The sequence below is a fragment of the Lagenorhynchus albirostris genome, chromosome 2, assembly GCF_949774975.1.
Source record: "Lagenorhynchus albirostris chromosome 2, mLagAlb1.1, whole genome shotgun sequence".
NCBI lineage: Eukaryota > Metazoa > Chordata > Mammalia > Artiodactyla > Delphinidae > Lagenorhynchus > Lagenorhynchus albirostris.
Genome location: NC_083096.1, coordinates 38145426 through 38217514, shown reverse-complemented (window position 1 = coordinate 38217514; position 72089 = coordinate 38145426). Strand labels below are relative to the sequence as shown.

The window sequence follows — 72089 nt, the reverse complement described above, 5'->3', positions numbered from 1 at the left end:
AGCTCACACAGACTTCTGACCTACAGAGGTGCAGGCTAATAAACAGATGTTACTTTAAGCAGATAAGTTTGTGGTACTAGGTTATGCAGCAATAGAAAACGAACACAGAGTACATAGCTAAATAGTGATACAGCCTGTTTTAAAATCTTATTTTTTAAGCGGCTGAGAAAGTAAAACTTTTTCTCATTTCAATAATCTTTGACACACATTTGCATAAAGGAAGAATGTTTTGCTATGTGGTCAGTGGTATTTATCTACTAAAATACCACAAATCTGAAACTTATCAGTTCTGCTTTGGGTGAAAAAAAGTCGACGGTTAATGTATTAAGCTATTATGCTAAAAGCAAAATAAATTAATGAGGATCCCTAAGCCATATCTACTGTCATTTGTGTAAAATATTTAGTATCATCTTTATCACATGTTATGAGAATAAGTAATAATATGGTCAAACCCCTAGTGTTAAATACCGCAAGGACTAAAGAACTTATGAAGGAAATGAATAATTTGTTAATGCTTTGGAAATGAAGGCTTTAGGCAAGCAAAGCCGAGTTTCCTGTTCTTAATAAATGTAGATGGAAGTGTTTCATGGTAATTTAATATGCCTGGAATAAACTCCCACTTTGCATCCGGCAATTTCCTCCTTTTTCATTTATTAGATATTTTTCTCTAGACTCACTCATCTCCCAAAACCTCTCAGAACCACCAACACACCCTGAAGGCAATCCAGACCCCAATACTGACTTTTGAATATAAATAGAATATGGGAGCAGGATGCCAGTCATGGTCTGGATCAAAACATCCACTGTTTAGGTGAGGAAGCTACAGCCCAGAAAAGGGCCTTGTCCAAGTCACAGGACTTTGGTGGTAAGGTTGGGGCCCAAACTAGTTTTAAGATGGTAAAGCTGCCTAGACTGATACTTGTCAGAATTAGCTTGGTTAACGTGTAGGAGCTACTTAGGCAGTTTTCAGTTTTGAATTCTGGGCCCCTAAACAAAAATTATCAGAAGAGTCTCCATCCTCCTTATGTTTGTTAACTGTGAAATGAACATACTTCCTGTGGGAGGTCATCTTTGAGGACTGTTAGATAGTATTTATGTACATGGCTTAAAATTACTGCAGAGTCCTGCAGGTTAGCTTATCTATGAAAATAAGGTTACCTTTGATATAGAACAGACAAAGAAGCAGAAAGCAATGCAGAAAGGCCCTGACCTAATAATGGAGCCAGGAGTTCTGGCCCTACAATGACCATCTTTCTCGCTCTGGGTTAGGACGGTTGGATAATACGTGTAAGGACCACTAGCCAAAAGGGGACAAGAATATCAGCTTTATTAATGGCTTGGCAAGTGTCCAATAATCTCCACAATGTGGGGAATCTATGGTGCAACTTAGACTAGAAAATCTGCTTAGAACTGGTGCCAAAGTGGGCGTCCCTCACCTCTGCCCTGGATTCTGAGCCTTGGGACAAGCAGGAGGGTCCCGGGGGTAAGCTGGACTGGAGGCTCAGGGTCTGAAGTGAACCCACTAAAGCAAGGCTGCTAGGCTGAGGCCCAGATCATTCACATCACCACAAGCAGGATAAACAGTTCTCTTTATTGCACAGACAAGGGAGAGGCCATGGGCTCTGCTTTACCTGCAGAAGGACAGATGTAGAAGCTGTGCCAGAGGACCTGCTGGGCCTATTCCTGTTTCGGAGGCCAATAACCCTGCTTGCTATCAACACTCAGGAATCCATCCTTTTTTCCTCTCTGGGGAAGAGCCAGTTGAGAGCGGAGATTTGAACAGGCGGTGGCAGTTACCTCCTCTGGGAAGAGGTGAGAATGCAGGGAGAGTACTAGGAAGTCTCCCTCCAACATAAAATGTTCACTCCTCTCTAGACAGGGTTTGAAATCAACTTTGTTTCAATATTTTAGAGAACTCTGAACCCAGAAGAATTATTGACAGAAACTTCTGAGAAATTGATAGAGCAAATAATCATTCTTCACGTTGGCCTGGCATTAAAGGTGCCTCCCCAGCAGAGCCCAGGGCAGGTAGAGAGTGGTATTTGGAGGACTCCACTCTTTCCAGGCTGTATGACCCTTGGAAAGTCCGATCCTCTTTGGATCTCATAAAATGGAGACCAGCTAATCTGTCTGCAAGAGTTGTTAGAAGGTTAATAGCCCATAGTAGACACTTAATAAATGGCATTACTAACAGCTCCTACTTTTTCCATGGGTATGGATACTAAGAGAATGAAGGGGAAAAATACATTCAAGCTAATTGGAGAAGAAAAAATTCCAACTAAAGAATAAGACTGGGCTTCCCTCTGTCCAGATTTCCAAATAAAGACTCTTAGTTGCTATCTGTAGGTCTCTCTATGTGTACATTTATGTGTGAGAATAACTGCTCTACTGTTGCTCTAATTACTCTAATGCTGAATTTTAAACATATTAAAATATTCAATATGTACCAGGTACATCGGCAAACACTGTATGTATATTATGTTGTTTCTACCAGGAACCTGGCACATAGTGAAGACTCAGTAAATGCCTGTTGATGAAATGAATAAATGGTCCTCGTAATAACATTATAAAATATGTATCTCTATTTTGCAAATGAGGAAATGAAGTTAGATATGCAAGTTAGACTTGTCCGAGGTCACATACCCATCAAGCATTATAGTTAGGACTGGAAACCAGTTCTGTGTGGTTTCAGAACCCTGAGTCACTGTATTAACACTACCACACACACACACACATGCTCACACACATGTGTTCACATGACACAAACTCCTGACTTACACATGTCTTTACTTATACATAGGGACTCTCTTCATGCTGCTACGGTATGCTAGGGTTGGTTTTCTTTTTTAAACCACTGCCAGGTTTAGTTAGATAGGTACATAGGGGTTCCATAAGGAATAAAGAAGTATGACAGTTAGTGTCATTTATATGACCAGGTAAATATTTATTGTATTAGGCCCCGTGGAAGATGCAAAGATAAATCAATCTGTACATATTGGATCTTTAAGGAGCTTCTAGTTTAGTGGGGGAAATGAAATAAGTATATAGATATTTATGATACAAGGTGGAAAGACATAAAACCATAGAATAGATGTAGATTAAGTGCTATAAGAGTTCAGAGAGGAGAGAGATTGAATGCATGTTAACCGGGAAGATGAGATTAGAACTTCATGAAGGAAGTTAGGTGAAATAGCCCTTGAAGCTGCGTGGATTTAGGAAGGGAACTCCAGGATGAATAGCATGAGCAAAGGACAGAGGTAGGAAAGCAGCGGGTCTATATGAGAAGCTGCATTTTTAGCTTAATAAGAGATAAGAAGCAGAATGGAGAATGAAGATTAGGGAGTTGGGGACATATCATGGGGAGGAGGGGGAGGGAATGATATTAAATAGGAGGCCAAGAAGTTTCGGTTTTATAATGAGGAACGGGTGAAGGATTTTTTTTAAATGAGAGCTGCTTGATCCTAGTGCTGTCTCAGAACACCAACCTGACAGCGATGTGTAAAATGAATGGCCTGGGGAGAGCCTGGAGCCAGAAGTCCAGCTAGGAGTCCAGCTCTCACAGCATACTAGGTGGGCAGTCCCGAGGGCTGGCCACGAATGGGGCAGCGGCAACGGGACAGGATGGGGAGGTCAAATGGACAGGAGCCCTGGGTGCAGGTGAGGGACAGGAGGCAGTGTGGTGGATGAGGAACAGTGCTGGGTACCAGCCTGTAACTGACTGATGGGAGACAAGGGGACACAGTGATAGGTCTGCACCAGCTCACAGCAGCCCCATGAGGCATATGATATTAGCCCTGCTTTACAGCCAAGGAAACCAGACTCAGAGTAATCTGTCCAAGGTCATGCCCTAGACCTCAGTGGGCTTCAGTTTCCTCATCTATGAAAGAAATGAGAGTGATGGGCTAGGTCTAAGGTCCTTTCCTCATTCACATCAGGTAAATGCATGACTCTGACCCTGAGGGAGATAACAAGTAGAGTCAGGAAGCCTGATAACTAATTAGGTGTTAGAGAGAGGAGGGTTGCTAGAAGACACATTTTAAGTGTCTTTTAAGAAGACACATTTCCAGACCTGGCTGATTGGAGGAATGGTGAGGTCAGTAACAGAAACTGCAGCAACACAGAAGGCTCATGTCTGGGGGGAAATCTGCTGAGTTCAGATTTGAACACGTTGAGTTTGGGGTGCTGGCAGGACATGCAGATATAGATGCACTAGTGGGAGATCACACAAGAGCACATACCTGTTCAGTCATTCCTTCCTTAGTTGAGGGCCTGCCCTTTCTTCATCTATTTATGCTCTTCGCATTCACTCCCTCCCCCCTTCATCGCTCCCTCTCTCCTCTCTCTCTTCCTTTTCTTCCTCCCTTCCTCCCTCCCTTCCTTCCTTTCTCATATGCTTCCTTTCCTCTCCCTTTTCCCTCTTTTTCTTTTACCCAACTGAGTTAAAACATGTAGGAGGCTTTTTAAACTGAAAAGCTACAAAAATATAAGGGACTATTATTAATATTTTTTCTATCAGTGGTTCTCAACTTGAGACAATTTTTCCTCCCAGGAGACACCTGGGAGTGACTGAAGACATTTTTGTTTGTCACAACTGGAAGGGGGTGATACTGGCACCTAATGGGTCAAGGCAAGGAATGCTGCTATCCTACAACGCACACAACATCCTCCCCCCAGATGTCAATAGCGGCGTGCTTGAGAAACCCCACTCTGTACCCTAGGTCTGGCTGCAACCACTGCAGCGTTGCTGAGTTCTACCCGTGGCTCTAGTTTAAGGCAGGGAAGATTGGTTTATTCCGTCAGAAGTCAGGCCATTAGAGATGGAGGCATTTGGGGAATCTGAAATTTTTACAGTGGATTGTTTTTCAAATACAAAAATAATAACTGACATTTTTTGAGCCCTTACTATGTGCTAGGCATTGTTCAAAATATTTTATATATATTAACACAGTTATTCCTTCCAACCATACTTTCAGGTAGGAACAAACAAATTCACACAGCAAGTAGGTGGCCAAGCCAGGAAGCAAAGCCAGGCAGCCTAGTACCTAAGCCACACTCTTAAACATGTCACCATGTTGCTCAATATAGCAAAAATGAGACTCCTAAAATGTTTGGCATATTCCTTCAACAGTTTTCCTAATAGAGGCCTAGATTATAGAACTCCATTTATACTTTCTCATTAAGGCTTGTTTTTCTTAAGCTACTCAGTTTTACAATGACTAGGTGAGCTACACTTCCATGGTCATAAAATAGAGATTTTCCTCGTTGCAAAGCTAATTGACTGCTAAAGGACCTAATTTGGCCTCATTAGCAAGATAACTGCTTTGCGCCTCGGTTTCCTCATCTGTAAAATGGAAATATTAACTACATTGTAGGATTTCTACGAGGGCTAAATGAGATAATACAACCTCTTTAGCATATGTTCTCTTCAACATATGGTCCTTAGACAGGTGCCAGTTACTGGTGCATGGGGAGATAAGTATAGCATTAAGAATAAGCATTGGGGCTTCCCTGGTGGCGCAGTGGTTGAGAGTCCGCCTGCCGATGCAGGGGACACGGGTTCGTGCCGCGGTCCGGGAGGATCCCACATGCCGCGGAGCGGCTGGGCCCGTGAGCCATGGCCGCTGAGCCTGCGCGTCTTGAGCTTGCGCGTCCGGAGCCTGTGCTCCGCAATGGGAGAGGCCACAACAGTGAGAGGCCCGCGTACCACAAAAAAATAAAGAAAGAAAGAATAAGCATTGAGAAACTTTGATAGCAATTTGCCAGAGTAATTTTATATCTGTTAAATCTAACAGTTAAAAGCAACCTTGAATTTTCATTTTTAATAAAAAAATTTCACTTTTCGAATAATACATTTTTATTGTATTCTACAAAACTATTTGTCCATGACAGATAGGGAATTTTTTTTTAAACATACTGGTTCATCATCACAGACAGTATGCAAAGGACTGAAGTAACATGTGTTGAACACTTAAAACGGCACCGGACATTTAGTAAGCGCTTAATAAATGTTAGCAACTAGTAATAATAGCACTAGATTCTAACAAAAAGAGCTATCTATCCCAAAGATGTATGTTCCTGAGATTTATCTTCCAAGTCATTGTAAGTTCATCCTCAGTTCTATTAAATCTCTTTCCTACAGTGTGAGCCATTAAGGGAAGTGCTACTATACTCCTTACTCGTTTATCATATATTATCAGACACTAAATATTTTAACAGCTGGTGTCTGCCATTGGTCCCAAAGGGAGTATCATCAGCATCTTATGTAGCTATTCTGGCTGTTATTCTGCCACAAAAGGTGACATAATCTTACACTGTGCCCCAACTACCAAGGGGTCAGTCTCCCTGACTCATCCTCAGGTAGATGTCAAGGAAAACCAGAGCTAGACAGTAGTTACAGTGGTCAAAACAGATTCTACTCAGTATTGCTGCAATGTGAGAAAAGAGACTTTAGTATAGAACCGGGCTTGATTCCAAATACAGCATGGGCAAATGGGAATTTATAGCCAAGGAGCACGGTGGGGGTCAGGGGATGGAAAATTTCTAAGAGGAAACAGCGGGGGTCGGGAGATTCTGCTAGACTGACCTAACAGGATTCTTGCTGAAGACAGGCCAGAGTGATCAGATATCATCTGGTGGAGGATGAGGAATGCCATCAGATAAAGAGGGTGATCAGATATCAAGGGCCAGGGGCTCTTGCTAAAACTGGATTTTACAAGGAAGTGCACAGACGGGCCTAGGGAGAAGGTCCAGGATCCTAACTAAAGTTTGGTCAAGCAAAGAATCTTGGTCAGAGCGAGACCACTGACTCACCCTTCCTGCAGTATCTTTCCATGGTCCAGCGTCCCCTTCTTGAGGAACTACACTCTTTACCAGCCCAGGCATTACTAGACCACTGTTCTGCAGTTCCCTTCAATAAGGCATCAGAGGCACACTTTCCAAACAAAACAAATTCCAGGATCACAGAAATAATAGTGCTGAAATGGTTATACCTCTCCTTGATATTATTGACTGACTACAAGTTTTCATTTAGTAGATAAATGCAAGGGGTGGGAGAAATAAAAAGAAAAATCCATCACATGTAAGTGGTCCAGCTCGCCGGACAAGAGTGCACACTGACCTCCTTGAATTAATGTTTGCCTCCCTCCCTCTGACCTACTCCGCGCAGCCTGTTTTCTCTATCCTCTCTTGAACCATTAGACTCATATCACCTCCTCTTCTGAAAGCCCCAGTGGTTTTACAAGGTCACGGGCAGGCAGGTCCTGACTCTAGCCAGCCTCACTGTTCTTCCAAATTAATGCTGCCCTGATACCCTCTGACTTAAGAATCTCTTGAGAATTTGGTGATGCCCTTTAGGATAACCAAATTTGCAATGACTCATTGGAATCACAAAACAAAGGTCTAGAACAATTTTCCTAAAGACTCTCATGGCTCACCAGGCCAGGTACCAAACTGAAACTTCCTGTGGAACAGTATTACGCGAGCCCTTTTTTCCAAGAGTTTTTCATCTGGAATAGGAGTCAGAGCCCTTGGAGAGTCAGGACGCGGGGCTCACATTTTCTTCTTTATTGAAGCTCCCAGGGAGGGCCTCTTACCTGCTTAATCATTCACATCATGATAAAATCTCTTCACCCCAGGGGAACGTGACTAGATTTCTTTTGTTAAAATCTCATTAAAGCCTGCCTCAGCCTGTAATAATTTGTTAATAGATGGCAGTGCTATTTGGCTGCTACTGGGTTTTCCTTCGTTTCTTCTCAGGTCTCATAATTGTTGCCTTATCTCCAAGGCATTTGATTGTCACTGAAGTGTAAAAGATGCTACTGCCACTGCAGACCGCTGGGGGAACAGCCCACATTATCGTGAGGAAAGGGACGCCTCATTAGTTCCTTCATTCCTCTTTTCCCTTTTTAAGAGTCTTTTTATTCAGCTGAAAAATATGGCTCTTCTTATAAAGCCAGGCCAAATCCTAGGTATTTTCCCTGCTCAGTAGTTTGAGTTAAGCCTACCCGCTGAGGGTCTCTCCCTTGGGTTGTGTCTTTACAAAACCACCACAGAAGATAGTTTAGATTTTTTCAAAAGGTGTTTTCTGAGTGTCCATGCAAATGGCAGCAACTAGAGCATTTCTAGAGGTATGTGACAGTGTCTGTCTATGGGTGGGGAGATAAAAACCTCAGAGGTTTGTGGTAGAAATCACAAGGGATCATGGAGGTGGGAGTGCCTTATAAACTCTAGCCCATGGAGACGGAGGATCATGAAGTGATTTGGAGTACCTGGCCTCTGGCTGAATTTTGGGCGGCCCTGGTGCCCATAAGCCTAAATAGAGGCACAAGTACTCAATACTAGACCTACCAGGCCATGAATTCCCTTTACAAAATATAAAGCAGGGCGTGTGGGGAGGAATGCGTTGTGTGTTTTCATCTGTACCGCTCTATCTGTTGATCAATTTCTGCCATCAGTCAGAATACAAACATGATGCCTGAATCACATAGTCATCCCATACTCTCTCTGACAGTTACGGGGGTAAAGATTCTTCTGATGATTTGATAGGGAAAATGGAATTCTATAAATACTACTACTAGTACTAGTCTTACTGCTACTGCTAACATCAATAGCTACCATTTACTAAACACTTACTCTCTGCCAGCCACTGTTCTAAGATCTAAGATCTTTACTTGTATTAATTCCTTTACTCTCACAATGACCTTGTGAGATAGGATTATTATTAGTCCCATTTTAAAGAAAAGGAAACTAAGGGTTTAGTGATGAGCAATAGAACACGAGCATTCTGACTACAGCGGTTCCTTCCTTATCTATTTAAGTTCTTTACATTAGCTAAGCTAAAGTATATTTCAATTTATACTGGAAACAGAGGGTCAGTTCACCTTCCTTATGCCAAACCACCATAATGGACATAAGAGTGGGAAGGCAGTTGAATTATCCTGAGCTATTGGCCAGCTACGTCATCGTTATTGCTGTGCCTTAAATCTAACTTCAGACTTACCTGCTAGAGAGGGAGGCTCTCTTGGAACAAGTGACTTAGCATTGGCATCAGTGAGAGGCAGAGGAGATACAATGAATAAGGTACGGAGATGTAAGGAAGTGAGGATGGCCTGGAACAAGGCCGGTGGGAAGGGGGATGAGGCAGGTGGGGGCCTTCACTAGAGATAAAGTTGCAGAGTTAAGCAGACTACCTCAAAGACCATCCTAAAAAGCTTGGATGGTGTGCTGAGGGTTTTAATCAGGTGGGAAGCATGAAGAGTCTGTCATAGCGTTGCAAAAGATAGATCAGGGAAAACCCTTACTACTGGAGCAGTGCAAGGGAGAGATGATGAGAGCTTAAGTTGGGGTTGGGAGCAGTGGTAGAGAAGAAGTGAGGGGTCAGGAACAGAGAGGGTAGGAAGATGTAAGATTTGCAGGTAGTTATAGGGGTGTGGGGATGGAGCAGAAGTTGTCTGAGAAGGTTCCCAGGTTTGGGGTTTAAGTGATTGGGTGGATGTGGAAGCCAATATAAATAATTCAGGCGGAAGAGCAGATTCTGGGGGAGGCTTAATGAATTTTGTTTTTGACATGCTGCGTCGGTCCTGGATGGAGAACACTGAAGTGAGACTGTTGATCCTACAGTTGGATGTGGAGGTTTCATGCTCAGAGAAAGAGCTGAGACCAGAGACGGAGACTTGGAAGGTTTCGGCCTAAAGATGGCAGAAGTGCAATCGTGTGATTACGCAGATCTAAGAAGAAAAGGGGCCAAGGACTGAGCAGCCGTGGGAGGATAATGGTATGGGACAGTGCCTGGAACAACTCATCAAAGTTATGGAACTTCTGTGTTCATCCCACGTTTGGAACATCTATGTACCCTGTTTTTTTCTTCCTGGTGGCAACTGGATAAAAACGAACAAAAGAGCCCGGGTGTTTGTCTTTGAGGATAGCAAGAAAGAGTGTAGTTAATGAGTGAATAACCTTCTCAGAAGTTAGTCCTGAGGAGAAAAGAGGTCTTAGAAGAGTAGGTATGAGGGACACCTATGAGGGGGAAGGAATGCAAGCTGACCCCTGGAGAGGCATCGGGGATGAAGGAAGGGGAACCAAGGCCCCTGGAGCTGGGCTGAGACAGTGCTTACCTGGCAGGAGACCCCTGTGTTTTCTGACCTGAGCTGAAGGAATGGCCTTATTGTCTTCCAGGGAGCATGGATAATGTCACCAGATCACAAAAAGCTGACTGCTATGAATGCCAGGTTGGTGCCAAAGGGATTTCCTTCTCTGGTAGGCGTGGCTTGATACTCCCATAGAGGAACAGGGAATCATTCAACAAGACTGCTTCGGGTCTTCTGTGTTGGGAAAGAAGAGGTGGGTTGTCTCACCTCAGACCCTTCACCTTCACATCTGATTTTTCCTTCCCAACTGGAAGAAAATATATCATGAAGACACTTTGAAGCCTATTAATTTTTTTAACATCTTTATTGGAGTATAATTGCTTTACAATGGTGTGTTAGTTTTGCTTTATAACAATGTGAATCAGCTATACATATACATATATCCCCATATCTCTTCCCTCTTGTATCTCCCTCCCTCCCACCCTCCCTATCCCACCCCTCTAGGTGGTCACAAAGCACCGAGCTGATCTCCCTGTGCTATGCGGCTGCTTCCCACCAGATATCTGTTTTACATTTGGTAGTGTATATATGTCCATGCCACTCTCTCACTTCGTCCCAGCTTCCCCTTCCACTTCCCCATGTCCTTAAGTCCATTCTCTTCATCTGCATCTTTATTCCTGTCCTGCCCCTAGGTTCATTAGAACCATTTCTTTTTATAGATTCCATATATATGTGTTAGCAAACGGTATTTGTTTTTCTCTTTCTGACTTACTTCACTCTGTATGACAGACTCTAGGTCCATCTACCTCACTACAAATAACTCAATTTTGTTCCTTTTTACATCTGAGTAATATTCCATTGTATATATGTGCCACATCTTCTTTAACCATTCCTATGTCGATGGACACTTAGGTTGCTTCCATGTCCTGGCTGTTGTAAATAGTGCTGCAATGAACACTGTGGTACATGTCTCTTTTTGAATTATGGTTTTCTCAGGGTATATGCCCAGTAGTGGGATTGCTGGGTCATATGGTAGTTCTATTTTTAGTTTTTTGAGGAACCTCCATACTGTTCTCCTTAGTGGCTGTATCAGTTTATATTCCCACCAACAGTGCAAGAGGGTTCCCTTTTCTCCACACCCTCTCCAGCATTTATCGTTTGTAGATTTTTTGATGATGGCCATTCTGACTGGTATGAGATGATACCTCATTGTAGTTTTGATTTGCATTTCTCTAATGACTAGTGATGTTGAGCATCCTTTCATGTGTTTGTTGGCAATCTGTATATCTTCTTTGGAGAAATGTCTTTTTAGGTCTTCTGCCCATTTTTGGATTGGGTTGTTTTGTTTTTTTGATATTGAGCTGCATGAGCTACTTGTATATTTTGGAGATTAGTCCTTTGTCAGTTGCTTCATTTGCAAATATTTTCTCCCATTCTGAGGGTTGTCTTTTGGTCTTGTTTATGGTTTCCTTTGCTGTGCAAAAGCTTTGAAGTTTCATTAGGTCCCATTTGTTTATTTTTGTTTTTATTTCCATTTCTCTAGGAGTTGGGTCAAAAAGGATCTTGCTGTGATGTATGTCATAGAGTGTTCTGCCTATGTTTTCCTCTAAGAGTTTTATAGTGTCTGGACTTACATTTAGGTCTTTAATCCATTTTGAGTTTATTTTTGTGTATGGTGTTAGGAAGTGCTCTAATTTCATTCTTTTACGTGTAGCTGTCCAGTTTTCCCGGCACCACTTATTGAAGAGGCTGTCTTTTCGCCATATATTCTTGCCTCCTTTATCAGAGATAAGGTGACCATATGTGTGTGGGTTTATCTCTGGGCTTTCTATCTTTTTCCAGTGATCTATATTTCTGTTTTGGTGCCAGTACCATACTGTCTTGATTACTGTAGCTTTGTAGTATAGTCTGAAGCCCAGGAGCCTGATTCCTCCAGCTCTGTTTTTCTTTCTCAAGATTGCTTTGGCTATTCGGGGTCTTTTGTGTATCCATACAAATTGTGAAATTTTTTGTTCTAATTCTGTGAAAAAAGCCATTGGTAGTTTGATAGGGATTGCACTGAATCTGTAGATTGCTTTGGGTAGTAGAGTCATTTTCACAATGTTGATTCTTCCAATCCAAGAACATGGTATATATCTCTCCATCTGTTTGTATCATCTTTAATTTCTTTCATCAGTGTGTTGTAGTTTTCTGCATACAGTTCTTTTGTCTCCTTAGGTAGGTTTATTCCTAGGTGTTTTATTCTTTTTGTTGCGATGGTAAATGGGAGTGTTTCCTTAAGTCCTCTTTCAGATTTTTCGTTGTTAGTGTATAGGAGTGCAAGAGATTTCTGTGCATTAATTTTGTATCCTGCTACTTTACCAAATTCATTGATTAGCTCTATTAATTTGTTTTGTGGAGACCAGCTGTCTGGGCTGCATGAGATGTACCCTTCAAAGTGTCCTAGATTTGTAAGCTCCTTAATGACAAAGATTGGAACTTCTACTTACTAAATTTTCCTTTGTCAGACCATGAAACAGGCTCCATTTCAAATCCACTTTTTCTTGCTTTTCTGGAACTATACTCATTATCTCTCTACCATGTCTATATTCTTTTTCCCCTCCACCGGGTCCCAGAGCCTTCCTTCAAAACTCATTCGTGAGAAAGAGTCTCAAATTGTTCATGCTGATAACACTTAACAGGGCTGCCATATACAGCTGTGCAGGCTGGCGCTGTGCAATTCTGAGGCTTAATTCGTGACACTTCAAAGGCAAATATCAAGCCAAGGAAAAAATCTGAAATGGTGGGATTTTAGTCATCACTTGAGCAGATGAGGGGTTTCTGAGGAGGACTAAGGAAACTTCCCCCAGTCCCTGAAATGAAGTAAGCAGCTACTTCTCCCGATGACAGAAATCTGTTCTTGCTCCCAGTGTAAACTCACAGGCAATTAAAGTCAATCCCACGTTGTCATTAAAAAAAAACAATTGACATTATGTTGAAAGACATCATGTGTCAGCCATTTGCCCTCTCTGTAGACCTCCAGCTTTTCTCCTGCACTAAGGCTAACTTTCCTTCAGAGGTTTTATATAAGGCAGAGTTATTTTTGCTCTTTGAGCCTGTGGGATTTTTCTACTTCTCAAGTAAATACTTTTGGTGAAATAGGTCCAGCTCTTTGGAATACAAATCCTTAGCTTGAGGTTGCTTGAGTGGAAATTTTTAACAAGCAGTTCCCTCAGCTACAGAGCCATGCAAAATGTGATTTTCTTAATATGTGTGTTGCCACAGAAGCTAATAAATGGACATTCCTCTGGTATGGACACATCCTGTTACTCAGCTTGACCCTAATATCACTGGCAAAAAACCCATTTGCTGCACTAGCAAACAGCTGAATTCATTATGTCCAGCTGCATGAATAATCCTCAGACAGATTCTTGTTGACACAGACAGAATGCCAGTCACTGAGGGGTGACAGGGTTGCCAGGAGGAGCAGCCGGTGTTGCCATGGTCCCTCCTGCTGCACCTGTGGTATCCCACTAATCAGAAGTCACCACTTGCTGCTGATAGGGTGATGGATGGCAAACTCATGATATCTCGTTATTTCTGAGACAAAGGGGGAAAAAAAAGGACACCAGGAAGGAAGGAATAATCTCCAGGTTTAGGTTGGGGGGTGGGGACTGATGCACATCGGAAGGTGAAAGAGTTGAGTTAACCACACTTGCCATCACTCAGGGAGCTGAAAGATAGGTCTTCAGTATGCCGCCAGTTGCAAGGAGTAATCTTGTATTTTCAGGCTGAATGGGCTCTCTGAAGGACATTTGGGCTCCTCCCTGCCTTGGGGCTGAATCATCCCCATGCCCATACCAGCCTGGGTCGGGAAGACTTCACTGAAAGGAGACTGCATGGTCACCCCATCACTCATTCTGGGTAGCACAACCCTGTAGAAAACAAATTTGGGAAGGACTCCTGGATTCAAGCAATGACAACCCTTGAGAGAGACAGCACTTGTCATCTCTTGTGAGAATTCCAATGGTCAGTGGAGCTTTCAGTGAGAGGCCTTGCCTTGTGGAGCATGAAGTGACCCTGCAGGCCACCAGGCAGTCCTCTTAGCAATCCTTTCTTGGCCTGAAGCTACCTCCATTTTCCTGACAATTCCCAGACTAGTCAGAGGAAGGTAAAATCATCCCACCAACCCACACAGGCACACATCTGATTGTAGTTTCCATTGTATTCAAGCAAAAGTTAATTGTTAGAGTGTTCGTTCTTTCAGAGTGTTACTGTTCCAACTGGTTGTGTCCCCTGTTTGTTCTCAGCAAAATTATTTTCTTCTTGGGTTATCCTTGAACTCCAGGCATCCAGTCCCCTAACTCTTCATTGAAAAACCTTCTCCATGAAGCTCTTTCTAAACCAAGCCTTCAACCTGAAGTAGTTTCCTCCTCCCTTGTACTCCTATAGCAATTTGTATGCTACTGTCATTCCACTCATTCATTCATTCATTCATCCAACAAGTATCTACTGAGCACGTACTATGTGTAGACCAGGCATTGTTCTAGGCCGTGAGGACATAGTTATGAATAAGACAGATGATGTCCTGATCTCATGGAGCTTACAGTCTAGTGGGGGAGATATTCAGTAAACAAGTTCCATCTACTGTTGTTGAGAGTAGGGTCAAAAATTTTTACAGCTGAGGAAATAAAAATTATAAGCCCACCAAATTCTCTGATTCAGCCTTGGTTCAAATTATGACAACAGTTCACAGAGATGTTTGACAAGCCTTGGGGTGAAACAAATTTCTCTCTTAATAAACAGTGTCCATATTCTGTTTGAAGTGCTTTCCTGAAGCTGCCAACCTCCAACTTTTTGTGATCCCAATTCCCCACTTCTCCTTCTCCAACAAGAATCTTTATTCTTACAGGGCAGCCGCTTAACTAGGTATGAGAGAAAGCAATCTTCCTGAATTAATTCATACTAATGTGTGAATGACTAATCCACACATAATTCTCAAAGTGTTTTTTTTTTTTTTTTGTGGTACGCGGGCCTCTCACTGTTGTGGCCTCTCCCGTTGTGGAGCACAGGCTCCGGACACGCAGGCTCAGTGGCCATGGCTCACGGGCCTAGCCGCTCCGCGGCACATGGGATCTTCCCGGACCGGGGCATGAACCCGTGTCCCCTGCATCGGCAGGCAGACTCTCAACCACTGCGCCACCAGGGAAGCCCCTCAAAGTGTTTTTGACATTTTGTGATAATCTTTACTGACCCTAAATAATATCTAGATTTTTTTCAGTCCTCAGTATGAACTGGAAAAAGAAAGGCAATATAGGAAAAGTTTCTATTAGGTTGTAGGTTATGGGTTCCTTGAGGGCAGATACATTCTCATTTTTGGATGCTCAGTTACCTAGCCCAAATGATTGGGTATCTAATCAACATTTATTGAATTGAAAAGAATGGAGTAATTCAGAGAGAGATGATAAGAAGAGGGAGGGAGAGGGTAGAAGAGCAAGGCACGTGAAGGAAGGGGGGAAAAAGAAAAAGGAAGGAAGGAGGGGAAGGCAAGAAAATCAGGAGGGAGAAAGAGAACTAACAGAGCCCAAATTATGGTACGGTTTCTGATTTATTTTGCAGTCAAGGCCCTCAGAGAAACTGTAGCAAGGAGGAATTTATTCCAATAGAAAAGGAAAAAAATGCTTTTGCTCCAGAGTGCCGGCAAGAGAATGGAATCAGGAGATGCCAAGCCCTAAGGATACATATTGATCAAAGCCATAAATTTCTCTTTTCCAACACGATAGAAATGACTCAGGACAGATGCCTGGCCACTGTCAATTAGCCTCCCTGAGGGTCTTTTGGACCCAGAGGAATGCGTCCGCGATCATCTAACAAGCAGAGGAACTCAGGAACTAACCCTGTTAGGGTTATAAAAATTGATCTCTGTAAATTCAATATAATTAAAGAGTCTGCATTCATCCATAGAAGGCCGCAGTGGAATTTTCCACTGAAGCCAAACTAAAACAGAAACTTGAGAGAAAAGTGGAGGTAAAAAGGCAGGGAGCCAGGACCACCAATTTTCTTTTGGGTTTCAGGAAATAAGAGAAGAAATATTTTTTAGATGCTAAAGAAAAAAAGTGAAGCCGCAGACTCTGGATACAGGGTACCCAAGAGACCAAATGTTCCAGCATTTAGAGAGAAATGCGCTCAGGGACTCTGAGCAGTGGAATCCTTGAGCAAGCTGGGCCCAAGAACCAAAGGGAATTGGCATCCTCTTTGCCAAGATACACCCCAGGGAGTATAATCTGTATGGTCTGTGATGGGCCTTCTCTAGACAGATAGATCAGAATACTTCTGCTCAGTTCACAGCCAGTAAAACTGTATGTATGTATTATTTATTTATTTTTAAAATTTATTTATTTTATTTATCTATTTTTGGCTGTGTTGGGTCTTTGTTGCTGCGTGTGGGCTTTCTCTAGTTGCGGCAAGCGGGGGCTACTCTTCATTGCAGGGCGCGGGCTCTAGGCGCGCGGGCTTCAGTAGTTGTGGCATGCGGGCTCAGTAGTTGTGGCTCGCGGGCTCTAGAGCGCAGGCTCAATAGTTGTGGTGCATGGGCTTTGTTGCTTCGCGGCACGTGGGATCTTCCCGGTCCAGAGCTTGAACCCGTGTCCCCTGCATTGGCAGGTGGATTCTTAACCCCTGCGCCACCAGGGAAGCCCTAAAACTGTATGTATTTAAATGTTTGCTTCGATGCGCACCAACAGTGAAACCATGGTGCTTGGATTTAGAGTCAAACAAAACCCTGACCGCTCACTAGTTTTATGACCTTGTTCAAACTACTTAATTTCTCTAATCCTCCATTTCCTCTTCTGTAACGTGGAGAAAACGGTCTCTCTCTCTACCATTTAATAAGTGTTTTCTATTGCACACACTCTTCAAATACAATCTTCTTTATTCTTCACTACCACCCCAAGAGGGAAGTGTTATTCTTGTCTTCTGACAGGTGAGGAAAATGAGGCTTAAAGAGATTGCCACAACTTGCCCAAGGCCACAACTTGCCCAGGGCCACAGAGCTGCTAAGTGTTAGAGCAGGAACTGACACTTGGTCTAACTTCAGAGTCCACAGACTTACACTGGGTGGCATCGCCCCTCCAGCTGTCCTAAGACCATGGAGCTGAACAGAGGTGAAGATTTCCCATGTTTCTGTTCAAATATAGCTGAAGGAGTACCCTCCTTTCCCCATCACTTCAAGATCTACGAACAAAAAAACAAAAAGTCCTCTCCTGCTTCTTTTTCAGTTAACAGAAGGCACAGAGACTTTTTTTCTGGTTTTGTTTTATCTCAGTGACATAGAATCATCCTAAACCTAAGGATTGGGAAACACAAATCTCAGCCCCCAGGTCTCCAGTGAACAGAATTGTTACAAGGAACTGCCATTTGTCAGGTTTCCTCATTACCTTCCACAGGGCAAGGGCACTGCCAAAGCATGGACCCTGTTTCTGTGGACCGTCAGTGGCTACAACCTTGGAATTCAACCTCTCCAGCTTATCAGGACAACAAATTACACAATACGAGAGCTGCGGGGTGCATTCAGGTGGAAAATGGTCTCTTTTTTATGAAATGATTTAATTAGGAGCCATTTTTCCATCAGCTCAGTTGTCAGAGCAGAGCCAGGGCAGCCACTGAGAAAAGCACTGGGCCTCTGCCTTCCTGGCATCCTCCGTTCTGCTGCCACCTCTCAAAGGAGGAAATTGAAACCACTTTAGGAAAGAACAGTTCAAGCTGCGAAAGGAGCAGATCAGGCCTGAGGGCCATTTTGTACAATCTTCCGGGAGTCCACTGTCTCAGGCTGTGATTCCCCTATTTGTAGACTGATTCTCCAGCACAGGGATTTTTCAAGCTCTCTGCTTCCTGTGCTTCTCCCTTCTGCTCCTTACCCCCTAGTCATGACCTCCTGCAGCCCTGGTAGCTGAGAAAACAAAATGAATTTCAAAGCGATCCTTGCTGAAAGTGTATAACTCTGAAGGATGTTTGGGGTGGAGTACCAGTGGCAGGTTGAATCAAGTTTGGTCTGTGCTGTCCAGAGGCTGAAAAGTTTCTACAATGGCATTGGAAATCTAATTATATATACATATAAGAGCCTATGTTCCAGACCAGCACGATTTGGACATTTTTGGTGCACTGCCATTACATTTTCAGCACTCAAATATACAGAATTTGGATCTGTAGAGATGACATGTCACTCTGCATTACAGATTGGCGCCTCCATCCTCCCTCTCACAGACTTGGGAATTAGCAGGGCATGAGTCTCCCAGACACCAATAGGCATTTTTTTTCTTTGCAATTTCCTAGAAGGAATGAGGTAAAGATGAGGTTTAGGATTAGTGACCGCAAAAATGTACATCAGTGTTGAGAGGATCAGAGCTCCATGAGTTTAGTCTGGAAGGAATTCACGGAGAAAGTGAGCTTTGAAAGTGGTTTGAAAACATTTGACAGATCTGTGGCTCCCTTTATGCATATTTAAACTTCTTTTTACCCAAGAAAACCCAATATTCCCAATTCTTTCTGCTCACTTATGGAATGTAGCATACACATGTAATCTTTTAAAGGGATATATTTGTTCATACTGTTGTAAGAAAGTATTCCTTTTCGTTTGGTGTGAGGTTGTGATGGCATATGAGTAATGCCTAGAGCAGTGTTCATCAAAAACCAAACTGAGCTGAGACCTTTTACTGGGTTGTAAAGTCAACTGAGTGGGTCATGACCGGCACTTTTTTTTTTTTTTTTTTTTTGCGGTACGCGGGCCTCTCTCTGTCGTGGCCTCTCCTGTTGCGGAGCACAGGCTCCGGACGCGCAGGCTCAGCGGCCATGGCTCACGGGCCCAGCCGCTCCGCGGCATGTGGGATCTTCCCGGACCGGGGCACGAACCTGTGTCCCCTGCGTCGGCAGGCGGACTCTCAACCCCTGCGCCACCAGGGAAGCCCATGACCAGCACTTTTTAAAAGATGATAATCGAATGGAGGAGAAAAGAACAGAAAACATCAGTTTAGGAATGTAGGTGTGCTCTTGCATGCACACTGGGTCACAGTATAAAATGCAGTTCTTACAGCTCTAAATGCGGCATTGGAAGACCTAGGTTCTAAATTTGGTTCTTCTATCAACTAACTATGTGACTGAAAGCAAGTACTGAATAACCCTTCACTAAACTTGCCTTTTAGCATCTGTAAGATGAAGGGCTCTGGTAAAATTTTAAGCTTCAGTGAGTCCATAAAATATGAAAAATATACATTTATTCCTGCACAAATGTGCTGCATCCCAAAGTCAAGTAGAAATGGGTTGAGGGTGTTTTGAATTATCTGCACTGTTGCTCCTCCAATGACATGCATGTGGCCATTGAAGACTTGGCTAAGATAAGACTTTGGATCCTCTAGCCACACTGTCAAAGGCATGCTGAGTTTATTGCAGGTTTTATGGAAAGGATATATCAAGTCATGATGACATTTTAGAAATAAATATGTCAAAGACAGAAATCTTGGCACAATATCTTGCTTGTGGTCTAAGCATCTCCTCTACCAACACTTCATCTCCCTGAAAAAAGAAGCATAACAAGAAATACAAAGCTTTGTGGAGCTGGGGACGGTGCCCCGTGAGGGTTGACACACACTCTCGCCACTGTTTCCCATTTATATGTAATGTCGCGGACGCATTCCAAAATGAGAGGTTCCCTTCACGTGTTCTGTACCCTAGGCTACTCCTCACCTACAGAAAGTCTGACTTTCACCTCCACTGGCCGCCCCTCAGGCCTCAAGTGCAATCTGTCATGACATTGCTCTGTGGACCAGTCCCAGCCTGAGTCAGGACTTCTCTGAGAAATCATGACCATCAGTTCTCACAGGAACGCACTTCAGGTAGTCCAGCCGATGTTCTGTATATCCTACACGTGTGACGTGGCAAAGTCCTTGAACCCGGTCCCCTCTATCCTCTGAAACTGAGATGTAATGGAACTTGATTTGTCTCGATAACTGATTATAGAACAATTATCGCAATAATTGTCATGTTTTGTAATTATGTAATTACTTGATTATCTCTTTCATTACACTGTGAATAACTTGAGGTGTACAATTTAGTCATTATATCGTTAGATTCCCCTACAGCATGAGCACCTCCTGGCACATTCTAGGCTCTTCATAAATGCAGCTGAAATTCAGTTCATCACGAGGGAAGACAAAAGGAAAGATGTTATCTAAAAAACAAGTAAACTGGTGGTGTTCTTACATTTGGGATCTTACATTTAAATGTATTGGTGTCTGGTATCGAAGTAATTCACTTCTAACCTAAAGGAACTGTTGAAACGTAAAGAGATTTTGGAGACCACCTAGACAGAGGGTTGACAAACTATGGCCTGCGGGTCAAATCCAGTCCACTGCCTGTTTCTATAAATCATATTTTGTTGGAATGCAGCCATATGGTGTCCATATGTAGCTGCTTTTGTGCTACAACTGCAGGTTTGAGTCGTTATGACAGAGACTGTAGGACCCGCAAAGCCTAAAATATTTATCTGGCCCTTTACAGGAAAGGTTTGCCGACCCCTGATCTAGACAGAGCACCACTCTGATTTTACATGTGAGGGCAGTGAGGCCAGGGAGAGGAAATGACTTGCCCAGACTTGTTAACAACACAGTTGACATGATGCTCTGGGTCTCCACTGCCCTGTATCTCTTCTTCATTACCTCACTTTTTCTTCACCTGAGTAACAAGAGCTCACTTTAGAGATATGAGTCAGAAGAGGTAGGAAACTGTCCCGTGTTCCTCTGCTTTGCCAGGGAAACATTCCTGAGCCTCTCAGAGCTGCCGGGTGATGTCCTATTTTCCCATGTGTGTCCATTTGAAGGAGTAATGGGGTCTCAGCCTGAATCTGAACTTTGTCCAGCCTGGATTCAGACAAACTTGGGCGTGTTTGGAGAATCATAGCACTGGGCCTCCTAAGAGGGGTTTCCCATGAGTCTCCCAGGAAAGAGTTCATCTTATGGAGCAAAGGATAAGTCCCTGTGGGAGGAGGAGAGACACGCAGATGCTTCTCCCTCCATGCACTAAGGACACCTGCCTGAGTCCTAGGATGAAAGGCTGCAATAAGGAAAGAATTAAAACTAAGTGAGCAGTTCCACAGCACCTGGCAGGGGCAAGGAGGGCGTAAGACAGGGGATTTGTGGGCCTGCAGTTGGGGGCTTCGGCACAATGAGTGGTGGTCTGTGGTTGCCTCCAGGTGGCTTCAAGGGCATAAGCGAGCTCTCTGATAGACCTCAGCCCAGCAGGCTGGGGCAGGACTGGAAAAAAATGACCAGTGCTAGTGATAACCCAGAGGACTCTTCTATGTGTGCATGTGAGACGCCCCTTGGGGTCTCCTGGAACCATCAGGGAGGGCTATGACGAGGCTGGAGGGTTCACAGCAAAGGGGGCTGAACAGGTGAAATGCTATTGTTTTTATCCCTGGCTGGTAGAGCAGGTGGCACTGACAGTTAGCAGTGCGAATCCCCTCACCCGTCTCGGCTGGTGTTAGAGCACCGCAGAGGGCGAGTTCGGGCTCTTCCCAAGCCATACCCTCGGAGGCGGACAGTTCCGCCTCCGAAGCTCTGTTGCTGAGTTTATTAACCCTGGTTCAATAGGGCGGGGATAAACTCCAAGTCATCCAACAAGCAATTCCCTCATTGTCAGATACCACTGCCTAAAAATAGTCCATGTAGTTGATGGTATTGGCACAGCCAACCTAAACTTGAGTGGGATCCAAAGGAATGGCTTTTGGCCTGTGAGGGAAAAAGCAAAAGAAAACAAACACTTGCTTAACAACTGTGATTCCCATCCATAGTAGGAAATATTGGCTTATAAATATTGGCTTGTAAATAGGGCTTAAAATAAGTCAGACAGAGAGAGGTAAGTCTCTTCATTCCACATGGGTGGTTACTGCCATGAACTAAAGACCATGGACGGAGGTGTGAAAATGGCAAAAGAGTGAGGGCAGGGAAAGTAGGCAGGGTCTGCAGTTTGGGTTAGATAACTTCTGAAAACCATTTTCTAGGCTAACCTGTGATCATGTGTGGTGACTTTATTTGTAGGCAAATGGTATCTTATAAGGAGTGAAGCTGTGTATTAAGAAAAATTACCTAGGGACTTCCCTGGTGGTGGTCCAGTGGTTAAGAATCTGCCTTCCAATGCAAGGGACGCGGGTTTGATCCCCAGTCGGGGAACTAAGATCCCACATGCCATGGGGCAACTAAGCCCGTGCCCCACAACTAGAGAGCCCACGTGCCACAACTAGAGAGAAGCCTGTGTGCCACAACGAAGAGCTCGTGTGCCGCAACTAAGACCCGATGCAGCCAAATAAATAAATATTTAAAAAAAGAAAAATTATCTAAAACTTAGAAATAAGACAAAAAAATATTACACATGCCATTTAATGTCATGCCATCACATTGTCTAACAAGCCCACCTAAGGATCATCTGATGCTCAAAGAGACGTAACTTATAGTTAGACTTACTAATTACTAATGATTTGGGCCCAGACTCTGTAAAGTTAGATGTTAACTTGAGAATATTGCTAGGCTACAAATGATGTCTATTCAGTAGAAATGCAAATGAATTCTTTCAGAAAGAAAACATAACCTCAAAGGGTCTGATCTTGTTTCCATATATGACATTAACTAGTTATATCTTCTTTGCAAACCTACTTCCACATCCTTTCTTTTAAGGATCATATGAAACAGTCCCTTGTATCCTCCTTTGATTGACTGGGCTTTGTCATCCTGCTGACTCCCTCACTAATGAATTAGATAAATCTTTGACTATATGTCTGTATGACAGTCATGTTTTTTAACATTTTATAGAACCCCACCCCCACCAAAATTCACTGCGGGCTTCCCTGTTTATAATTATCCATCTTATTCTCTGTGCATCATAACGAATTAGACTCAGCTGGCAGATTAGACAGTCTTTTTGTTTTTCAAAAAATGAAAGTTCCTTTTGTTTCTACTTTGAAGCTAATTCACTTCAGCAAGTTGCTTAGTGACCTTTTGGGCCCAGCGTTGTACTGGTTACTCCATGAATTACAGAAGATAGGTCAGAGCCCTGTCCTTACATATCTTACAGATGAACTGGGAAGATGAATCTTACGCATTTTTTAATAGTCATCTACATTGAGACATTGCTATGATATGCTCAGACCAGTTAGCTACCTTGAGCTCTGAGGCTAATCTAATTTTATTCTAGGATCTAGAAAAAAAAGGTAGCAAGAAAGATGAGTGTAGCTGTAACAAGTTTCTGCCTCTCTTGGCTCTCACCCAAACTAATCGGCCTCAGAGATTGATTTCCCCTCCAGCCAGCATCTTGTTCAGCATTTCTGCTCATCATGCTTCTGGCACTGCTTCCTCAGAGGACTGTCCATCATTCCTAAACCATCGCTGGTTCTCTTGATAAATCAGCAGACAGATGCTGGGGATACAGGATGGAAATTCAGAAAATATACTTGATTCACAGACTCATTCCTCCCTCTTGTTACCTTGCTTAGCCTCTCAATCAGAGAGAATCATCAGGCAGTGTGGCAGTGAACCAGGAGGAGTATTGGTGTGTGTGTGTGTGTGTGTGTGTGTGTGTGTGTGTGTGTGTGTGTGTGTAGGGTGGGGGTGGGAGTACTTGGACGAAAAGCGAGAAGATTCCTGGGATGAATTTAAGGGAAGAAAGCTTCTAAATGGGGTGTCCTCTAACGCCTCTGAATTTTTTTTTGCGGTACGCGGGCCTCTCACTGTTATGGCCTCTCCCATTGCGGAGCACAGGCTCCGGACGCGCAGGCCCAGCGGCCATGGCTCACGGGCCCAGCCGCTCCGCAGCGTGTGGGATTCTCCTGGACCAGGGCACGAACCCATGTCTCCTGCATCGGCAGGCGGACTCTCAACCACTGCGCCACCAGGGAAGCCCTAACGTCTCTGAATTTTTATAGGCCCGTCTTTGAGAAATATTTTAGAGAATGATGCTGATTGTACAGTCTCTTCAAGGTCAGAAACAAAGGCCAGTGTGTTCACTGTTGATACAAAGAGAGAAGGAGCAAAGAGTGCGCTTTGGCACCCACATGTCCATTTGGATAAGAGGCTAAGGACTGGGTTGGGGTAGAGTGGGGAGGAGGTGGAGACACATCTGGCCATACTTCCATTAAACTACTTTATCAGTGAAACCCAGCTGGGGTCTCCCAGTCCCTTCGGATCCAGATAAGGTTTGTTTGAACTGCCTGGATTATTCCAAAGAGAGAGCCCTCTCCCAGATTTCTGTGAATTACTAGGGGCTCTATATGATCTTGTTCAGCTCTGGCTCTAACTTTCTGCCCCTGCTGAGTTCTTGTTCTCTGCCCTATATCTTATGACTGTTCTGTTATTTTCACCCTGGCTTTAACCCAAACATGAAAGAACTTGGTCCCCTTTCCATAAAACAACCATTCGCACATGGAGATGAAAGAGATTTATATGCAGCATATAAACTATTTAAAAGTGAGTAGTAGATATTCCTCTTCTTAAAAGTCCCTTGGCTATTCTGCCCTATTGCTCTGCTATTCCCCCAAATGGTCTTGTTCTTTTATGCAAAGGCAGTGTTGTGTAATGGTTAGGGACATGAAAGCTGCCTGCTGGAGTTCGTATCCTAGTCTAACCCTCACCAGCCGTATACTTTAGGTAAGTCACTTCACCTCACTGTGCCTCAGTCTTCTCATCTGTAAAATGGAGCTAATAAGCCACTTACCTCATAAACTAGTTGTTAGCATAAAAGAAGACATATATGCCAATAAGCACATTGAAAGATGTTCGGCATAATTAGGTATGAGGAAAATGCAAATCAAAACCACGATGAGCTACTACTTCACACCCATTAGGATGGCTAGAATTAAAAGTTTAGATAATAAACAACTGTTGGTGAGGATGTAGAGAAATCTGATTACATTACATCAGAGATGCAAAATGGGGCAGCTCCTTTGGAAAACAGTCTGGCAGTTCTTCACATGGTTAAACGTAGATTTACCATATGACTCAGCAATTCCAATCCAAGAGAAATGAAAACAAAAAGCTTGTACCTGAATGTTTGCAGCAGCACTATTCATGGTAGCAAAAAGGTGAAAACTATCTAAATGTCTATCAACTGACGAATGGATAAATAAAAGATGGTATAACCATAGAATGGAATATTATTCAGCCACAAAAAGGAATGGAGTATTGACACATGCTATAATGTGGAAGAATCTTGAAAACATTAGGGTACATGAAAGAAGCCAGTCACAAAAGACCACATACTATATGAATATTTTCATATGAAATGTCCAGAATAGGGAAATCTACAGAAAGTAGATTAGTGGTTGCTTAGGGCTGAGGCGGATGGGGGTTGCTAAAGGAGTTGATAGCTAAAGGATATGGGGTTTCTTTGTGAAGTTGATGAAATGTGCTAAAAATGACCATGGTGATGTTTGCACATATCTGTGAATATTCGAAAAACAATGGAATTGTGTACTTTAAATGAGTGAATTGTATGGTATATAAATTATATCTCAATAAAGCTTTTTATAAAAAAGGGAAGATGGGGCTTACCCTGGTGGCACAGTGGTTGAGAGTCCGCCTGCCGATGCAGGGGACACGGGTTCGTGCCCCGGTCCGGGAGGATCCCACATGCCGCAGAGCGGCTGGGCCCGCGAGCCATGGCCGCTGAGCCTGCGCGTCCGGAGCCTGTGCTCCGCAACGGGAGAGGCCACAACAAGAGAGAGGCCCGCGTACCACAAAAAAAAAAAAAAAAAGCGAAGATGTATGTTTATATTTATAGCAGTACTTAGCACATAGGAAAGTTCTGAGTCCTGAGAGGAAACCATGGAACATTTAGATGAGTTATGAAGGAGAGATCAATGAAAAGTCTATTCACAAAGGTGTAGGAAGGGTTAGGGGAAATTAACAAGGTGGAGTGTACCAAGGGCAAGAGGAGGGAATCCAGAGAGTGGGCTGTAGTAGCAGAGGGTGGCCAACAGGGTCTGTGGTTTTCAGAGTGAAAGCAGTCACTGCCTATCAGCAGCCCATCAGGGAGGAGCCAGGAGAATGAATGCTTCCTCATGGTCACTCCCCATCTGCTGGGGAGCCCATAGATGTCGTTCATACCAATTGTGTTTCCCCCAGATCCATCTGTTGAAGTCCTAACTGTTGAAGTACTTTAAGCTGTAACTAATTTGGAGATAGAACCTTTAAAAAGGTGGTTAAGATAAAATGGGTTTTACTGGGGTGGGCCCTAATCTACTGTGATTTATGTCCTTATAAGAAGAAGAGGTACAAAAAATGCTGGAGAGGGTGTGGAGAAAAGGGAACCCTCCTGCACTGTTGTTGGGAATGTAAATTAATACAGTCACTATGGAAAATAGGATGCAAATTCTTTAAAAAACTAAAAATTGAACTACCATATGACCCAGCATTCTCACTACTGGGCATATACCCTCAGAAAACCATAATTCAAAAAGAGTCATGTACCACAATGTTCATTGCAGCTCTATTTACAATAGCCAGGACATGGAAGCAACCTAAGTGTCCATCGACAGATGAATGGATAAAGAAGAAGTGGCACATATATACAATGGAATATTACTCAGCCATAAAAAGAAACGAAATTGAGTTATTTGTAGTGAGGCGGATGGACCTAGAGACTATCATACAGAGTGAAGTAAGTCAGAAAGAGAAAAATAAATACCATATGCTAACACATACATATGGAATCTAGAAAAATGGTACTGATGAACCTAGTGGCAGAGCAGGAATAAAGACGCAGTGTAGAGAACGGATATGAGGACACAGCGGGGAAGGGGAGGCTGGCATGTAGTAAGAGAGTGGCACTGACATATATACACTACCAAATGTAAAATAGATAGCTAGTGGGAAGCTGCTGCGTAGCACAGGGAGATCAGCTCAGTGTTTTGTGATGACCTAGAGGGGTGGGAGGGAGGCTCAAGAGGGAGGAGATGGGGGATATATGTATACATATAGCTGATTCACTTTGTTGTACAGCAGAAACTAACACAACATTGTAAAGCAGTTATACTCTAATAAAGGTGTATAAAAAAAGAAGAAGAAGAAGAGATTAGGACACAGACAAACACAGAGGGACCATACGAAGACACAGAGAAAAAACAGTCACCTACAAACCAAAGAGAGAGGCCTCAGAAGAAATCAACTCTGCAGACACCTTGATCTTGGATGTTGAGCTTCCAGAATTGAAAATAAATACCTGTTGTTTAAGCCACCCCGTCTGTGACATTTTGTTATGGCAGCCCTAGCAAACTAAAACCTCCCCATTCCAGAATGTCTGTTGCTCACCCTTCTCCTCCACCTCGGTCCTAATTCTTCCCCACCCCGACTTCTTTTAGAAGTCTGAGAAGAAGGCTCCTTGAGTCCCATCTGGGGTTTTGCTTCCCAGTTCTGCCCTATTGTTCACTCATAGGAAGAGTGTATGAGGTGCTATACTAATATTTTGATTCAAGTATACATTCTGCTCCATAAAATTTATTTTATTTTTTTATATTTTTGGCCATGCAACGTGGCCTGTGGGATCTTAGTTCCCTGATCCCCAGGGATCAAACCCAGGCCCCTGGCAGTGAAAACACAGAGTCCTAACCACTGGACCGCCAGGGAATTCCCTGCTCCATAAAATTTAGAATTATAAACAATATCAGATTTCATTTTATTTCTTCAAAACAGATTGAATCTGTACTGAACCTCATCCTTCTGAGTTGCCTAGAAATTCAATCTCAGTCACAGCTGGGCCTCCCCTTTCCAGATTTGTGCAAAGGTCTTATGGAATCTTACAGTCTACAACATCGAGGAAAGGCCTTCTGAACTGGTCTTCAGTCACTCTGGCCTCTTTTGACCTGCTCACTTTCCAGACTTGTGTGATCTCTGAAAGAGAGCAGTTGCATTGCTTTTGGACCAGGCTTGGGCACAACGGGTCTTTGCAATACCCTTCCCTGTCTGGAAGAAGCCCTCAATACTTTTTTTTTTTTTTTTTGCGGTACGCGGGCCTCTCACTGTTGTGGCCTCTCCCATTGCGGAGCACAGGTTCCCGACGCGCAGGCTCAGCGGCCATGGCTCACGGGCCCAGCCTCTCCGCGGCATGTGGGATCCTCCCAGACCGGGGGACGAACCCATGTCCCCTGCATCGGCAGGCGGACTCTCAACCACTGCGCCACCAGGGAAGCCCCTCAATATTCTTTTCCTTTCGCTGCTTCTGCCTCTTTTCCTCCAAGCCCGGCCTCAATGTCCTCTACCTCCGGGACCAGCCAACAAAGTTCTCTTGGCCTAGAAAATGCTGCTTCACCTTCCCCCCAGTGCTCCCCAAGGCAGAGAAACACAAAGGAATGCTAACTTCTTGGTGGGAATTGGCAAGAACATCTACAGCAATGAAAACAGAGTGTAGATTAGTATCTGGGTAAGTCACCAGAACTGCTTTGTTTTGATGCAGTTTAAGGAAACTGCCACAGTTTCCTCTCTTGAGAGCTGGATCTCAGGGGCAGTGCAGATGGAATTCTGTCATGGAGGGAGCAAGCCCAGGACTCGGCTGGTGTTTCATCTAAACTCAGATTCCTGGGGGGGATCAAGCAATCCTACAAACGATGGCTGCTGGGTTACATTCCTTTCTGTGCCCAAAAGCCCCAAGCTGCTTTTCTGACCAGGGGAGCTGAGTCAGCACAGCTTGATTTTGTCTTTGCCTGAGGTTTCATAACAGATAGAACACAACCAGGACACCTCCCTGCCCACACCCAGTGGCTGGGAAGAACTCTGTGACAGGTGTTGTAGATACATCCATTCCTCCTGTCAAACACACCTCCTCATCCCGTGTAGCTGGAGGTGGAAAGGAAAAAAGGCAAAACCTCCAATTCCAGGATGCAGGGTGGCCACTTTCTAGGAAATGATTAGGACCCCAGGGGGAAGCTGTGCTCAGACCCTGAGTACCTAATGAAAAAGGATGAATCTGCCACTGTGGTGCTGGAGCATGGGTGACCCAGGTGGCTGAGGGGGTCAGTGAGGGTCAGGTGGACTCATAGCCCCCAGTGTCCTTAATGTACAGGGCCTTCATTCCAGTAGCTCCCAGAAAGCCAGCTTCCTGCAGGAAGCCTTCTTGGGCTTTTTCGAGAAAAGAGAACCAGTGTCCCTCCTGCTAGAAACACCCATACACACAGTGCGGATGTTTCATTCTGCCATTTGTTTGGAATGTTGTTCCTTTGACCCCTGTAGAGGTTCCAGGATGTCTGCTCCCTTTCTTTTCTCTCTCCACGCGAGGATTTGCCACTCACAAACGGGCACATCAGGCAGTTTCTCAGGGTGATAGTGTCAGCTCTCCTCTGCAGTATATCCAAGGAGCTTTTCTTGAGGGTGGACAGCGGTTTGGAAAGTGCAACAAGGAGTAAGACAGAACACTTGTCCTCAGTCCCACAGATAGATTTGGACAGCCAATGGGAAAGTCTAGAGAGGCCATGATTAAATTTGATAGTGAGCCGTGATGATTTCACGGAGGGGATCATTTGAAGGGGGTCTTGAAAGGTAAGAGTTCCACAGTGGCGACAGGGCATTCTGTGCAGAGGAAACAGGATAGCCAAAGAGCTCTATCCCTTGACCTGCTCTATTTTCTTCCAGCATTTAGCACCATCTGAAATGATATTTTTATCTAGCTTCTAGTTGTTTATTTTCTGTCTCCTCCATGCACTCTAATTCTCCAAGTGCAGGAAGCAGATCTATCCTAAGTGCCCAGAAGAATTCCTGGCACATGGTGGGTGCACAGTACATATTTGTAGCATGGATGAATCAGTAGACAGTCCAAGCAAAAGGGAGAGAACGGGATTTGATGAGATCCACAAGCACTTATGTGGTTTCATTTCAACCCCACAATTCTACTCCCTAAGAAAGATGTCATTATCTCCATCTTACAAATAAGGAAACTGAGGTAAGACAAAGGCAAGCAACTTGACAAAGGTCACACACCCAGTAAAAGGTAAAGCTGGGATTGAAGCCTAAGCTAGCAGGTTCCAAAGTCTGGAATGTACCACAGGAAGAGGCTAACAAAGGCCTGAACTAAGTAAAGCCGTGGGAAAGGGAGTCAGAGAGAAGAGCTCACGCTTAAGAGTTGCTGTGCTTAACAAAATGGACCAGACGTGGCCACAGACTGAGAGAATCCCCTGCAGATTCATCTCCATCTGAGCCGCCAGTCCTGACCTCCTTCTCAATCACATGGGGATGACAGAAAAAACATGCAGCATTGGCCACTAACTAGCTGTTTAACTTTGGAAGACTTAGATATCTAATTTCTCCAAGCATGTTTCCCCCACATGAAAAAAATGGTGATAGATACTAGGTTTACGGTTGTTATGAGATGATGCAGATAAAGCACCCAGGACAGTTCCTGGCCCATAGTGGGTGTTCAATAAATATTAACTTACTGCTCTTTCCCCGTGGCCTCCTGCTATCTTTTGGTCTGGGAAATACTGTTCCCAAGAGGAGGACCAAAGAGGGAGGAAGTGTTAGGAGGGCATCTGCTCTGGGGCAGGTATGGAAATGGACAGTCTCAGGAAGGTAGTGAGTGACAAGCCAGGCCTGGAAGAGGTGGGTGGATAAGAGGCTAGGAAAGTACCCAGCAGTTTTCTCTATGAGGAAAACTCTGACCGCCCCCTATAATGAAGGTTCAGACAAGCAACCAGAATTCCAAGTCATGTCCCCAATCTTTTCTCTGCACAAAAGGTGTAGCCAGAGCTTGGTGAAGGGGAAGCAGGGGACCATTTGACTTGGGCCTCATACGTACAAATTTGGTTTTATTTCCAAAGGAAGTTATTCATCAAGTTATTATAATTTGGGGTTTGTGTTTAAAATGTTAATTTTTAACAGTTATCTGTGAGTTTAATTATGGATTGCACCTAGTAGTGATTTTCCATTTCTTAAAACATAATGTACACTGCTCTATACAAACTGTTTCCTGAAATAAACATGTTATTTGTGGAATCATTTTTAAAAGGTGTTAACTTATAAACAATTAAATTATACAAGTTTTTGTAACTGTCTTTGAATTTTCATATTTCCTATGTGTTGGAATTGTTTCAAAAAGAAGAAGAAGGAAAAAAAGAGGCTTGGGTTTCTGGGTCTCTTCAGCTCAAGAGGGCACAGGGCAGTGGCAGCCCAGAGGCCGCCAGAGGGGAGGTGAAGAGCCTGTTACTGAACTTGTTTACAGCACCACCTGGTGTTTATAACTCATTAAAATGTCACACTTCCTCGTCCTTAAGCCCTGGAATTTGCTGAGTAAAATCCTCACAGCTATTTTCTGAAGCCCTCGCTCTCAAAATTTCTTTTTCACTCACTTAAAAAGAATAAGGCTTGTAGGCAAGAATAACCCCAAACAGAAGCTGATGCCCCACGACTTTCCTTTGTTTTCTTTGAGCTTTGTACTGTGGGACGGAAGGTCTGTAGGTAATACTAGTTCAGACTGACTGAGCAGTGACTATGTGCCAAGCAGTACTAAGTGCCCTGCATGGATTAAGTAACTTAATTATTATAACAACTCTAGAGACAGGTATTACTATTACCATAAGCCCATTTTACAGATGTGGCTACTGAGACACAGAGAGTTTAAGGAATTTCATAAAAATCACTAGAAAGTAGCAAAGCAAAGATTTGAACCCAGGCAGCCTTGCTTCAGTGTCCATGATTTTAAACACTGTTATGCTGCTTTTCCGTGTAGGTGCATGTTTCAAGAAAAGGTATCTTCTTAATTTTTATTTGGCCTGATATTAAGAATTAAATTTCCCTGGGTAAAGCTCAATGGACCAAGGATAAACAGAGCAGCAAACAAGTTAAAAATATGCCTTCAATAATCATCTGCTATATGAGGCATTAAGCTTCTCAGAAGCCTAGACCGCCCTTTAGAATGTCATACAATCCAGAAGGATGGCATACAAAACAATTGAGTGTTTGTTTATAACAACGCTACCACCACCAAGAAAGTATTATAATCCTCTGTCTTTTTAAGAGTTCAACAATTTCAGATCTCTCCTTTTAAAGGGGTAGTAATAATAATAGCTACAATCTATTGAGTGCTTTTTTTTGTTTTAGAGAAGCATCAACTAGTGAAAAACAATGTGGGTTTGGGGGAATCATACTACCTGGGTTCAGATCCTAGCTGTTATTTTTTTTAATGAATTTTTATTGGCATATAGTTGCTTTACAATGTTGTGTTAGTATCTGCTGTACAGCAAAGTGAATCAGCTATACATGTACATATATCCCCTTTTTTGGATTTTCTTCCCATTTAGGTCACCACACAGCATTGAGTAGAGTTCCTTGTGCTATACAGTATGTTCTCATTAGTTATCTATTTTATACATAGTATTAATAGTGTATATATGTCCAATGGAATATTACTCAGCCATAAAAGAAACGAAATTGAGTTATTTGTAGTGAGATGGATGGACCTAGAGACTGTCATACAGGGTGAAGTAAGTCAGAAAGAGAAAAACAAATACCGTATGCTAACACATATATATGGAATCTAGAAAAAAAAATTTTTAAAAATGGTTCTGAAGAACCTAGGGGCAGGACAGGAATAAAGACACAGATGTAGAGAATGGACTTGAGGACACAGGGAGGGGGAAGGGTAAGCTGTGACAAAGTGAGAGAGTGGCATGGACATATATACACTACCAAATGTAAAACAGATAGCTAGTGGGAAGCAGCCGCATAGCACAGGGAGATCAGCTCGGTGCTTCGAGACCACCTAGAGGGGTGGGATAGGGAGGGTGGGAGGGAGACGCAAGAGGGAGGAGATATGGGGATATATGTATACGTATAGCTGATTCACTTTGTTATACAGCAGAAACTAACACACCATTGTAAAGCAATTATACTCCAATAAAGATGTTAAAAAAAAGTATTAAAAAGAAGTGTATATATGTCAATCCCAATCTCCCAATTCATCCCACCACCACCCCTTCTCCCTTGGTAACCATACATTTGTTCTCTACATCCGTGTCTCTATTTCTGCTTTGCACATAAGATCATCTATACCATTTTTCTAGATTCCACATATATGTGTTAATATATGATGTTTGTTTTTCTCTTTCTGACTTACTTCACTCCGTATGACAGTCCTGTTTTTTTTTTTTTTTAAGCTTTTAAGGCCTCTCAGAGACAACCTATAGGCGACTCAGGGGTCAAGCGGCAGATTGGACCACAAGACCTCCAAGTTGCCACCAAACTGGGGATCCGGACCCATTTCCTAATTTTGCTTTGAAATACACCCGGAGAAATGAAACACAGGTGGTCACCAACTTTCAGAAAATTGAAGTCTGTTTTCTTGCCAGTTATTTTTCTGCTACCATCAGTTTCCATAAACCCTATGAGAAGACATATGTCCTCCCTCATTCTTATAGATCCAGTTGGACTGGAGATTACGGAAGTGATGGCACAAAGCCAGACACGTCTTAGCGCTCACTCCGCACTGTCACCAAATGGCCAGGCATCAACCTTGAAGCACAATGTCTATGCTGCTTCCTGCAGACAAGAAGAAAGAAGAAAGAATAGGCAGAGCCTTTGGACTTCAGGACTTGTGATCCCATTTTTGTCCTCTGTAGCCGTTAGGACTTGGCAATTCAGCCTGAGGCCAACAATACAGCCTGGCCTCAGTGGCTGAAACAAATGAGGGATATAGGTTTTCACAGAAAAGTGTGAAGAGAGACCACGCAGAGCTGGGACGGCAGCTTCAGGATATGACCTGAGAGCCAGGCTCCTTCTGTCTTTTGGATCCACCATCTTCTGTGCACAGAGTTCTGTCCTTTAGAGCTTCAACCATCACTTCTGTGTTGCAGGCAGGAAAAAGGGAAGAACAAATGGAGAAAGTGGTGTTCCTACCAGTTTCAAAGAGCTCTCCTAAGAGTCTGCCCCAAGGTTAGGGCTCTTTTCCCTGGCCACACCCTACCGCAAGGGGGACTGGGCACTTTGTCGCCCAATAAAATCCAGGGTCCTCTTACTAGGGAAGTAGGAGGCGAGTACAGGGCAAACGACAGCAGTCTCTTCTACTTTCTCTCATGTCCCTCTGTCAGGATAGTGGAGACTGTACCCCACTTTATAAAGATAAGAAAGCAGAGAGGTGGCCAGGAGGACCTGCACAGGGCCACAGTGGGTTGGTGGTAATGTCAGTGCCACACCCAGCTCGGGGCCGGTTTTGAAAAATGATGGAGAACATAAAAGGCAGAAACCCATGAACATCTGTGGGCAAAGAGCAGCTGTGAGCCCAGGGCCATCTCTGTGGGGAGTCAAACTGACAGATGAGAGGGGCTGCAGAGGGCAGTGAGAATGAGGGCTGCAGGACACAGGGCTCCATGTCATTCCCTGGGTTGGCAAGAGCTAGACAGCTCTGGCCTTGGCTCAGTTGGGAGAACAGATGGGCAGGAATTCGGCACAGCTTCCAAATCAGCCAAGCAGCAAAGACTGCCTTCTTTCCCTGTGTCAGCCGAGGCTACAGCTCCCACCGGTCCCAGCCAGCTGCAGAGACCCAAGCCTGGAGACCATGACAACTTGGCCAGGACTGTGCCATGCCCGCCCACTGTGGGAGCCAGGAGGACAAGCAAGTGCAGGTGTTCCTCCCAGCAGTGAGGGTGACACCTAAGTGGAGCTGCCCACCAGGTTCAGATTTCTCTGTGCAGGGCGAGCAAGCCTTGTAGCAATCCACTCTCAGCCCTGACTCCTTTGGCGCATAGGACTCTAACGATTGAGACAGCCGGCCCGTTTGATTGAGGCCCAGACCTCTGTTCTTTCTCATGCTCTCACCTCCCACAGGAATGATGGCAACGTGGCCAGGGGTGAAAGGCAAATCCAGGAATGATACTGAAATGCAAGCAATGCAGAGGGAACTCCTTCCCACATCTGAAGAAAGGAGGGTCCTCACAGAAACAAGGCAAACGATGAGGGGATAGGAACGCGTGTTCAGCTCAGAAACAGGACATGATACATAGAATTTTATTGCAGCTCTGGTTGGAGCATATGGTATAAGAGGAAGAAATACAAGTCTTTAGAAAGAAATGCACTTTGTGCTGTCAGCTAGACGTGGTAGATTCACGTGGGAGGGATGGCTAGGCCCCAAGGAAAGGAGAGGGAGCTGTCTTCTCTCTTTCCCCCTCCAAAGACTACATGAATTTTGGATTATCTGTGTATCTACTCCCAATTCACTGACTCTGGTATTAAGAGCAGACTGAAATTTGTTTAGAATTCTACTTAGCTAGAAAAGTTTTTTGAATGAGACTGAAGTTTAGAATTCTGTTTAGCTAGAAAAGCCAGAAAAGCTTTTTGTGAATGGTGCAAGGATGACCACCATAACTCCTTTAGAGAGAGAAGCTGGGGGCTTCCCTAGCGGCGCAGTGGTTGAGAGTCTGCCTACCGATGCAGGGGACACGGGTTCGTGCCCCGGTCCAGGAAGATCCCACATGCTGTGGAGCGGCTGGGCCCCGTGAGCCATGGCCGCTGAGCCTGCGGGTCTGGAGCCTGTGCTCCGCAATGGGAGAGGGCACGACAACGAGAGGCCCACGTACCCCCCCCCCCAAAAAAAAGGGAAGCTGGGAAAGAGATGGGAAAGAGAGTGGGAAAGGAGAGGGCGGGCCAGCTGTGAGGGCCCCACCCCCAGGAGGATGCTCCCTGAAAGGAGCCGTCTGTGCATGCCCACTACATCCCTCCTCCGTGAGGCTCTGGCGCCCTGCAGCCACCTGCAGGTTGCACAATGAGGCTCTTCCAATGATTATAAAGAACCCCCAACCCTGTTCCCTTACCCCAGGACTTCTGTAATCTTGAGACCCTAGACTCATCAAAGCTACACTCTGCAGCCCGAAGATCTGTTCACGCAGCCGAGGGAAGGCTGGGCAGAAGGCAGCCAGCAGGCTCTCGCACCACCTGCCTCCCCTCCTTCCTCAGTGGCCCCCATGAGGGCACAATCAGGGCTGGGAGGCTTCATGAGCCCCCCTTGGCCCTCTGGGATGTGAGGAGTCAGCAGGGATTCATACCCATCCTGCCGGGACCATCTGCACTCAATTATAAGCCCTTTGGGAGCCAGCAGAGGGCTGTTAAGCTGCCGCTGGTTCTCTATGATTAGCTAGTTCTTGTCTTTTGAATACTGCATATGGTGCAGCCAGCTGCAGAAAGCATTCATGACTCAAAGCTTTTTTCCCCTCAAAGAGAAAAGTGCTAAGCTGTTATTACTATGGGAAGAAAATAAAAAAGTTTAAAACTCTTACTTTCTGGTTAAGTTCCTTTTCCTACCTTAAAATTCTACCTCTTCCCAGGATTGGGACCATTCCTTTGTCTATTTTCTACCAGCACTACATAGGTACTTGCTTGCTGAAGATGAGCCTTGCTAAGAAATATCAAGATTGGGTATAATTCCAGCTCAGGTGTTATTATCCGTGGTCCAGTAGACCCTCTTCTCTCCCTTATTTTGTGTGAGTGAGAGACCTGATGTTAAGGCATGTTTTTAATGAAACCACTCCAAAAAGTCAACTCTTTGCAATCAACTCAGGAGCCAGGGCCACTGCCGAGGCTTACCTTCTTTCCCAGGTGCTGAGCCAGGAACAGAAGCAATACTGCTTGGTTCGCACTTGAAACCCTCAGTGTTCTCTGTAGGTGAGAAGCAGTTAGCTGGCTATAAGTTAGCATTAATATCAGTAGGGATGCTTAAAAAAACATGTATTTCTGGGGCTATATCACAGACTTGAAATCCAGGCTCACATGTGAGTGGAGGTCCAGAGAAGATGGAGATTTGAGAGTCTTGTGAATAGTGATAATGAAAGCCATGAATTAGCTACAATTCACAGGGAAAAGAATATGGAAATAGAAGATGGGGGTAATCAGAGTCCCTTCTTCCTCATATCTCTGAACTAGGCAAATAACTTGTTTCTTTTCTCATAATACACAGGATCTATGGTAAACACAGCATAAATATGCCAATACCCACCGGGCACTCTATGGATAAAACAGTTCTTTGTAGAGTGGATACATGTATATGTATAAGTGATTTGCTTTGCTGTACACCTGAAACTAATGCAACATTGTAAATCAACTATACTCCATTTTAAGAATATATATTAAAAAAAATGTTCTTTGTAGCATGAGTTTGGCTGGCTTAAGCCTATAAATTTGCAAAACTTTAGGAATAGTTCTACTCTTCATGTTGAGAGAGAACTAAAAATGCTTATTTAAATATCTAGCAGGAAAAGTACCCCAAAAGTGATTTCACTTTTTTTTTTTGATGAGCAATTTTAAGCATGTCCAAGAGGAAGAAAATCTGTACCAATATGGGTTGTTCCACTGAGCCTAATGGGAGCCACATGTCTCACTATGTGAGAAGGGAGTTACAAATTTGGAAAGGGAGAAAACAAAAGGAACCCTGTGTTGTCAGTCTGAAATTGAAGGTATGGTGTACATTCATGGTTTTCAATATATGGACACAGAAATAAATTTAGATGTCGTGGGCACATAGGTATGTGTATACATATACACACATGCAGATATTCCCCAACTCTGACCACTGAGATGGCCTGGGACCACCAGTGGCTCCACAATGGTACTGAGTACACTTAGCACTCAAATCTTCGCTTTAAGATAATTTTCCACTAAAGAAAGCAGGGCTGGAATAGGGAAAGTATAAGACAAACTTGTAATGTCTTATAGTGTCAGAAAATAAAGAAATGCTCAAGTAAAAGGGGGATGTGTCAAGAAGACACAGGAGCCAGCTTGAAGGTGTTCCTGCTGGCCATATCTGAGACCATTTAAGCATCTAAAGGAATAAAGATAATAACCAATTACAACTCACTGAATAAAAAATGAAGAATCCATACTTGTAATATTAATATAAATTAATAAAGGGGGAATGAGTGATTCTGTAGTGAAAAAGTCTGGCAAGCACCACCTTAAACAAGTGGTCAGTTAGCATCATAATGATGGGACAGGTGGAAATCACGCACCGCCTGAAGAGATGCAGCAAGGAAGATGCAGCATCGGTTCTATGCTGCTCCTGCCAAAGATGCATAAACTAAACCTAACCTAACCTAATCTGACAGGAAACACCATCCAAAATAACTGGTCTGTAATCTTCTAAAGCGTCAACGTCTATTACTCAGCCATAAAAAGAAATGAAATTGAGGGCTTCCCTGGTGGCGCAGTGGTTTAGAGTCCGTCTGCCGATGCAGGGGACACGGGTTCGTGCCCCGGTCCAGGAAGATCTCACATGCTGCGGAGTGGCTGGGCCCGTGAGCCATGGCCGCTGAGCCTGCACATATGGAGCCTGTGCTCCACAACGGGAGAGGCCACAGCAGTGAGAGGCCCGTGTACCGCAAAAAAAAAAAAAAAAAAAAAGAAATTGAGTTATTTGTAGTGAGGTGGATGGACCTAGAGACTGTCATACAGGGTGAAGTAAGTCAGAAAGAGAAAAACAAATACCGTATGCTAACGCATATATATAGAATCTGAAAAAAAAAAAGGTTCTTAAGAACCTAGGGGCAGGCTAGGTAGACGCAGATGTAGAGAATGGACTTGAGGACACGGGGAGGGGGAAGGATAAGCTGGGACGAAGTGAGAGAGTGCCATGGATTTATAATATACTACCAAGTGTAAAACAGATAGCTAGTGGGAAGCAGCCGCATAGCACAGGGAGATCAGCTCAGTGCTTTGTGACCACCTAGAGGGGTGGGATAGGGAGGGTGGGAGGGATACACAAGAGGGAGGAAATATAGGGATATATGTATACGTATAGCTGATTCACTTTGTTATAAAGCAGAAACTAACACACCATTGTAAAGCAATTATACTCCAATAAAGATGTTAAAAATTTTTTTTTAATTTTTAAAAATTAAAAAAATAAAGTGTCAAGGTCAAGAAAGCCAAGAAAAAGCTGAGGTACCATTCAGAATAAAGGCCACTACAGAGACATGACCACTCAAAGCAGTATGTAACTCTGAACTGCATCCTTTTGCTATAAAGGTTATTATTGGGACATCTGGCAAAATCTGAATGGGGCCCAAGGATTACTGGCAATTTCCTGATTTGACGGTTGTTTTGAGGTTACATAGAAAAATGTCCTTGTTTACATGAAATACATACTAAATTCAGGAGTGATTTTTAGGAGTGACAGGCCCAGCAACTTGGCAATTTATTTTCAGATGATTCAGGTTCTGAATTTGTAATTTTTCTGTCTGAGAATAGTTCAATTTTTTTTTTTTTTTTTTTTGGCCGCGCTGCGCAGCTTGCAGGATCTTTGTTCCCTGACCAGGAACTGAAACTGGGCCTCGGCAGTGAAAGCGCCGAGCCCAAACCACTGGACCGCCAGGGAACATCCTAAAAATGTTTTTAAAACTGTACCTTCTTTTCCTTTTCATGTTATATGACTTAAAAAATGACTATAGCAATGAAGACAGTGATGTTGAAGATGAATTTGCGACATCAAGAATTTCACAAAATTATTTCTTGAAATAAAGCAGAAATTAATGTTATTTTATATAATGTGATTTTTAAGTATATATTTTCACCAAAACATTTAGGAGTTAAAAAAAGATCAGTGAATGAATGTGCTCTTCTAGGTCGAATTAAAATAGAATATTTAAGGTTTAAAAAAGTTTGGCTGGGGAAAAATAACAGTTTTGCAAAACCTATGTGATCCAAAACTAAGATGATATTCAACAGCAAGAAGTATTCCAATTTCTCATAACCAGTTCTCACAAGCAAAGAAATGCATGCCTCACTTTAAGAAGGTGTCAAATAGAAACAGGCAAATCTGAAAGAATTTACCAAGTGTAGTAAGTTAGAGGTGAAGTCACAACAAAAGAATTTATGGCGTACAAAAAAATTCACAAGTAGAAGATTCCTTCTATCAACTTCTCAGAGTCCCATGAGCTCTCCCCTGACCTCTGAAAGATGGGTTTTACCAAAATCTGGTTTACACTGAACTTTTCAGGTATATATGATCTGAAAAGAAAGAAGTATCTGATAAGAACCTGCCTGGTGCTCCTTCCTTGTTGCAGCCCTTCTTGGTGTAAGTGATCAGAATCAGGTCTAAGCGACACAGAACCAAGCATGACATATCACAGCAAACACCATTTCCTGTCCAACCAACTCTCATCTCTCTCCAGTAATGAAGAGGTGGACGTTCTTCTTGGACTGCAGCATCTGTGCAGCCCGCTCCACCCCGACCACAGCAGCCAACCTCTGGGCATCGTACTTGGAGTAGAGGACAGTGCAGGTCCAGGCAGCTTCCTCTCCTCTGGTGGTGGCTTGCAGCATGTTACAGACTTCACTGTAGAAGTGGGGATATGTTGGCAGTTCATAGAAAATCAGGTTCCTGATGCCTTTTATTGTGTATCTGTTAGAAGGAGAAAGAGAGGCTATGTCTACATGAGAAATTTTATGGAAAAGCCACCAAAGAGTTTTACACGGACACAGTCACTCTCGCTGTTTCACGCAAGGAGAAAGACCATGGCACAAATAACACACAGACCAAAAGTTACTCTAATTTGAGCCGGAGGGGCTCATTTTTTGTGACAGCGTATTTGAATTCCTAATGTTTGGCTTAAGATAATGATAAAATGAATTTACACTTCTTGAGCCTAATCTGAGCAGACTGAGGTAGGGTGGGGAAGAATAGTAGACAAGGATTAGAAATCTGCCGCAGAAAATTTGAAAAGCAGGCATTTCCAATTTAACATTATCCTTATTATAATCAGGCAAAACAGTGTTCTATAATGGAGATGAGGTCAGACCAGACCCAGTACATAAAATAAACTGCATAAACTGTAAATGCACTCCCATTAGTCTTTTCTTGTCATTCTGTAGACATGTTAACTCCATGGCAGATGTCCCGAGTTCACCCATTTACAAAATCCTGCCCGAGGACCCATTAGGCATTATGGGAAGGCAATTAATTTCAACAGCTTCCTCGCTTCTTTCCCTGCTGCACAGGGCTGCATGGTGGCAGGGGGCATGCAGACCCTAGGGACTCGCCTTACGGTTCAGGTTGAGATCAATCATTCCCTCTTGGGCTCCATGACCAAAGATTTTATACGTTGACAAGGTTCTGATTTTTCCTGTTAGACTCTCATACAGGGCTGATGTCAGACTCCCTCGGGAATTTTATTTTATTCATGGATGATAAGTTTTCCTTGTCTTTTTATCCCTTAGCTCATCCTGATCTCTCTGGAGACCCTCCTCTCCCAAAATATAACTGCAGTCAATTACTTGGTTCATCTTTCCACATCCTCTTTCCATAAAGGAATTTTAATGGCTAATGATGTTGAAAAAACACAGTTCTATCTCAGTAGTTATCAAAACAAACAAACACAGAGTTCCATTTCTGCTTAGTATGTAGAAAACTCAAGAGAATACTTCTCCCATGCTAACAAGAAAAAGATAATCTACAACAGTGTTCCTTTTCCTGAGACTAGACAGCTGATGTCACAGGGAAACCAAGTGAACTGATTCAACGGTGCCCTGGTGTGTGTTTAACAACTGATTCTCAGTGGGGGAGGATAGGTGCTGATTTGAAGCATTTGCCAATTTCTGTGGTATAAATACTCCATTTCAAGCTACCAGTGTCATGTTGCTGAACTTGGAACTGGGAAGAGATGTGCAACCATACCTTAAGAGCTGGTATGAGCCAGCTTCAGCCCATCACTGACTGAATTCCAAAGAGTGACAAGATTGTCTGAAGAAAGACAGGACATATGAACCACTTCACCTTTGGCACAGCACAGTGGGGAAGAGGGCAGCTGCTAAGAAAGTGGGTAGGAAGAAAAAAGCTACACTTTTAACAAGTTCTTAAAGGGCAATTATGGGCTTGCATGGCAGTTCAGAATCCCTGGGATTCCCAGACACTCCTTTACTTCACAGTCATGAGGGCTTTTCCATAGGTCTCCACTGGGAGCCCTGGAGAGACTGGAGGCAAGGCAGAAGACCTGAGACACCCCGATGGTGGTGCAGACATGAAAACTCACTCTCTTCCCAGAGCCATGTTGTACATGAAGCTAAAGCCTGAAGCCAATGAGAGGGGCAAAGGTCAACTGCCAGGGTGGAGTCAGAAGCAGCAAAACTGTGTGCCTTAAGGGAGGGGCATTAACCCCTCACCCCATTCCTCCCCACCACAGGACTTACATCCAGCGAAAAGAGCAGTCTGTCCTGGGGAAAGGGCATGAAGCCTGTTCAGTCCAAGATCCTGCACTGATGGAAGCAGATGTTTGCCACCACCGCAGAGAAGCTGGGAACTCCTTCCCACCAAGACCCCTCGTAGAACAAGGCAGAGGCTGGCCACCGTGGAGGCTGGTGCAGGAGCCCTGAGAAAGCGCCAGCTCCAAAGCCCCGGATGGACAGAACCTGCCTGCATCTGAGCTGGACCAGGAGGAGAACACCTGCCCCACTTCAAGCCTTAGGGGAGGAGCGAGTGGGAGCAGCCTGCTGCTGGGGGAGGGGCCCGAGCGTGGGAGAGGCTCTCCCTCGGCACAGGGGTGCAGGGCATGGTGGAAGCTGAGAGGGGAGCAGGACACTGAGACAAGGCCCTCCGGCACCGGGCCCCACAGTGGGCCACTGTCTGCTGGAGGAACTGGCAGTCTGTGGTAAATAGAAGGTAACTATGGTAACAACCAAATCCTAACTAGATTCACACCTGCCACACTAGTGGCCTGACAGAAGAGGTGTCCAGGCCAACTACTTACTCAGGCACTACATTCAACTGACAATTACAAAAAACACAGAAGCAAGAAAAAGACATTAAAACCATGAGGTATCATTTTGACTATCAAGTCACTGGAAAAAAGTAGGGTTTTACAGAAATAGGCTAATGGAGTATAAATTATTGTGAGTGTGTATTTTAGTGGGGAGGGGAGAAGATGGGAGTGGCAACACACAGCAAATTTTAAACTGGGTACAGCTTTTGAACAAGTAAGTTTTCCTTTCCAAATTTATCCTAAGGAAATGCCCAGGCAACTATGCCATCAACTACGCATGTGGATGCTCTTGGCATTACTGTATATAATAACAGAAAACAACAAGTCAATATGCCCATTAAAAGGAAACCCATACAATGTAACACTATGCAACCATTAAAAAGGATGCTATACACACCTTAAAGATTACTTATAATTACACAGAAAAGGTATTTTTACAATGTAAAGATTTAGCAGACCTACCTTGACCAAATGATTACATTTAGTGTCACCAAAATGGGATAAACTGACACCTTGGGCCTCTTGAGGAGATGCAGGGGGAAGAACACAATATCCTCTATGTAGAATTCTTACTAAAATAATGTTTAAATCTTTGGTCCCTGAACTCTGATGCTCATTGAATCACCTATTTGTTTTTGAAAAATACCTGTAATTGGTCCCCATCCCCAAACACCATGATTTCATTGATACTGGGGTATGACCAGGGCATTCAGATTTTTTTTTTTGCGGTACGTGGGCCTCTCACTGTTGTGGCCTCTCCCGTTGTGGAGCACAGGCTCTGGACGCGCAGGCTCAGTGGCCATGGCTCACGGGCCCAGCCGCTCTGCGGCATGTGGGATCTTCCCAGACCGGGGCACAAACCCGTGTCCCCTGCATCGGCAGGCGGGCACTCAACCACTGCGCCACCAGGGAAGCCCCGGCATTCAGATTTTTAAAAGCTCCCCAAGGGGATTCTAATATGTAGCAAAGTTTGGGAACACTGATCTAAATAATAAGAAAACAGCCAAATCCAGATGTGGGACATTCTACAGGAAACTGGACTGGACTCTTCAAAAAATATTAGTATCACAACAAGGAACAAAGGAAGAGAATTATTCTAGATCAGGGGTTCTTAATCCTGGCACTACTGCCATTTTAAGCCAGGTAATTCTTTGTTGTAAGGGCTGTCCTGTGCACTGTAGGACGTCTAGCAGCACTCAGGCCTTGACCCACTTGAACCACTAGACCACTAAAATAACCCTCCAACTGTACCAACCAAAAATGTCTCCAGATATTTCCAAATGTCCCTTGGGGAGCAAAACTGCTCCTGCTTGAGAACTGCTAAAATAGACTAAAGAAACATGTCAAGCAAATGCAATGTAGGATTCTTAACTAAATCCTGGATTGGGGGTGGTGGTGGTGAGAAACAGCTGTAATAGTCATTTTGGGAACAACTAGGAAAATTTGCATACAGACTAAATGTTAGATGGTATTACTGCAGTAATGTCAAGGGGTATGTTAATGGTGTTGTGGTTAGATAAAAGAATGTTGTTTTTAGGCTCTACAGGCTGAAAGATTTAGGAGTTAATAAGTGTCATGAAGCCTCCCGTAATTTACTCTCAAATGGTTCAGGAAGAAAAAAGACGAGATGTGAGTGGAAAGAGAGAAGGAGAGACAGAGAATGTGGGTGCATGAGAATGTGGCAAAATGCTAACAGCTGGTGGAGTCTAAGTGGAAGGAGTTAGAGATGTTCACTGGGAGAGTCTTACAATGTCTTTGAAATGAAATCTTCCCAAATAAAAAGTTGGAGTGGGGGCAACATATAGTAGAACTATATATATATTAACTTAAAAATACATCCATAACATACAAATATATACCAAAATGCTAACTTGTTTAAGCTTTTTTTCAATAAGCACATAAAATATTCAAGATAAAAGAAAAAAAATCCAAATGTGTCCACTGTGATTCCAATTTTGGTATCCTTTTTAAAATGCCTGTGTCTGTGCACGTGCACATGTTTTTTACATTAAAAAGACAGGAAAGAAATACACCAAAATGGGTATTTATATCAATAAGATTATAGGTGATCCTTTTTTTTTTTTTTTGCGGTACGCGGGCCTCTCACTGTTGTGGCCTCTCCCGTTGCGGAGCACAGGCTCCAGACGCGCAAGCTCAAGACGCGCAGGCTCAGCGGCCATGGCTCACGGGCCCAGCCGCTCCGCGGCATGTGGGATCTTCCCGGACTGGGGCATGAACCCGTGTCCCCTGCATCGGCAGGCAGACTCTCAACCACTGCGCCACCAGGGAAGCCCGGTGATCCCATTTTTTTAACCTAGATTTTCTAGGTTCTCTACAATAATTGTGTAATACTCTTATAATGAGAGTATTTTTAAAGCAAAATAAAACAACAAAACCAATTCCCATAGGTATTATATTTCAAAACCAAGAAAATCTCTCTTAGTACCAATTCGTCCACAGTAGAGACTAGGCATCTCCTGGAAATAAGAGAACGTGACCAGAATCCCTTCAGAGGGGCAGTTAGTACCAATTCCCACGATCTTCTGCACCTCTTCCCCTGCCTTCCTCCTCTCCTGTATGTGCTTTGGGTCTTCAATGACCCCTACAAATATGGCATAACACTGTGACAGGACCTAAAATTAAGGACATTCCAGATGTCTATGTTACCTGACAACTGTTAAAGATAAATGAGGCACCCACAACTGACTTGCAAGGCTGGCTCCTGCATACAGTCTATAAAGACTAGGTCTGTTACCTCTACAACTGGGGTTCTCCCTGGGGCAGGGAACACTCAGAAACACCCCACTAGCGTTTCCCACCTCCAGAAATCCTACCTCCAGAGTTTCTGATTGCCCCCTGCTTAAGAATCCTCCTTCCTGTGCTAACCCACTGATAATGCTCAGAGAAAGAACTGTGAACTGTCCTCCCCTCAGGAGGGCCATCATGACCAAATGCCCATCCCATCCTAAGAATCTACTGGTTTCATCTCCCCAAAGAAAACAAATCCTCAGGCTGAAAGTTTTTTGCTAGCTCACAAACAAACTGCAATATGTCTAACACTGCCTACTTCCATAGAGAATATAAATACAGAATTTTAAAGCTGGATACTAAAGTTTAAAATACATGTACTTTTCCCAAGGTAAAATGAAAAAAATCAAATCACAAAGACACTGCAGATCAAAATACCCATCATCACCTTGGTGACCTCTCAAGCAAAAAAATCTATAGCTAGGAACTTTGAGATAATCGGCAGTTGTAGATTATCTCCATTCAACTTAAACACCCACTAACCTGGTCCAGGGTATAAAGCTAGTGGCATGTGTTCGGTTTGTCTTTATAGTGACTTTGGGGACAAAACAGTTTGGTCAATAAATGAACAGTGTAAGACAGGAGACTGTCCTGCCTACTTAAGAGAAAGGGCTCCTTTGACATCAGGCCCTTTCCTTGAAAAGCTGCTACTTGAGAGCAGTCCTCATCCCAGCTTAGTTCACACTTGCTACAGACAATCACGCTGGGAAGTTTCCCAATCCATCCACTTCATTTAAAGGACTTGCTTTGATGTATCAAGCTTTTGGAAAACTAAGGGCTCTTTAGACCTGCTGAGTGCAAACTCCCCCAAAATACCATTTCCAACATGAATGAAAACAACAACTCACTGGAACAAAGCAAATAATGATGCCAGCAAGAAGGCATTCGTTAACACTCTTGGGCCAAACAGCCTTGTCTGGGTAGCCAAGAATGAAGCCCAGCAAACACAAATGTAGTCACTCCTCAACTCTCCACTAGCAGATCATCTAGGCAGCAGAATACCCAAAGAAGGCATGTCACGCCAGCTTGCTGCGCTCCGGCAGGCTGCTGGATCCCTCCCTCCCCATCCTGGTAAGGAGAACATTTCGGAGGAACACCATCCTAATATCGGCATAAACTAAAAGGCAATGCAATGCCAAGGTGCATCATCTAGTATGTTCCAAAGCCTAGAAGATTCAGGCTTAGATGTTAGGGATTCTCTGAGGAAACGTGCCCCTCATTAGCTTATAATTGAGAATTAATAAAACAGTAAAGTCAGAACTTAAACTCACTGGACATTATTGTGAATCAGGAAAGAAAAGGTTATAGGATGCAATTTCCAGTCTCTCTAGGTAAGAGCTTAAAAGGGGCTTTCACATTTGGCAGCAGAGAGAATTAGCAAAACAATAAAATAACCACACTCTGGGGGCACAAAGGGCTGCAACTAATCCAAATAGTAACAGAAGACTCAATATTACTAACACTCTAATTAGAATTAAAAAAAAGAAAAAAAAAGGTCAATACAACTTATTTTGTCAAAGTCACATGGTGGGGAAGCTAAGCAAACCCTGAAACCCTTAAATATTCAACTCTAAGCCCCTCACCTTTTGCTTCTCATAAACTTCAAGGAGCCCCTTAGTCCTGGTTCTCCTTGGTGCAGAAGTTGTGTGTGCACTGCCTCAGGACAAATGAGAACTTTCTGAACACTGACACTGTACTCAACTTCCATCTCCACAGACCACACAGTCCCCAATGTTTCACCTGTGCTTCTGTGACAGGTTCCTCCCTTTCCTGTATTCAGCTGAGAGCTGCTCAACTCTGTAATGTCTTTCTTGAGGGGTATACCCACAGCTACAGGAGGTACCCTAAGTATGGACCCACTCCAGATCTATATACAGGTTATGCTGTAGTCACTCATTCGTTTCTACCACCTTTTCCAACAATGCCCATTTTGGAAGAAAACCAACCAACCAATCAAGAAAAGTCTGTCCAGCCCCCCAGACTCTGGCTTGTCTGCAGGAGGTGAAGCAAGGGAGGACTTTATAAAACAGCAAAGCCCACCATGCACTTGGAAGCAGGCCCTCCAGAGAGGACACTTGAAACCTGGCCCTACTTTACCTTTTGTAGAAATGGAAGCGCTCTGTGAGGAGCAGGAACTGCTTCTCTCCTTGAAGGAAGAAGTGTCTGGCCCTGGAGACACCAGACTTCTGGGTGTACTCGCAGATATGAGTGAAGTTCAGGTCCTCCTTCTTGAAGTAATTTCGGAGACGCACAAAGTCAAAGTAGGAGGGGACATAGATAAGCGTGTGAGACATGACTGCATCACGATACTGAGGCAAAATCTTGTTGACGAAAAAGTTAAACCTGATTTGGAAAGGCAAAGGGCAAAGTCAGTGGTCTAGAGGTGAGCCATAGTGCCACTGCCAACTGCATGACCCTGGGCAAGTCACAATCTCCTTCTACCTCCCCTAAGAGGCCAACTTGGCCTACCTCACTGCAAAGAGATTATGTAAGGATAAAACTTGTTAGGCACATTAAAAAGCAAGTGCTAACGCTATTCATCATGAAGAATAGATGTGATGCTGGTATATCCCAGAGAATTATTCTAGGAAGTACATAACTGTATCATTCATTCATTCAGGTGTCAATCAGTCAGTCAACAAATAATTACTGAACACCTACCATGTGTTAAGCACCATTCTGCTACCATGGGTCCCCTGACTAAACACAATGAGAAGACAGGGGAAAATTACATAGAGAATTAGAAAAACAGTTCTTGCCCTGAAGGGCTTAGAATTAAGTTGTTGACATGCGGCATTAAAAAATTAATGTAATTTTAAAATGCCACAGTCTAGGGGAAAGTACCCCTGATTTACTAACCCTGCCACTATCGGAACTAGGACAAGACACTACTTCTCTGGCCTTCAGTGTCCTCCTCTGTCAATGGCATGACTGGATTCAACTACCTCATTTCATTTTGTAAGTGGTTAACTAATAAAGCCAACATGGAATACAATTCTAAATTTGAATGCCCAAGTAAAATCCCTCTCTGTGACCCCCAGGGGTCCAATGGGACAGGGGAGGGTACCTGGCATCAATCACTGAAGCGAGGTTTTCAGCTTCCATCCTCTGGAAGACATGTGGGAGCTGCACCAGGACATGACTGATGCAGCCTGTCATCGGGACGTTCCTCACAGCCACCTGCCAGGAGTCAGTGAGAACATTAGGAAGTGAGCTATCCCCACTGTTGACCAAATGCTATCCTCTCCTTCTGCCTCATGACCCAAACAATACACAATACTTCATGAAAATTCAGAGAAAGAAGGAGAGAACCCACCTGGCCTTGCACATTGACGCAGTACTTGTTGAACACAGAGTTGATCTGGGCATCCTGCAGGGCCCCAAACAGCAGCGTCTGACGATAGTACTTGGACCAATTATTGAGGCTCCACATGCGCACTCGAGAAAAGTCCACCCCATGTGAGTCCAAGGGCAGTAGGTTCATGTGGTTCATCAAATGCTTTGAGCAGAAATAATACTCCATTAATACTTACTGAACACTTACCTGGTGGGCATTGCTAACCTTTCTATAAGCCCATCATCTTATTTAACCCCATGAAGTACATACTATCATCTCCCAAATTACAAGAAAACAGGCTCAGATGGCTGAGTGACTTGCCCATAGTCAAGTGAACAAGAAGAAAAGCTCAAACTGGCCACCTCGTGGATCTTTCAAAAAGGATCAAGATGCTACCTATACAGAATATTTCTTTTAAAGGAAATTCTGAAATGCCACTCTGGTCACTCTATAAGCAACTCAGTTCCAGATTTGGACAAGAAGGGAAATGACATGGAAAACAGAGCTGCTGTCCTTCCATGACTCAGTTCCCAACAATGTTAGAAAATTCCCTGAGTGACTACATGTGCCTTTTGCTCAAAATAAAGATGACTCAACCATCGACATGCCTTTTCTATTTTAATCATATTTTTACCTTGTAATGTATATTGAAGGGTCACAAGTACTATAAGATTATTCCCTACTTTATAAATAAGTACTCCCCTTTATTTGTCCCAAACTTACTCCAAGTCCTGGGGTTGCAGAAAAGGTAAATTCTCACGTGCCTTAGAAAAATAAACCTATAGTTCTGTGATGAGGATTGTTCCAAAGCACAATCCTAAACCCCAAAACATTGCAGGGTATGTTGAGAGGGAGAAAAAAAATTATAGCACAAATTACAGTAGGGGGACAAAAACATCTTACATTTCTCTGCAAAGCATCACTAATTAAGAAACCATGAGCAATGTTTTCCCATCTCCACTGAAGAGAAGACCAAACAAAAGAGAACGAGCATAAATAGGAGGAACTACTTTAGATAAAAACATTCCTGGTGAGCAGGAATTTCAACCAACCAACCAACCAACCACACTAAACTGGTCTATTACTAGAAGCAACTTTTAAGGGGAAGAAATCTTTTCTGGAGATTTGAAAATGTTGACAAGAATTTTTATCTTTCTGGATACTTTACTGACCAACTTGTGGGTAGAAGAGGGGACAACATTTCCCATTTTCAAACTGGAAAATGTGGAATATTTCCATTTCCAAGCTGAGTTTTAATCTGGACTTTAATAACCATTTCAGACTCAAACCACTGAGCTTCTTGTCTGTAAATGTTAATGACCAGCATTACCAAGACATGCTCCCAGTTCTGCATCAGGTAAATGTCAGCTTGATCAATGATGAGAAGCTCAATAGAAGACAGAAAGTCAAAATCTCTCTTCTTCTCTCCTTCTCCACCAATGATGGTCCTCAAGCCCAGAGGGGAGGCAATGAGGATGTCTGATGAATAGAAGGGGGCATAAAGTCGGATGCTTCTCTGCAGTATTGCCACTCCTATACACAAAACAGCCAAGCACACATCAGTTCATGAGTCACCACCAAGCCATTAGCTTCCACCCTCTCAAACTGCAGCCTCCCCTTGTACCTTCCACATCTTCCCCTTTGCATATAATTGTGCTCAAACTGCTTTAATTATTAAAATCATCATCATCATCCCTCCTTTGCATCTACGGTCCCTTCTAGCTCCCACCCTCTTCTTTTCCTTCACTGGCAAACCTTCCAGAAAATTGTCTCTACTTTAAAATCTCCCACTCACTCCTTAATGCACTGCAATCTGCCTCTGAGTCTCAGGACACCACTGAAATGACTCTTGCTAAGGTCACCAACAGCTCTCAGTTCCCAATTCAATGGCACTTTCGTGTTTCTTGTCACGAACGCATAAGCACACCCTCCTTGAAATGTTCTTTTCCTTACCGGTGGTTTCCACGACTTTAACACTTACTTCTCCTATTACTGACCTGGTCCTTATCTATTTTTCCATATTCAAAGAGCTCTTCTACAAATCCCTGGATTCACCCACAAGTTCTCTTTCACTCTACATAAAGCTTTGGATAAATATATTCACTAATTATGGCTTTGACATTATCATCACAAAAATTTATATTTCCTGCCCACATCTCTTTCCTAAGCAACAAGCAGCAGTTTGTAGAGAGCCCATACTCTTCTCATACGTGAAGGAGACTCACTTGCTAATCTTAAAGCACCTACCAGAGGGGCAGAAGTTGGCTGGGACTCTCTCTGGGGACAGAATGCTGGCAGATGCCATTTTTACAAGTTCCCTCTACCTTGATAGCACGGGTGGGTGCCGTTTTTTGCACTCTCACTCTAAGTTGCTAACAGTGGTGGTGGGTGAGTACCCCCTACCCCACTTCCCTGCACTACTTGTGTGCAGCACTGACAAACATGGCCAACCAGCAGCCACGCCTACCCCATCTCATGCCACTTGCAGGACACGACCTGAGGCAACAAACGCATGCAGCCCACACAGGGGACACTCCTTGAGCACCAGGCTCAGGCAGATGGGGGTGGGACTGCATTTCTAGACTCCATGGGCGTGAAACAAACAGAGAGTTTATAAGACAACCAAGGACTAGGAAAAAGTTAAAACACAGTTCATCTCCCACACAGGGCCACTCCTTCAAGACAGGGGGCAATAACTGTTTTGCATAATACATAGAAACAAACACAGAGAGTCAAGCAAAGTGAGGAAGCAGAGGAACATGTTCCAAATGAAGGAACAAGATAAAAGCAGAGGAACATGTTCCAAATGAAGGAACAAGATAAAATCCCAGAAAAAATATTTAATGATAAAGAATTCAAAGTCATTGTCATAAAGTTGCTCATCAAACTTGGGAGATGAATGAACGAACACGGTGAGAAACTCAAGAAAGAGATAGAAAATATAAGAAAGTTCTAAGCAGAACTCACACAGCTGAAGATTATAATAACTGAACTGAAAAATACACTAGAGGGAATCAACAGCAGACTAGATGGTAGAAAAGAACAGATCAGTGACCTGGCAGACAAGGTAGTAGAAATCACCCCAACAGAACAGCAAAGAGAAAAAATATTTTAAAAATATGAGGACAGTTTAAGGGAACTGTGGGACAACATCAAGTGTACTATCATCGGTGTTAAGGGGTCACAGAAGAAGAGAGAGAAAGGGGTACTAACATCCACATTATAGGGGTCCCAGAAGGAGGACAGAGAGAAAGAAAGGGGCAGAAAACTTATCTGAAGAAATTATGGCTAAAAATGTCCCTAACCTGGTGAAGGAAACAGACATTCAGGTCCAGAAGCACCAAGAGTCCCAAACAAAATGAACCCAAGGAGATTCATATCAAGACACATTATAATTAAAATGTCAAAAGTCAAAGGTAAAGAGGGAATCTTAAGCAGCAAGAGAAAAACAACTAATTACAGACAAGGGAATCCCCATAAGAATATCAGCTGATATTTCATCAGAAACTTTGTGGTCCAGAAGGAGATGGCATGATATGTTCGAATATGCTGAAAGGAAAAAAAAACTTCCAACAAAGAAAGAAGGAAATAATAAAAGCCAGATGAGAAATACTGAATAAATGAAACGGAGACAAAAAACAAAAGATCAGTGAAACTAAGAGCTGGTTCTGTGAAAAGATAAACAAAATTAACAAACCTTTAGCCAGACTCAATAAGAAAAAAAGAGAAGGGGCCCAAATAAAATAAGAAATGAAAAAGAAGTTATAACTGACACTACAGAAATACAAAGTATCATAAGAGACTACTATGAACAATTATACACCAACAAGTCAGATAACCTACAAGAAATACATAAATTCCTAGAAACACACAATCTTCTAAAACTGAATCATGAAGAAACAGAAAATGTGAATAGATCAATTACTAGTAATGTGATTGAATCAGTAATCAAAAAACTCCCCCAAAACAAAAGACCAGGACCAGAGAGCTTCACTGGTAAATTCTACGAAATATTTAAAGATTTAATACCTATCCTTCTCGAACATATTCCAAAAAACTGAAGAGGCAGAAACACTTCCAAACTCATTTTATGAGGCCAGCATAACCCTGATACTGAAACCAGACAGAAACACCACAAAAAAAGAAATGTACAGGCTACTATGCCTGATAAACATAGATGCAAAAATCCTTGACAAATTATTAGCAAACTGAATCCAACAATACATTAAAAGGACCATACACTATAATCAAGTAGAATTTATTCCAGGGATGCAAGGATGGGTTGACAAAGTGGGTATAGAGGGAATGTATCTCAACATAACAAAGGCATATACGATAAACCCACAGCTAACATCATATTCAGTGGTGAAAAGCTGAAAGCATTTCCTCTAAAATCAGGAAAAAGACAAGGATGCACACTTCTGCCACTTTTATTCAACATAGTATTAGAAATCCTAGCCACAGCAACTAGGCAAGAAAAAGAAATAAAAGATACCCAAATTGGAAAGGAGGCAGTAAAACTGACTATTTTCAGATGACATGATACTTTATGGAGAAAACCCTAAAGACTCCACCAAAAAACTGTCAGAACTAATAAATAAATTTAGTAATGTTGAAGGATACAAAATTAACAAAAATCTGTTGCATTTATATACATTAATAATGAACTATTAGAAAGAGAAATTAAGAAAACAATCCATTTACAATAGCATCAAAAAGAATAAAATACCTAGAAAAAATCTAACCAAGAAGGTAAAAAACTTGTACTTGGAAAACTACAAGGTATTGATGAAAGAAATTAAAGATGACACAAACATGCAAAAATACACCATGCTCATAGATTGGAAGATTTAGTACTGTTAAAATGTCCATACTGGACACCAAGGGGGGAAAGTGGTGGTGGGGGTGGGAGTGTGATGAATTGGGAGATTGGGACTGACATGTATATACTAATACGTATTAAATGGACAATAAGAACCTGCTGTATAAAAAAATAAATAAAATTCAAAAAAAAATGTCCATACTACCCAAAGAAATCTACAGATTTAATGCAATCCTTATCAAAATACCCATGACATTTTTCATAAAACTAGAATAATTCTAAAATTTGTAGAGAGCTGCAAAGGACCCTGAATAGCCCAACTGATTATGAGAAAGAAGAGCAAAGCTGAAGGTATAACACTACCTGATTTTAAACTACACTACAAGTTTACAGTAATCAAAATTGTATGGTAATAGCACAAAAACAGACACAGTTCAACAGAACAGAATAGAGAGCCCAGAAATAAATCCATATTTATATGGTCAATTAATCTATGACAAAGGAGGCAAGAATATACAATGTGGAAAAGACAGTCTCATCAACAAATGGTGATGGGAAAACTAGACAGCTACATGCAAAAGAATGAAACTGGACCACTAGCTTACACCATCTACAAAAATCAACTCAAAATGGATTAAAGGGCTTCCCTGGTGGCGCAGTGGTTGAGAGTCTGCCTGCCAATGCAGGGGACATGGGTTCATGCCCCAGTCCAGGAAGATCCCACATGCTGCAGAGTGGCTAGGCCCATGAGCCATGGCTGCTGAGCCTGCACGTCCGGAGCCTGTGCTCCGCAATGGGAGAGGCCACAACATTGAGAGGCCCGCGTACTGCAAAAAAAAAAAAAAAAAAAACCCAAACAATCCAATTAAAAAATAGCAGGGGACCTGAATAGACATTTTTCCAAAGAAGTCGTACTGATAGCCAACAGTCAAATGTAGAGATGTTCAACATCACTAATCATCAGGGAAATGCAAATCAAAATCACACTGAGAAATCAAAACTACAATGAGGTACCATCTCACACTGGTCAAAATGGCCATCATTAAAATGTCTACAAATAACAAATGCTGGAGAGGGTGTGTAGAGAAGGGAACCCTCCTACACTGTTGGTGGGAATGTAAGTTGGTGCAGTCACTATGGAAAACAGTATGGAGGTTCCTCGGAAAACTAAAAATATAATTACCATATGATCCAGCAATCCCACTCCTGGGCATATATCTGGACAAAACTATAATTCAAAAAGATACATGCACCCCTATGTTCATAGCAGCACTATTCACAATAGCCAAGACATGGAAACAACCTAAATGTCCATTGACAGATGAATGGATAAAGATGTGATACATATATACAATGGAATACTACTCAGCCATAAAAAAGAACAAAATAATGCCATTTGGCAGCAACATGGATGCAACTACAGATTATCATACTAAGAGGAGTCAGTCAGAAAGAGAAAGACAAATACCATATGATATCACTTATATATGAAATCTAAAATATGGCACAAATGAACCTATCTACAAAATAGAAACAGACTCACAGACCTGTGGTTGCCAAGGTCAGGGGTGGGGAGAGAGAGATGGACTGAGAGTCTGGGGTTAGTTGATGCAAACTATTACATTTAGAATGGGAAAACAACAAGGTCCTACTGTATAGCACAGGGAACTATATCCAATCTCCTGGGATATGCCATAATGCAAAAGAATATAAAAAAGGATGTATATATGTGTATAACTGAGTCACTGCCATACAGCAGAAATTAGCATAACACTGTAAATCAACTATACCTACTCCAATTAAAAGAAAAAAGAAGAAGAAGAAGAAGAAGAATGTATCAGGTGGCTAGTAAGTGTTGTGATCAAAATGAAATAATATAAAATGATAGGCTGTGATTTTGGAGTTATAAATTCTTATAGCCACCATGTATTATAAGTTGCTATTAACCAAAGCATAGAGAAAAAAAAACACAATGAGATATCACCTCAAACCTGTCAGAATAGGTCTTATCAAAAAGACAAGAAATAACAAATGCTGGCAAAGATGTGGAGAAAAGGGAATCCTTGTGCATTGTTAGTGGAAATGTAAATTGATGCAGCCACGATAGAAAACAGTATGGATGTTCTTCAAAAATTAAAAATAGAACCACCATACAATTGAGCAATTCAGCTTCTGGGTGTTTATCCAAAGAAAAAAAAACACTAATTCAAAAAGATATATGCACTCCTACATTCACTGCAACATTTATAATAGCCAAGATATGGAATATGGAAGCAGCGTAAGTGTCCACAGATGATGAATGGATAAAGATGTGGTGTGCACGTGCACACACACACACACACACACACACACACACACACGCACAATGGAATATTACTGAGCCATAAATGAATGAAATCTTGCCACCTGTGACAACAAGGATAGACCTTGAGGGTATCACAGTAAGTGAAATAAGTCAGACAAAGACAAATATCAATAGCATGTGATTTCACTTAGATGTGGAATCTAAAAAACAAAACAAACAAAAAACCAGAGTGATAGATACAGAGAACAGACTGGTGGTTGCCAGAAGGGAGGGCGGGGTTGGAGGGTAGGCAAAATGGATGGGGGAGATCAGGAGGTATAAAACTTCCAGTTATAAAGTGAACAGGTCACAGGGATCCAATGTATGCCATGGGGAATATAGTCAATAATATTGCATTAACTTTGTATGGTGACAAATGGTAACTATACTTATTGTTGTGATAAGTTTGTAAGGTATAGACATTGAATCACGATGTTGTACACCTGAAACTAATATGTCAATTATATATCAATTAAACAAAAGACTGACTTACCAGCTGCTTGTTGGCCACCTGCATATGTTCAAAACTAACCATAAGCTCTCATCCCCTTGCACTGCACACTCCAGCCATGCTACAGCCTCTGAATCTTAGGTCTATTTGGTTTATTCGCCCTGATGCCTCCACACATGCAGTTTCCTGTCTGAAACTTTTTCTTCCACTCTCATCACCGCACTTTGTACCTGGCTAAATCCTACTCAGGTTTCAACTTAGTATGGAAGGTACCTCCAACAGAAGGCCTTCCCTAACAGTCCTGTGCCCATTTTGAGTACGGATATTTGCTTTAAATACTTTAAATAGAACACCCACTATCCTCTAACCATAACACATCTCATCCCATACTGTCTGATTTGTCTTAAGGCTGGACTTGTTTAACAGTAACTTTTAATACCATGTCTCCAGCTTCTTAACAGTGCCTGGCACATAGTAGATGCTTAATAATTGGTAAATGGGCATACGTGACTAAAAATATTTTCCAGGAACTTTTTCAATGTACAACCAGCCAAGTACATGGGAGCTGAATGACAGACAAGCAAAAATGTGCAAAGCTGGGTGGGAGTCAGTAAGTACAGAGTGGAGATAATTCAGATGTGGGCACTCCACATGGCAGGCAGGAGGGAAGTCCATTATGTACAGATGATCTAGTTGATTCATCTTCCCCAGACTGACCCACCCAGCCCCATCACCTCCAACTCCCCCAAGAACCCCTGTAGCATTGACCATGAGCTACCAGCTATAGGCATGCTGAGACATTTGTTATAAACATGCATGTGCCTTTCATACATGCCTTCACAGACACTCCATCCCATTATCCGAGTATGTACCCCATTAGCCAAGGCAAGACTCTCCCCTGGCAGATGAGTCGTCTCAAATGCATCCTGGTTCTGCTAGGAGGCTGAGTCAGTGACCCTCTGAAGGAATGCCTAATTCCAGGCTTCTAGCTTCCAGCTATGCGCACCTCACACCTCAGGTCCCTCAGGGTCTCAGTTTTGACAAGGAGGAATTACCAGTCCTGAAGTGGTCATCGATGTTGCCAACAAATACAGCTTCATAATCCTCAGGCCTCTTCAGGTTGGGTGGTCTCTCCTCGGGATCTGAGCCATACTCTCCATTAAACCTCTTTTTGTTGCTTACAGTTATTTTCTTCTTGCTGTCGCCCTCAAGAAGACTGATGAAGAGCTGTACCACCCGCAAAGCAGCTTCCCGGAATGGCACCACTATCAGCACCTGTGGAGGGAGTGATGGGCAGCCTTGGACGGGCAAGGGGAAGGAAGGACAGCTCGAGGTGAGCCTGCTGAGGACCTAAGGAGCCCTCTGTTCCGCAGCCCCTGGCCAAGGACCACATCCGTGTCACCCTCTTTACACAGGACCTGGCTCAGTACTGAAGGCTGAGCATCTTTCCGACCCACAGCACCATGTCCTATGGACTTCAATCTCATGGCTCCTTGCGGGGGGGGCAATTCTTAAGCAGAACGTAGAAATACTTTTTGAGGTTAAGTCAATGCCTTTAACAGAGGTGTCCATTAGCAAAAACTCAAGGGCATAAACACACAAAGGTCTTTCAGGACAAGAAATGTTACTCATTTCTGTCTCCCACAGAACTAAGTTCAGTATTTTGATCCGTAAGACCCAAGGAATATGCTGAACAAATGAATTAGATGTATTAAGTAGAGAATAAAGCTAGTAAGGAAAGGACTAAAACATCATTACTTTTCTAGTACATTTCCTAGTACATTTTTCAGAAATGATGATAAAGGATTTCTGAAATAAGATCATATTTCAATGGGAAATATAGGATTCAGTTTTCCAAACATTTCCAAAAGTGCTTAATTTTAACTGTTGAGGAAAAAACCCAGAAGATGCTTAACAAATGATTAACTTCTAACTACCCTTGTGTAAACAATACAATCAATGGATATAACCCCAGTCAGATCAGGCAATTCACCAAATTCTGAATGTGATTCATGGGTAATCTACCTCATATTCTATTTTGCAATTCTAAATGGAAACAGATAATCTTATTATCCAGATGTTCAAGATTCTGAGGTAGTTTCCCAGAAGGGCAACCAGCACAGCCAGATGGGTGTAGTGATTCAGTTTGGTACAGTGCAGGGATGATGGATCAGTTTTGAAGAGGGCCAAGTTACTGTCCCGGCTGTCACACTAAGTAAGTGTCTAGGCTTTGGTTTCCCCAACTATCAAACAAGAGGGTTGGACTAAGAAATCTCTAAGAGCCATATCAGTATTAAAATCCTAAAATCCTATTAAGCTCAATGAGAAGAATCTAAGAAGATGAGGCTTCTTCAATATAGACACAGAGGCTAAGGGGTAAGGGGGTATGGGCGGCACAGTATCTAGCTCCAGGACATCATGAAAAATGTAGACAGAATTAAAAGATGTAAGCCCCCAATCCACTGGAGCTTAGGCTTATGAGCCCACATAAATGTAATCATCACTTTAAGCAGCAATAACGATACAATGCAAAAATAGGGATTTTGTTTTCCAAGGTTTACATATTTATGTGGCTTAGTGAAGAGAGTCCTTGGTCTCTGTCCACAGGTGTAATAAGTAGGGATTGAATAAAAGGCTCCTTAAGGTCCCATCCAGCTCTCACAATCACAAAGAAGAGATTTATAGTGGAGTGTTACTTATGTAGGAACAGGGTTTATCTTTAAGGAGAGAATTATCATGGAGGTACCTCCTGCTCCAGTTTCCAGTTAGATCTGCTGTTAGAGACAGTCCACTGAGCTATCTGCAGCACTGCTCTGACATTACCTGGCCCATCTAATATGCTCATTCTTGGATTCATTCATTATTCCAATCATTAAAACATCTGAGAACCTGCTAAGTGCCAGGACCTATATGTTAGTGCCTTACAGCCTCCTTGAGGGCAAAGTTCTGCTGCTGCCACTCACCTTGGGCCTCGTTAGCCCTTGGTCCCTGAAGTCATCATCATCACCCACCCCAAGTTTCTGGCTTCGGCATCTGCTGTTGTTGGCAAGCACCTGGGCATTGGCTTTGAGGACGTGATTTATCACATGCAGGCAGTACACGTGGCGGATCTCTTCCCCATTCTTCAGGGCAGTCCTTTCTGGGTAGAATAGGTCCCGGTAAGAATTCATAATTAAGAAGAGCTCTTTCTGGAGGGGTGTGAAGGGGCTACTTGAATTTGGGGGGCCAGAGAGGAACTGGCTGTTGGTCTTGATCCAAGTGGATTCCAGAGGCTTCTGGAGATGAAGTGACTTTAAGTCAATGTCCTTTGGGGGTTTAAAGGTTTCCAACTGTTGAAACCTGGATGAAAAGACAAGCTGGCCCAGGATGGGCCACTGTGGGAGAAATGATCAAGAACTAAGTTAGAAATGAATTGTAGTACCTTACATTCATATAGTGCTTTATAATTTACCAAGGCCTTTCACAACTTACAGATCCTCTCACTTTATCCTCACAACAACCTTACAAGGTAAACACTATGATGCTCTTCTTGCAGTTTAGGAAATGCTGAGATTCAGAAGTTATAGGATTCAGACAAACAGGGGAGAACAGAGCTAAGGGTTAGAGCCCAAGGTTTCTGACTTTAGAAACCTTGTGAGCTCTTCACTAGATCAGTGGGTCACAAACTGTCCTGTGGAAAAATTTACTCTAGACAAAAGAAAAGGGGGCCCGACGGTCAAATAACTTCGGTAAACACCACAAAACCTAATCCCCCTCAGGGAGAGTCACATGCAGATCAGACACTAAAGGTTCTGCTGAGTCCTGTAACAAGGACTCTGTTCCACTTCGTTTGACCCAGAGTTTTCCAAATTTACTTGGACATGGAACAAGGTTTTTGTTGTTGTTTTGGATTTTTTTTTTTTTTTTTGGAGACATATATTAGAATCGTAAAGAATAATATTTTGTGGAATACCAGTTTGGGAATTTTTGCACTGTAACAAAACTGCTGATCTTAGCAATAAAGAAAGGATGACCTCTGCAATAAAAAAGAATTAACTATTGATATATGCCAACAACTGGGTGAATCTCCAGGGAATTATGCTGCGTGAAAAAAGCCAACCTGTATGATTTTATTTATATAACGCTTTTGAAATAACAAAATTATACAAATGGAGAACAGATTAGTGGTTACCAAGGGTTAGGAATGGGGGAAGGGAGGTGGGTGTGGTTATAAAATGGCACCAGCGAAGAGGAGGGATCTTTGGTGCTGGAAATGCTCTGTATGTTGACTGTGGTGGTGGCCAGGGCAACCTACACGTGATAAAACAGTACAGAACTAAATAACACAAAGGAGCAGGAGTAAAAGTGAGGAAATCTGAATAAGACAGGTAGATTGTATCAGTGGAAATTTCCTACTTGTGATATTGTACTACAGTTTTGTAAGATGCTACCACTGGGGGAAACCGGGCAAAGGGCACATGGGATACCTTTGTATTATTTCTTACAACTGCATCTATAATTATTATCTCAATAAAAATTTCAATGAAACAAGGAAACAAGGATGACCAATTCTTATGAATAGCATCAGTGGTGAAAAAAAATCACCGACAAAAGAAAAACTGCTCCATACTGAATAATTTAGATGTGAACTTATCTCAGATATTTCAAACAAATGAACAGCAGTAGCTACTGTTTGACTGAACACTTTGTACGTACCTTCCAGTAAAATAAATTACTTTATTTTGATGCAGGCATTACTGTCCCCCTCTAACAGATGAGAACAGTGGAGATTAAAAAGGTAGATTAACTTGCCTTAGGTCATGAGATAGCCCGTTGCAGACGTTGGTCTAAACCCTGGTGTACCTGTCTCCAAAGCATTCTTATCTTATTGGTCCCCACCTTCCAGCTTCCCAGTGCCTTTGCTAGCTATGCCTGTGCCTTACTGGGCTCTTCCAGTCTTCCTCTGTCTTGCTCCCTATCAAGCCATCTGCCACGGGTGTGTATCATACATTCAGGGAGACCACTAAAACCCAAGACCACTGCTTTTCTCCATTTGTGACTGTGATGATGAAACAATGCTTACTTTTAGCTGGTGGGTAGTTTTGGGATTTGTGGCAACAGCCTGGATTTCTTTTTCTTTCAGTTCTTTGTTTACATGTTGTGCAAATGGATCTAATTCAGAAATAAAGAATATTAGAACACTTAGAGCAAATGACAGGGATTTTCCAGTCTTCCCCTGTGAATGACATCCTGTTTTCATGATATTAACTCATCTTTTTCCCCATCAACTTTCCCCATCATTTATCCCAGTCCAGAGCTTAAAAGTTTCTGACAGGTTCATCTCCCTAAAGCATTTCTTTAATCACATTATTCCCCAGCTCAAAAACCTCTGAAGAAACGTCTCGGTCTGAAATTCAACATACACCTCTAACTTACCTCTCTAATGTAATTTTTGAATTACATGGCTCTCAAATTCTTCTGCCACTGTGGCTTTCCTTCCTTTAACTGAAAATTCTATCCTCTCATTCACTGCATTTCTATATATCCAAATAGTATCAGTTGAATGTTACCCCCTGACTCACAATAAATAGCTATTTCCCAGGAGCCTACTGTGTCAGGCAAGTTCTGGCTCCAAAGAAGCCATCTCTGGTCCCCTATAGACAGTCATCACTTTCTCTCAAGTGCCCCACCCTGCCCTCAGTTATCCACACCAACACATATATGTGCATGTCCTACCTCACCTAACTAGACTGCAAGATCCCTGAGGGCAGGTTCCATGTCTGATTTAACCTGCATTGGAAGACAAATATAAATGTTCAACACTCAACTGAGGTGAACAAATGATCAAAATGGTAGGGTCATTGCTCAGGGTCAGTGCTCTTCTCTTCCAGTCCCACTCATGTAAGAAGCAAAGTTAAATGACCCATTCAAGGACCCAGGTAGTGAAACTTCAAATGCAGTGCACCTTATATTAAGACCTAAGATAAAGGTGAACAATAGGAAATAAGAATTCTAGGTGATAATGTATCAGTACAGACCAAACAACCAGAGAAACTTTAGGATAGTCAAGCCTCCTAAAGTTTCCTCCAGCGTTTTTTTTTTTTTAAAGTTTTTTTGAGTTCAGAATGCGGTTTGTGCCCAAGTTCTACCTGCTACTTCTTCCTCTTGTCTAGAATAGCTAACAGAACCAAAGGAGGATTAAAATTTCAACTTCAATGGCACAGCTGGTTGAAGAATGGCACTGGGACCAAAAAAGGCAGTCAGGACACAGAATGAGACCAACCTGACTTGCCCACCCAGGCACAGGCTAAGACACAGGACCTGAGAGACAGCAGAGCTCTGCCTCAGCCTACCACAGGCTTGTCTAAGTGACAGTCATGGGGACAGAGGCATGGCCCAGAGTGTTCTGTATCTCGACTTCGGCGGTGACAATATAGATATACACATTTGTCAAAACTTATCGAATTACATACTTAAAATGGGTACACCTTGTTGAATGTAATTCATACCTCAATAAAGTTGACTTTAAAGTTAAATTAAAAAGTCGCCTATGGGGACTTCCCCAGTGGCACAGTGGTTAAGAATTCGCCTGCCAATGCAGGGGACACGGGTTCAAGCCCTAGTCTGGGAATATCCCACATGCCGCGGAGCAACTAAGCCCGTGCGTCGCAACTACAGAGCCTGCGCTCTAGAGCCCGCGAGCCACAATTACTGAGCCCGCGTGTCACAACTGCTGAAGCCCGTGTGCCTAGAGCCTGTGCTCCACAACAAGAGAAGCCACCACAGTGAGAAGCCCACGCACTGCCACAAAGACCCCATGCAGCCAAAAATAAAAGAGAGAGACTGGGGAGACAGGGTGGAGCCTTCTGGCTTCTGAGGTGCTTCCTGGTAATAAGGACCAATCAGATTAGCCACTGCCGGGTCTCACAAATCTGGAAAATTACTGCTCCAATAAGGAAGAGCAAGTGAAGGATAGAGAGAAAAATGCAAAGTACTTTTCTCATCTTTCTCTCCCTTCCCTGCTTGGGGAAAAGAATCAGAAGTCTTCCCCTGACCCCAGCTGTGGATGTGAGCTTTGGGGAAATGGCCTTCCCTGCCATCATTCTTCAACTGTTTGTTCTCCTGAACAGCCACGCCCACTCCCAACACTGCCTAACCCTGAATAACACAAAAGATCTTGGGGAAGCATTTCTTTCCAGCTCTACATCTAGCTGCTAAACTATCTGTTTCTATTACTGCTCATTCCAATAACAGGAGATTTAACAGGTATTAGACCACAACCACCCATACTAAGCACCAGCTGAATTCAAACATCACGAGCTGTGCTGTGACCTTGTAATGCTTTCAGAGAACAGTTGCCTTCTCTTTCCTCTTCGAGAAAGTTGGTTTCTAGGCTGAAGAGTGACTCATGTTTTGCATCTGTAAACTCCTCTGGGGATTCCTCTGATGTGCCAGGTGGCCCGTGCCCATCTTTTCCCTTAGGGTCAGCAGGTAAGGCCGCATCTACAGTTTTGATAAAACATTTTGTGAAATTATTTACTACTCATAAATATAATTACACTTCTGTTGACAAATGAAATCTAATTCCTTAGGCTATCATTTACTTTTAAGCAAATTCAGGTAGAAGACGTAAGTTTCAAAATTGAGTTTGACTACTGACCCGGTACATGTAAAGATGTGCAAATCAGCGTTGATATAACAAATAACTAGAAAAAAATGATTTCGTCATTTCTATCGATGGGGTACTAATTAAATTACCACGTATTATTTACAATGGAATACTATGTGATTAAGCTAATGTGAACCCACAGTTACACACGTTATATTATTAAAGAAAAAAAGTAAGTTACAGAAATGTATGAGACCATTATGCACATACACACAAATATATGTATATACTTGTATTCACTCATATATCCATAAAAAAGTAGTCTGGAAGGTTCTATAAAATGTTAAAGGTGTTCACCTCAGGGTGGAGGAGATATACGTTAACTATATTACCTTCTTAAATTTTTACAGTAAATATATATTACTTTTATAATTAAAAAAATGAAACTTTCATTTTTAAAAACCCAAAACATGAAAGAAAACTGGAAAACCAACAAAATTAAACAAAAAAACCCCTAAGTCTGAGGCAACGAGTTTTTTATCCGAGTACAAGTGATAAATTAAAATACTAAGAATGGTGTGTGACACCTTAAAGTATAGAAAAAAATACAGTAAGGCAAATAGGCATTAAGATAATAGGATATAAAAAGTTACCCAGATATATTCAGACAATGGACTACTATTCTAGTAATAAAAAGAAATGAATTACTAACATGAACTACGCGGATGAGTCACAACATGAGGAGACAAAGAAGCCACACGCAAAAGGGTACTTACTGTATGCTTCCATTCATATGAATTTCTAGAATAGGAAACACTAATACATAGTGAAAGAAAGCATGTCAGAGGTTGCCTGATGCCAGGCCTGGGAAACTGACTGTAAAAGGACAAGAAGTAACTTTTTGTAGGTATTGGAAGTGTTCTGTATCTTGACTTTGGTGGTGACAATATAGATATACACATTTGTCAAAACTTATCAAATTACATACTTAAAATGGGTATACCTTGTTGAATGTAATTCATACCTCAATAAAGTTGATTTTAAAGTTAAATTTAGAAGTCACCTATGGGGACTTCCCTGGTGGCGCAGTGGTTAAGAATTCGCCTGCCAATGCAGGGGACGTGGGTTCGAGCCCTAGTCTGGGAAGATCCCACATGCCGCGGAGCAACTAAGCCCGTGCGCCACATCTACAGAGCCTGAGCTCTAGAGCCCGTGAGCCATAACTACTGAGCCCGCGTGCCACAACTACTGAAGCCCACGTGCCTAGAGCCCATGCTCCACAACAAGAGAAGCCACCACAGTGAGAAGCCCGCACACTGCAACAAAGACCCAATGCAGCCAAAAATAAATAAATTAATAATAATAATTAAAAAAAATAGTCACCTAGATGTCTGAGTGAGACAGAGTTCCTTCAAGCTTTCAATCCCAGCTCTTCTCTGAAGCCTCCCCTCATTTACCCTGGCAGCATGTGACCACTTTGCATCTCTTTAACACCTTATATTTATCAGTTCCATTCAAATTTGATGCTTGAAAAGTTTTATATATTTTATGTCTATCTTCCATTAAACTTGGTTCTAGCGGAGGAACAATAATCTCTTATAAATTGAGACCATTACAAAAACAGAATTATGTTCCCTTTCCTCTCAATCAGGGGGATTTGAACTAGGATTGATGAAATCCTGGAAATCATAAGCAAAAATGTCATTTCTGCATTTTTATGGCCAGAGGGTCCTGTGTTTTCATCAGATTCTTGAAGATATCACAGAGCCCAACAATGTTAAGAGTCTCTGCTTTGAATCCATTTGCTTTCACCCAGCTCATACAGTACAAGGCACCATGCCCCTGGGGCAATCTGTCTGTGGTCCCTGCAAAGATGATAAACCCACATCAAAGACACTTACTCTTCTGCACGTCAGTAGACGCTACTGCCGTCTCTTCCTCCACACTGATGTCACTATCGCCATCTTCAAGATTCATTTCTGTCTCATCTATAACACTGTCTTCTTCCTCTTCCTCTTCCTCATCTTCCTTGGAAACATCCTTTAATGTGGCAAGTAGTCTGTTGTAACCAGAAACTTGTTCTGGTTCACTCTCTGCTTCACTTTCAGAACTTGAAGTATCTAAACTCTCTGACTAAAAGGAAAATGGGGATTTTAAAAACAAAAATTATATTGTGCTTGTTGCTACCCCACGACTATCAGGCCCACAGTGGAACCAAGTTCAGACTTTTCTAAATAAACACTAGCTTTTCTGCAAATACGCAATCCTATCTATTCAACCAAATCTAGCATCAAATTTGTTTAAAACAGCTAATCTAGCTATGATTCTAGAAGCTCTTCCTCTTCTTTGAACTGCTAATGTTCCACATGGAAAGACAGCAAACTAAACACATGGAGCTTTAGGTTATAAGGCGATCTAACCTATGTGTCAGACATGTGGCACCTTTAAAGGAGCAACAGGAAAACTTACAACAAAAAAGTGTAGTTTATTTTTGAGTCTGTGGTAATGAAATAAGACCTTTGATGATTTTGCACTCTATTTTATGTTAAGCAAACAAGACGCTCCCTCTTAGGATTCACCAAGAGCCCTCTGGTAAGCTTCCTTAACAGGTTCTAACAGGCTTATCTCTCAGGACAGTTTCATACTCTATACTATATTAGTTATCACAATGGCATTTTAACAGACATCTGCACTTAAAACTAAGCAATATTACTAAAATATAGCTTACATCTAAAATAAAAAAAGTGGAAATGTAGCCAAACTTTATTACTATATATAATCTTAAAAGTAACAGTCCAGAATCAACTATCATAAAGAAGTTATAAAGCATTACCAGTTGACAAGTCTGTGGTTTTGCTCCCTTTCTGGAAACCCTGAGAAGAAACAGGTAATGTTAAACTTTAACTACTAGCATGTAGCAATTAGGAAAAGTCTAATGATACAACTTTAAATGAACATGGCAGACTATACCGTTATAAATACATTATATCTATTGTCAAGTAAAAACTCCATATGCATTTGGACAGGTTTTGTAACAATATGCCAAACAGATAATAATAGACAAATGAAAAAGTCTAACAAGACCACATGACAAATACTACAGTCACACAGTAACAGGCTCTCATCCAAAAGATGGGAAATTTTGGCAAATAAAAGCCCTCGGGGTTCACCTTTTCTAGCAAGTTTCTTAAGTAGACTATCCTTCTAACTGTTGATAAAGCAGCTCAAAGTGGTGGGATCAGCGCTAAGATCATAACTGAGAGTCTGGACACTTATAGAGGAACCCACAACTACCCAAACATTAGTTTCCTCATTGTCATTGAAAAGATCGGTGATGTCGAGGGTCCCAAGCAATTCTTTTTTTTTTTTTAACTTATTTACTTAATTTATTTTTGACTGCTATGGGTCTTCGTTGCTGCGCCCGGGCTTTCTCTAGTTGTGGCGAGAGGGGGTTACTCTTTGTTGCGGTGCGCGGGCTTCTCATTGCGGTGGCTTCTCTTGTTGCGGAGCAGGGGCTCTAGGCTCGCGGGCATCAGTAGTTGCAGCACCCTGGCTCAGTAGTTGTGGCTCGCGGGCTCTAGAGTTCAGGCTCAATAGTTGTGGCGCGCGCACGGGCTTAGTTGCTCCGCGGCATGTGGGATCTTCCCGGACCAGGGCTCGAACCCCTGTTCCCGGCGTTGGCAGGCGGATTCTTAACCACTGCGCCACCAGGGAAGCCCCCAAGCAATTCTTTAAAAACATATAAAACGAAAACAAGCTTATAAAATCTCTGCCCAGTCGCCACACAGGAGGCGTGCCGTCTAGCATAAAGCTACCGGCTAATCAAAAGGTAGAAAGACCGGTGAAGAACCCCATCTCAGGCGGGAAGCCGCCAGGATCCCCGGGCGAGCTAGGCCGGCGCCGGGGCAGCGCGGGAGCTGCCCTGTCACTATCCCCGGGGCACCGGCGGACCAAACGCGGGGACACGCGGGCTCCCACCGGGAAAGGACGCCGGCAGCGCCAGTCCCAGCCTTGCCTCTCCATACCTGTCATAGAAGGGATGCTCCTCGCCGAAATCCCTTAGATGCTTCTTCTGCTTTTTGGTTAGGGAGTTGAGCAGCTGGCTCTGGCTCCGGCTCCTGCGCTTGCCCATGGGGGAGACGTCAAGTCATCCAACTTCCAAGACTCGCGCTTTTCACCTGGAAGTAGTCTCGTCAACCCACTCACGCGGGATTTCCGACGGCGCTTTACGGCGGAAGCACGGTGCCATAAAGCAGACCCGCTTTACGTCGCGCTTGTACGACAGGCGTTAGAACTTCCTGTTTCCCGTTCCGTCTCCTAGCGAGACTCTTTGGAAGCACATGCACACGTGCGCAGCTTTTCTCCGAGCCCTGTAAGGAAGGCCGGCAGGCAGGCTTTGGGCTTCCCCAGGTGGGTAAATGGGTGAGTGTACTTTGTGCGTCTGTTTTGGCTGTGAGAATCAGACTGCATAAACGTGTAGTAACCGAGATGGTTAAATGCAGTGCCTTTATATTATGCCATAATACAAATACCAACTAACATTTAAGGCTGCCGGCGCATCTCAGTTCATCCTCACAATAGTAAACAAATAGGCCTTGTTAATAAGCCTGATATTGGAGATGAGAAAGCTGATGCTTACAAAAGGTTACATACACACTAGCAAGAGAGGAGATGGAAACCACAGGCGACCACAGGCTTTTCCCACTAGGATCTGCCACATGCGTGTGCTATGTGAAGAATGGGGACGCAAGGCTGAGATTCCCGCCCTTACCCTACCCCCTCATTTTCTGAAAGTATTGTAAGGGCCCCTGGTAACAAATCTCTTCTGGCATTTTTCATGTTATAAAAGCAAAAACACATCCAGAGAGGTAAAGTGCCTTTCCTAAATCACCCGAGAGTCGATGTTAGAGAAAGCAGTAAAACTCAGTAAAGTGTCTCAAAACTGAATTGGGGCAAATTGGGATGGAAAACTTTTAAAGGGTAAGTAACTTTTCTATATCTGGATCGTGGTGGTGGTTACACCTTGTATACAATTACCAAAATTAATCATACTGTACCTTTAAAATGGGTACATTTTAATGCAAGTAAATAATAATCTCATTAAACAAAGAGGAAAAAACCATGCAACTGGACTGAATACTCTAGAGACAGGCAGAGTGTGCAGAGATACTTAAAAACCACAGGATAAACGCAGAGACACTTTTTTTCTAATAGTAACTTACAATGTCAATCATAAACCACAGAATTCACCTGAATAAGGTGAAATAGGAGCCATCAAAGACAGTGTTCACTGGCTCTGCTATTAGAGGAGCGTCTGTGAGAGAATCTGAGCTTTGTCCAATACCATGTCACACCTATAGAAGTCGCACTAGAACCATTAAAATCCTATTTTTGTGGTTAGATTCTGGGAGGTTAAGGTGGGGTAGGGAGGCGAAGGGAGGGAGTATCAAGAAAATATGCAAACAGCAGGTAGTGCCAGCAGACGGCCCAGCCAAGGAACCTATAAACAAAGAGACATCTGTCTTCTGTCTAATTTCAAGATAAAAAGTACAGTCACTTATGTCAACAAAAGGCTGTTTGCAAATGTCATCATACATACTAAGGCGCTATGACAATAAAGTCATACAATGTTTTTTCTCCTCCCACCCTATTCCAAGTGCCCCAGCTTCCCTCCCCAGAGGCAACCAGTTTCTTGGTGTTCTTCCAGAGATCTGCTATGAAAAGCTATACTCTTGAGCATTTGATGTGACTCTTTACTCTCTCCTGGTTTCCATGTCATTGTAGTCCTATGGACAGGTCTAGACTGTTCCCAGGTTCAGACAGAACTGTGCCCTAGCTCCACCCAAGTGGTCTCATCATTGGCTCACTGAGCCCGCTTCTGAAAATATTTATATTAGCCTTTGACAACATAAAAGGGGATGCTTTGTGAAATTTTAACCTGAGAGTTCGGAATTTAAACATATTTTTCATGCCTCCAGTGAAAGTTCTCTTAGTAAAACCCACACAAAGAAGATGCATGTGCCAACTAGTGAAGGCCCTGGGAAAATTGTAATAAAGGCAAAATTTGTTCTTCCCTTTCTTCTTCCCACACTCAGCCCTTCCTTTTCCCTCCTGCAGGGTTTTCTTTGACCTTTGCCCTCAGGGACTCAGTATTTTCAGGGGTAAAAACAGTCCAGGAAATAATCTTTTGTACTAGCTTGTAAAGAGAGGCTGATGAATTAATGTTACTTGGGTATTTTCAATTCGGGGAGACTCCCTAGGATAACGATCTCAAGGGGTGGGAGGGGGGTGGCTGTCCCTTAGGACAAGATGGTCAGAATATTCAGAAAAGTGTTAGTTTTTCTTTATTAAAAACTTTTTCTTTGGAAAATTTCAAGTATATACAAAAGTAGACAGAACAGTATAACACACTCCCATGTTCCCATCCCTCGGCTTCAATGCAAGGCCATCTTGTTTCATTTATATGCCCACACACTATCCCTAACTCCTGCCCCCATATTATTTTTGAAGCAAATCCCAGACATTGTATTATTTTATCTGTAAATATTTATTTTTAAATATCTGAAAGATAAGGGTTCTTTCTTTAACATAGCTACAATGGCACTATTTCACCTAAAAAAAAAGGTGATAACAATTATTTAATATCATCATATAACCAGTCAGTATTCAGATTTCTGATTGTCTCATAATTGTCGTCTTTTTTTTTTTTTTTACACTGTTAGTTGAACATGTTCTGCTGTTCTCTGTGTTTCTCGTGAATACATTGTGGGATTTAGAACTTTGATCAGATTTCATTATAGCTAATATTTTATACTTCCATCAGGAGGCGTATACCGTCTGGTTGCCTTTCATTCTGTGATGTTACCAGTCATCGGTAGTCAATGTCTAAATTCGTTCATTCATTAGAGGTCACATTCTAATTCTATCATGAGGTGATATTCTATCATTTCTTCTTCACTTACTTGCTGGACTATTTCTATGAAAGCAAGCTTTTCCTTCCCCTAAATTTTGCTTACCCAGTGGTGCTGTTTGTATAGGAAAAGCAGAAGAAATGCTTGATTCTCTCCCTTCATTTACTAATTTTCAACACAAGGAGTCAATTCACTAGATCTTCTAATGTTGACCAATCAAGTTTTCAAAAAAATTTTTAGTATCATTATGAACTCATGGAATTATACAAATTGATGTGTTTTAATCCCTTGCAAATATTATGGTGTATATGATTTGAAAGAGCTTATTTGACATATGGTGATGTATTTGAAAAGACAAACTATGCCCTAATACAAACCACAGAAAGTAAACAGGAGTCTATCTGAGATTCTCAACAGAGCAGGAATGGGAAGGTGGGGAAGGAGCACAATTTGAGGATACAGATCAGATGCTGCGGAAGTTTGAGTTTTGAAATTTATGTGATAATATAAGTGATGACAAGGGCACATGTGTTCAAGATATGTTGACAAGGAGCCATAAATAATCCAAAGGTATGACTCTCTAATTATGAAAGCTCCGACACCTTAGCTACTGATTTGGGAAGATTCTGGGGAAGGTGTGTGTGCACCCACACAGCTGTCTGCTAGATGCCTCAAATCAGACAGTCTCCTCCACCACACGTATGCATACATGTCTGTATACACCCCAAAGCCATCCAGCCTCTTCCTGAGACTGCTGGCAGAAATCAGTCTCTTGCTACCCGTATAATGAAATGAGCTCATTTATTCATTTAAAAAAATGTACTAAACACCATGTGCCAGGTGCTGTGCTAGCAGCTGAGGCTGGGGAAAAGAGTAAGATCAGTCCAGCCTCTTCAAGGAGCTCTCAGCCTCACCCAGGTATGGATAAGTATGCAGACTGTTAGGATACACTGTGATAAATGCTAAACTGATAGATGCTGGGCGCTAAGGAAGCAGCTCGGTCGGGGTT

General features: G+C 42.8%; 1 protein-coding gene across 4 annotated transcripts; it reads right to left on the bottom strand.

Moving 5' to 3' along the window:
* Positions 1–38928: 38928 nt before the first annotated feature.
* UTP25 (UTP25 small subunit processome component) lies at positions 38929–68361 on the bottom strand. 4 transcript variants are annotated; one of them, XM_060130706.1, is made up of 13 exons: positions 68195–68361; positions 67003–67042; positions 66071–66302; positions 63893–64063; positions 61644–61732; positions 59545–59955; positions 57637–57856; positions 50295–50497; positions 48944–49126; positions 48695–48807; positions 48289–48327; positions 47725–47970; positions 38929–40466 (listed from the first exon to the last, which is right to left on the bottom strand). In XM_060130706.1, the coding sequence occupies exons 1-13, from the start codon at positions 68299–68301 to the stop codon at positions 40223–40225; spliced, it is 2298 nt and encodes a 765-aa protein (XP_059986689.1). In that variant the 5' UTR covers positions 68302–68361; the 3' UTR covers positions 38929–40222. The 4 variants fall into 4 exon arrangements, with proteins under 4 accessions (XP_059986689.1, XP_059986704.1, XP_059986696.1 ...); XM_060130721.1 differs by having other exon boundaries at positions 50295–50443; XM_060130713.1 differs by lacking the exon at positions 48289–48327.
* Between the last annotated feature and the right edge of the window lie 3728 nt (positions 68362–72089).

What these genes read in the sequence shown, in the direction of transcription:
- UTP25 (XM_060130706.1), bottom strand. Translation starts at nt 68,301, where the DNA reads ATGGGCAAGCGCAGGAGCCGGAGCCAGAGCCAGCTGCTCAACTCCCTA. An exon ending in CGATGACCACTTCAGGACTG is followed by an intron (nt 50,498 to 57,636) that starts GTAATTCCTCCT and finishes TTTTGTGTATAG; the next exon opens with GAGTGGCAATACTGCAGAGA. An exon ending in AGAACTGGGAGCATGTCTTG is followed by an intron (nt 49,127 to 50,294) that starts GTAATGCTGGTC and finishes TTCTGCTCAAAG; the next exon opens with CATTTGATGAACCACATGAA.